The sequence below is a fragment of the Carassius gibelio genome, chromosome B1 (assembly GCF_023724105.1).
Source record: "Carassius gibelio isolate Cgi1373 ecotype wild population from Czech Republic chromosome B1, carGib1.2-hapl.c, whole genome shotgun sequence".
Taxonomy (NCBI): Eukaryota; Metazoa; Chordata; class Actinopteri; order Cypriniformes; family Cyprinidae; genus Carassius; species Carassius gibelio.
Window position 1 is genome coordinate 35,865,451 of NC_068396.1, and position 63,619 is coordinate 35,929,069.

General features: G+C 38.7%; 2 long non-coding RNA genes across 9 annotated transcripts; one reads left to right on the forward strand and one right to left on the reverse strand.

The window, feature by feature from the left end:
- Positions 1 to 24,925: 24,925 nt before the first annotated feature.
- LOC127949569 (uncharacterized) lies at positions 24,926 to 56,214 on the reverse strand. Of its 2 annotated transcripts, none has more exons than XR_008152324.1 (6): positions 55,671 to 56,214; positions 26,793 to 27,204; positions 26,102 to 26,214; positions 25,827 to 25,875; positions 25,392 to 25,463; positions 24,926 to 25,307 (listed from the first exon to the last, which is right to left on the reverse strand). It is a non-coding gene; the product is annotated as an uncharacterized LOC127949569 (long non-coding RNA). The 2 variants fall into 2 exon arrangements; XR_008152323.1 differs by lacking the exon at positions 55,671 to 56,214 and adding an exon at positions 47,630 to 47,932.
- LOC127949566 (uncharacterized) lies at positions 48,319 to 59,122 on the forward strand. Of its 7 annotated transcripts, none has more exons than XR_008152317.1 (4): positions 48,319 to 48,888; positions 49,147 to 49,381; positions 49,589 to 50,187; positions 57,630 to 59,122. It is a non-coding gene; the product is annotated as an uncharacterized LOC127949566 (long non-coding RNA). The 7 variants fall into 7 exon arrangements; XR_008152318.1 differs by having other exon boundaries at positions 57,633 to 59,122; XR_008152314.1 differs by lacking the exons at positions 49,147 to 49,381; positions 49,589 to 50,187 and adding an exon at positions 57,188 to 57,422 and having other exon boundaries at positions 48,330 to 48,888.
- The last annotated feature ends 4,497 nt before the right edge of the window (positions 59,123 to 63,619 follow it).

The window sequence follows — 63,619 nt, forward strand, 5'->3', positions numbered from 1 at the left end:
CGAAAAAAAAAAAAAAACACACACACGCACAGGGTCAGGCGCAGGGCACAGACGTATCACAGCCATTGACTTTACGATCACAGAGCTTCGGCTACGCTGATACATCCGTAGGTGGCACAGTAGACCTAGGCCTACTGTCTGACAAAAAGCAGGCTGCAGTCTGGATTTTCCTTTCCTTAAAATAACGGATTACTTTTTTTAAAAAGTAACGAAGTTACTGATTACTTCCGCACGAAACTAACGCGTTAAGTTACACATTTCAGGAAAAAAGTAATTAGAGTACTCTAACGCGTTACTTTGTAACGCGTTACCCACAACACTGATCATGAACCCACCTAGAAACTTTTAATGTTCAAGGAACATTTTCAGTGGCTGGTTTTATTTTAGTTCCCAGAATGTTCTGCTAAAAGTTAGGATAACATTATCTAAAAACATTAAAAAAATGTCTATTGATAACATTGTTACAACATTATTCTCTAACATTCTCATAAAGCTTCCCATCACACTAGATGTGGACTGACATTGCTCAGAAGTCAAATGTTGGTTGAAAGTGAAAACCCAACCTCTGTTTGGTGTCAAACTCTAGCGTAAATAACTCCAAAAACAGTATTACCAACCTCACTTATTATAAACAAGATTTATTTCTGTCATAAATGTAAAAAAGTTCTTATTGAGTGTAACAGAGGTGTTGGTGGTTTATTGAAAATAATAGTTTAGTTTGACGTCACCATTATGGTGATCAGTACTTAGGAAGTATGACTCTTTTCAGTGTTACAATTCATTTAACTGCTGTAATTATATTTCTTACAGCAAAAGCAATGAGAGTAAAATGTCAGCAGGTGATGCTGGTTATTTGCTGACATTAAAACTTTCCTTAAGTTTGATCTCAATAATGGTGACATGCTTCATGCTGCAATGCATTCTGGGCGCCATGGATGAGTCTCAGGCTGTTGAGTCGTTAAGTTGCTTTATTAAATAATATGTAACTAACACAATACATTAGATTGGGTGAAAACAGCTATCCAAGCCACATATGTGATGATGTATTAATCATTAGCAAGCAGCCAGTGTTGTCTAACCACACGTTCTCTTGCAGTTTTTGCCACAACAAAGATTATAGCAGTTAAAGAACAACACTGACAAGTCAAGGGTCAAATTGTAAACTAAACTAAAACCAACACTTATAACCAGTACGGTGACCAATCCAAACTATTACTTTTAAACAGACATCAACATCTAAACATCTGCTTAAATCTTTATTAGAATGTTAGGGGATAATGTTCTAATAATGTTATTAATAAACAATTTTAGAATGTTTTTAGAGAATGTTATTCTATCTTTTGAGAGAACGTTCTGGGAACAAAAATAAAATTACCCGCTAAAAACATTGTTAGAACAATCCATGGGAACGTTTTTAGAACATTTTTAGAACAAAAAAATTCTAGCTGGGAAGATACTCAGCTCCTCTCGTCTCATTCTTGTTCAGGTCAGGCAGCAGTACAGGAAGTTCTTCAGATGTCTTTGCGGTGGACACAAAAAACTCTGAGGACTACAGCATCATGTTTAGGAATTAAAAGTAATGCTGAAATGCCATTAACAGGTGATGTAATTCTTACAGTAAAATCAACGTTTAAGATGTTAACTGTAGTTTCAGCTCCTTCCTGTAAATACTTTTGATATTACAGTCCTAAATACTATTAATGCTGAACATTTAAATCCTTTTTAAACACAATCTGTTTCTTGGTGGTGAGAGAAAAAAATATTTTTACAGAGAATCCACAAAATGTTCTACTAAATGCTGGCCAATTATAAAAACCATCATGAAATATGTTTCATACATGGTGAAGGAAAGTAACATGACTTAAGACTTTATATTTTAAGTTAGATATTTAAATGTGCCTTGCATAAATTGTTTGTGTATTAATCGTCAATACTTCTGTTTGTGGTTAGAATATATTTTTTTTATTTTACTTTATATGCCATAAAGTAATAATGCAGTATATTTTCAGAATGGAGTGTCACAGGTTTTACATGCGTATCTTTATAAATAAACTTTTCAAATAATGGAACAGCTGATGTGTCAAATTTAAAGTGAATCTGTATTGTCATATGGCTTTTATTTTTGTATTAAAACACATGAATGATGATTGATATTTGCTTTCACTTAGATTTTCATTATTTTAATGTTTTTCTTTTTTTGGTACAAAGTTTTTGTCTTTACAAACAGTGAGATATAATAACTGTATCTGTGAACATGTTTCATTCCATTTAAGACTAAATCTACATATAAGTAGACTGATTCTAATTTGAGAGAAATTTCCTGGTTTGAAATATAAAATAATATATTCTGCAATATAACTGTATTTAAAATGTAACTATCACATGTAGTTTTGGTTTCAGTTTCAGTTTCATGGACTTCTAGTTTGTTTGTCTTTGTTACCTGTGTCTCATTGGTTGTCATAAATGTTCAGTGATCTCACACACCTGTTCATTACTTGTTCATAAGTTATCTGTGTCATTCATTGTCTGGTGTTGTCTGTGCCTTGCACAGTGTAGTTGACTCTTGTACGTGTAGATCCCTAATTTATTTGGGTTTAATAAAGTTACACTACTCAACTTGTCACCATCCATAGCTGGAACCTTATAAAACATCAGACAGTCAGTGTTGTGCCTGAACGCGTTCATTGAACGATAGTTCATGAACTCGTTCATATTTTGGGCGAACGTGAACTGAACGTGCTGTATTATTGCCTGATGAACGTTACTGTCAACTCGTTCATTCTGGTGTCTGTGAACAGCACGCTCTCTCAGGTTAACTTCGTTTAATAGGGTGCCAGATTTCTATAGAGCCTTCCAGGCGAAAACCCTAATAAAACACACCGAAAACGGGTCCTAATATGTAGCGGATAAACACCCAATTTGGCAACACCAGCCACCAGTGTCGCTCAGCCGCGTGTGTGACGCGTCATCAAAAAAAAAAAAAGCATGGAGCTGACAGCAGCATGTAGCAAGAAGGCGTATGATCATTTAAAATAATTTTATGATGTTTATGACGAGGTCGGTGAGAATGGGAGACAAAGCACTAAAGCAACAATGGGGAAATGCTGCCCCCTCAATGCTAATGTAAACCCTGGTTGTATAAGGATTCATAATTGGATATGAAGATGAAATCTGATGCATAGCTTCATTGTTAAAACTGATAAAATAATTGCTGTCTCTGATTCTATATGGGCTGTGGCAATAATTTTGAAAAATAATAGCTCACAGCAACATATGGAGAAAAAAAAAGAACTATGAACTAGTTCATTTTTTGAACTGTGAACTTTAGTTCAAAATTTTGTAGTTTGAACTATGAACTGAACTAGTTCATTTAAAAATTTGTGAATTGAACTTTGAACTAGTTCATGTAGAAAGTGAACTTTCCAAACTAAGAATAATGGACAGAGGTGGAGAGTCCAGGGGTCAGAAAGTAAAAGTCCTGCCACATTTTTGCTCCACCCATGAACTCAGCAGCTGATTTCACCAGAGGAGGAAACAAGTCATTCCTTCCAAGTCACAAACTAGTCTCAACTCAAATCCCAAGTCCTCAAAGAGTTAAAGTCAATGAGATAATTAAGAGACTAATTAAATGATGATTGTGCATTGGTGATGAACACCTGCTGTTATTGGGCGTTACAGAGGATCAGATGCTGATGTTTTATTGGTTAAAATTATGCCACCATCATGGAGATCAGTGTTTGCTTTAGTTGGGCTCTTGACCCTTTTAATAATTCAAAGTAATTTGCTTTTAAACACTTGCGGTTGTGTTACGTAGTAAACATTAACACATTGCTGAATTAAAAGCTTGAAGTAGAAAATTTAATTGCCCTTTTTTCATCTAAAACATTTTAATTAACTTCATGAAGGTGTCTCTCTTTGGTTTGTTAAATTATGTTCAGCAATTACTGAACTACAAAAAAAGTCCTATTAAACAAATATTATTGTAATGCTTAAATATTGGGGGAAAAAATTGTACAGGCTCGGGATTTTAGACATGAGCACTTATCATATGATCCTCAACAGTGGTTACAATAATTATTCATGCTACAGTGCATAATCAGAGTTTTTACTATGGTGTTACCCAGCATGCACTTCAGCTTGAAGCGTTTTGTTGATTGTCACCATTGTTGAGATTCATATGCTGGGTCATGATGTCTGTGCGTCTTATTAGGAAAAGATTTCGAAAAATGTATATTTATTACATACATTAGGAAATGTATTCATTATAGTGATTAAACCAACGGTTCCACAAGGTAGGTTATTTAAAAACTGAACATTTGTTAATAATAAATACATAAAATTGTTTTGGAAATAAACAGGCTGATGCCTAATAATTACTTCATCATGTAAAAGCAGCTAGTAACGGTTTTCTGCACAGCAATGATCGCACTGTTTTATAACAGCACATGTACTTTTACAGAGAAATATCTAACATAAGAAACCAAAGGTCAAGAGCCCAACTGAAGTAAACACTGATCTCCATGATGGTGGCATAATTTTAACCAATAAAACATCAGCATCTGATCCTCTGTAACGCCCAATAACAGCAGGTGTTCATCACCAATGCACAATCATCATTTAATTAGTCTCTTAATTATCTCATTGACTTTAACTCTTTGAGGACTTGGGATTTGAGTTGAGACTAGTTTGTGACTTGGAAGGAATGACTTGTTTCCTCCTCTGGTGAAATCAGCTGCTGAGTTCATGGGTGGAGCAAAAATGTGGCAGGACTTTTACTTTCTGACCCCTGGACTCTCCACCTCTGAATAGCGATGGCAAGATGAAGCCTCATGAAGCTTTAAGCTTTTCAGTGAAGTGGTTGACAAAAGGGTTAATTTCTGGAGACTTCATTTGCTCACAATACCACCTGGTGGCCAAGGAGTGTAAAACGAGCAGATATATTACAAACAGAGGTGTAAAGTCCAGGAGTCAGAAAGTAAAAATCCTGCCATATTTTAATTCCACCCATGAATCAGCAGCTGATTTCACCAGAGGAGGAACCAAGTCATTCCTTTCAAGTCACAAACTAGTCTCAAGTCAAATCTCAAGTCCTCAAAGAGTGTAAGTCAATGAGATAATTAAGATACTATTTAAATGATGATTGTGCATTAGTGATGAACACCTACTGTTCATTATGCTGTTATTGTAAAGCTTTATTGATTTGTTGTTCTGCACACTGAGTAAACAAACTACAGTTAGTCCAAAAGGCGGCAGCTAGGTCTTACAACCAGGAAGAATGACCATTTTAGCTCAGTTCTGTCAACACTGCACTGGTTCCCTATTAAACATCATACAGATTTTAAAATATTGTTAATTACTTATAAAGCCCTAAATGGTTTAGCATTTCATTCTCGAAACTCTGGAAGTTTGAAAATACCTAGAATATTTAAAATCAACTGCAGGTGGCAGATCCTTTTCCTATTTAGTCCCCAAACTCTGGAATAATCTACCTAACATTGTTTGGGAGGCTGAAACACTCTGTCAGTTTAAATCTGGATTAAAAGACACATCTTTTTTAATTTAGGTAACGCACTAACACATGGGGAAGTCGTGGCCTAATGGTTAGAGGGTTGGACTCCCAATCGAAGGGTTGTGAGTACTAGTCTCGGGCCGGACGGAATTGTGGGTGGGGGGAGTGCATAAACAGCTCTCTCTCCACCTTCAATACCACGACTTAGGTGCCCTTGAGCAAGGCATCGAACCCCCCAACTGCTCCCTGGGCGCTGCAGCATAAATGGCTGCCCACTGCTCCGGGTGTGTGCTCACAGTGTGTGTGTTTGTGTTCACTGCTCTGTGTGTGTGCATTTCGGATGGGTTAAATGCAGAGCACAAATTCTGAGTATGGGTCACCATACTTGGCTGAATGTCACTTCACTTCACTTCACTTCTAATATTCAAATCTCTTTGATTTGGGTTGTTAGGCTGTATTAGGTTGTTAGGTTATTAGGTTATTAGGCTACATTAATTAAGTCAACACCCAACTTGACCTCAACAGTCCTAAATATCAGCGGAGACAAGGACAACTAGATGAGCCCCATAGAAAGATCCCCAGTGAAAACCTTGTCTCCTAGACAGGCATCTTTGACACAATCTGTATTGTTAAAAAAAGCTATATAAATAAAACTGACTTGACTTGACTTCTGTTGTGATGAAGGTAACCTGGAGAGAAGGCATTCTCCAGTGTCTGTAGTAAGGAGGTCACGAGAACATATATATGTACAAGTTGGTATCAACATTGTCTGATGGTACTTGTTTTTCTACAGTGGTGTTAAGTAAAATAAAGTGAAGTACCCAAGCAAACGAAGCTGTATTTTTTCCTGGAACTGATGGAGGCAGCACATATGCCTAGAAGTATTTCAGTCCTCAAACGGTAAAGAAGAAAAACGACTACACGCACATGGAATGACAATTCTTGAAAGATCAGTTCTGCCCTGACCTGTGGCAAGAAAGGTGCTTATGGGTGTACTCATACTAGGCACTAAACAGCTGACCTGCACTCACACTTGTACTAAACATACTGGGCCGCAGCATGCTTACATTATGTATGAGATAATGGATAAAACCCCATTCATCAATATTCTGTGTAATAAATGTATAATTTATACCATGCAGTGATTTTCACATACGTATATTACAAATACATCCGAAAATGCTTCTCCCCTTCATTCACCTTAAGTGAATGAAGCCTTGGCCAGGAAGGGTTGATGTCATCAGGCGGTACCCATCGTTCATTGGGTGTTTTGACCCCTATCCGCAACACCCTTCCGATGGTGGGTGTGCAGTGGTGGCCAAGTCACTGCCCATCTTCCCCTCCTGGCTTCCAGCTCAACTCCTCCCTCCTGCTCCATAACCAGCAAGATGCTCTTTCCACTGCCTCCCCCATCCTGAGAGCTGCTGCCTTCCTCTCCCTCCCTGTTACTCAAATGGCTGTGAGCATTCTCCACACCGACTGAGCAGGGAGTTCTCTACAGCTGACCTCAATCGGGAACAGCCAAGCCTGCCATTCTTTACCCCTACAGTCATGCAACAGTTCTTGGTATTTGGCGCTCTTTCTTTCAAAGGCCCGTTCACACCCCTCTTCCTATGGGAGTGTAAATTCTATGAGGATGATCTTTTTTCCCTCTCCAGACCACAGTACCACATCCGGCCTCAGGGTTGTCTGGACAGATTGGGGAAATTGAAGCCTTCCTCTCAGGTCGACCTTCATTTCCCATGATTGGGCCTTTTGTAGCAGACTGATTCTTGTTGTTGCTTGTTGTTGGTGGCTTTTCCCCCTCCCTTATAAACTTGATTGAGGTTGTTTTCTGAAGTGGTTGGTGTTTTTTTTTCCTCTCTTGCTCTAAGGTGTTGGCAAGTGTCATGAGCATCCTATCGTGGCACCACCTGGACCTTTTTCCTGGGTGAGTACTTTTCCACACCCGGCCAGGATGTGTGCCATGGTGCCCCTCTCCCCACAGAGCTTGCACAATGGGTCCTCTCTCATACCCCACTTGTGCAGGTTTGTTGGTGTTGGGAGTGTGTCATACACTGACCTCAGCAGGAAGGAGATGTGGAATAGCTCCAGTCTCCACAGATCCCCCGAGGTAATCTTCCTCTTGTTCCTAAAGCAAACACCACTCTCTAACATGGTTACTTCAAATGAAACAATAAATCAACATCCAGAGGTGGAGAGTCCAGGGGTCAGAAAGTAAAAGTCCTGCCATATATTTATTCCACCCATGAACTCAGCAGCTGATTTCACCAGAGGAGGAATCAAGTCATTCCTTTCAAGTCACAAACAAGTCTCAAGTTAAATCCCAAGTCCTCAGAGAGTTAAAGTCAATGAGATAATTAAGTGACTAATTAAATGATAATTCTGCATTAGTGATGAACACCTGCTGTTAACAATCAACATCACTGAAGAAAAGAGAAACACAAGAACTACAATTGACTTTAAGCACAGCCTTGGATGAAATCAACTGGAAGAAAAAAAGAAAAGAAAAAAACCTTCCACCATCATAGAGATCAGTGTTTAGTTGGGCTCTTGACCTTTTTAATAATTCAAAGTAATTTGCTTTTAAACACTTGCGGTTGTGTTACGTAGTAAACATTAACACATTACTGAATGAAAAGCTTGAAGTAGAAAAGTGAATTGCCCTTTTTTCATCTAAAACATTTTAATTAACTTCATGAAGGTGTCTCTCTTTGGTTTGTTAAATTATGTTCAGCAATTACTGAACTACAAAAAAATTAAACTATTAAACAAATATTATTGTAATGCTTAAATAATGGGGGGGAAAAAACTGTACAGGCTCAGGATTTTAGACATGAGCACTTATCATATGATCCTCAACAGTGGTTACAATAATTATTCATGCTACAGTGCATGATGGGAGTTTTTACTATGGTGTTACCCAGCATGCACTTCAGCTTGAAGCGTTTTGTTGATTGTCACCATTGTTGAGATTCATATGCTGGGTCATGATGTCTGTGCATCTTATTAGGAAAAGATTTCAAAAATATATATTTATTACATACATTAGGAAATGTATTCATTATAGTGATTAAACCAACGGTTCCACAAGGTAGGTTATTTAAAAACTGAACATTTGTTAATAATAAATACATAAAATTGTTTTGGAAATAAACAGGCTGATGCCTAATAATTACTTCATCATGTAAAAGCAGCTAGTAACGGTTTTCTGCAAAGCAATGATCGCACTGTTTTATAACAGCACATGTACTTTTACAGAGAAATATCTAACACAAGAAGCCAAAGGTCAAGAGCCCAACTGAAGCAAACACTGATCTCCATGATGGTGGCATAATTTTAACCAATAAAACATCAGCATCTGATCCTCTGTAACGCACAATAACAGCAGGTGTTCATCACCAATGCACAATCATCATTTAATTAGTCTCTTAATTATCTCATTGACTTTAACTCTTTGAGGACTTGGGATTTGAGTTGAGACTAGTTTGTGACTTGGAAGGAATGACTTGTTTCCTCCTCTGGTGAAATCAGCTGCTGAGTTCATGGGTGGAGCAAAAATGTGGCAGGACTTTTACTTTCTGACCCCTGGACTCTCCACCTCTGTCAACATCTAAACCTTAGTTCATTCTCAATAAGATCTTCTGTAAACGTCTGACAGAAATAAAGTCAGTCTGGTTATTAATAAGTGGAGCTGCTGATGCTGTTTGTGGGGTTGTTTAATCAGATCTTGAGAGATTTCATGTATTTTATTTCAGTTGATTTCATCTAAGGCTGTGTCTGAAGTCAGTTGTAGTAGTTCTTGTGTTTCTCTTTTCTTCAGTGATTCTGTTTGTTAACAGCAGCTGTTCATCACCTTTTCTGAACTCAATTGAATTAAGTTCAGAGTACTCATAACTGTTAGTTTTAAAACTTAAATGGTTTAAGGCAATTGGTTGCCTAAAACGGTTTGAGTTAACATAACTTGTCAGGTTTTAGTGAGGCTGTGTCTGAAGTCAGTTGTAGTTTTTTTCTCTCTTTTCTTCAGTGATTCTGTTTGTTAACAGCAGCTGTTCATCACTAATTCACAATTATCACTTAAATTAATCACTTCATTATTTAATTGCAATGTATATCTTCTTTTAGTGAACTCAACTGAATTTAGTTCAGACTACTCACAAATATTAGTTTTAAAACTTAAATGGTTTAAGGCAATCAGTTACCTCAAACGGTATGAGAAAACATAATTTGTCAGGTTTTGAGTTAAAGCTTTTTTTTAAAGTTAAGTTACTTGTTGTGTTTTACAGTTCAGAACTGTAAAGGTATTCACATTAACACGTCAAAATAAAAATAAAAATATTTTCCAGATACGTATTGCTATTGTTCAGCAGAATGCACATAGCTTAATACTACTAAAATAAAACAAACATTATTTTTTTAAGGAATAAACACACAACATTTCCTCCTTGTTTTATTTTTAATAGTAATCCCCATTGATAACCAAAAAAATAAAGTTTCTTAATTTTCAATAATTAAAAGAAAAACTATGAATGTTTTATGCCTTCATTTGTCAACCAGAAAAATGTAAATACACATGAGGATTTCTGACAGGAAAAAAAAATACATACGGGTATTTTAAGAAATAAAAGAATAAATTAAGTTCTTTTTATGCATTTTAATAATTAGACATGCTAAAACAAACAATTTGGTAACAATAAAACATATGGTGAAGAATAAATAAAACAATTTAATCAATTGTTGTAAAAAATTATAAGTGTTATAATTTAAATTTATTAGACATCATTTTTGATTAATACAATTAAATTGAACCATTAAAAAGGAGTTGAAAAAAAAAATAGAAAAAAATGAATGAAAAAAGAAAATGCAATTTGGAAAAATAAATTAAACAGAATTTGGAAAAGAATGAAACCGATTTTATAGGGCCCTACAAAAGTAATGTAAATTAATAAGTAGTGAAGTTACTTTTAAAATGCAGTAACTAGTAAAGTAGGGGAGAGCAGGGGCGAAAGTACTATTTTTCAGAAAAAAACTTCATTTTAAAAGATAATGTTGTATACAGAGATATATTTCTGCTGTGGCCAGTAACTCAGAAGTGTGGTCTAACAATACCAGGTGGGGGGGCACACGTGCGCAGATCATGGAGTAGTGCTATTTTTCTGAGCTCTCCGCTGACAATACATTTTTAATATTTTTGGTAATCTAAGTACCCTTAAATCCACTTCACAATCGATAATAACTTATTGAGAGTTAACTTTAGTCAGTTGTTTTGACTATTTAGGGAGATTTAAGTGTGCTAAGGATGATTTTTGTTATTTCGCTGACTCGTTCTGTCGGAAAATGGCGTCTAAAAAATCTTCAAAAATTGTTGCAGCTAAGGAGGACGCCAATCCAGGTGACTCTGTCTCACAGGGAAATGTGAATGCAATACTTGCTGCAATTGGTGCCCAAGGGGATGATTTGAAAAAGCTGATAGAGGACAAGATGACAGCTTTGAGTGCTCGCTTGGATACGTTGGATGTTACGCTGGTTAACCTGCAGTCAGAACATGCAGGCGTTAAACAAAAAATGGTGGAGATAGAATGTGCTATGAACGGTTCCGATTTACGCCTCGGAGAGGTGGAAAAGGTGTGTGAAGACTTGTGTGCGGAAAACAAATCTCTCTGGGCTGAATCTCAAATTTGTGGGAATAAGCAAAGGTGAGGAGCAGGGGCGTCCTTCGGTGTTCATTTCTGACTTGATTACCAAACTTTTCGGCCGAGACAACTTCCCCAAACCTGTGAAGATTGACCGAGCTCATCGGGTGTTATTACCCAAGCCATCTGAAGGCCAGAGTCCTCGCACCATTATCGCACGGATCCACAATGATCGGGATAAAGACTTAATCCTTCGCCTGAGCCGGGATAAATTTCCTCTGGAATATAAAGGAAAGCTGATTCATATCTTCCCTGATTATACACCGGAGTCGACAGGGTATTTTAAGAAATAAAAGAATAAATTAAGTTCTTTTTATGCATTTTAATAATTAGACATGCTAAAACAAACAATTTGGTAACAATAAAACATATGGTGAAGAATAAATAAAACAATTTAATCAATTGTTGTAAAAAATTATAAGTGTTATAATTTAAATTTATTAGACATCATTTTTGATTAATACAATTAAATTGAACCATTAAAAAGGAGTTGAAAAAAAAATAGAAAAAAATGAATGAAAAAAGAAAATGCAATTTGGAAAAATAAATTAAACAAAATTTGGAAAAGAATGAAACCGATTTTATAGGGCCCTACAAAAGTAATGTAAATTAATAAGTAGTGAAGTTACTTTTAAAATGCAGTAACTAGTAAAGTAGGGGAGAGCAGGGGCGAAAGTACTATTTTTCAGAAAAAAACTTCATTTTAAAAGATAATGTTGTATACAGAGATATATTTCTGCTGTGGCCAGTAACTCAGAAGTGTGGTCTAACAATACCAGGTGGGGGGGCACACGTGCGCAGATCATGGAGTAGTGGTATTTTTCTGAGCTCTCCGCTGACAATACATTTTTAATATTTTTGGTAATCTAAGTACCCTTAAATCCACTTCACAATCGATAATAACTTATTGAGAGTTAACTTTAGTCAGTTGTTTTGAGTATTTAGGGAGATTTAAGTGCGCTAAGGATGATTTTTGTTATTTCGCTGACTCGTTCTGTCGGAAAATGGCGTCTAAAAAATCTTCAAAAATTGTTGCAGCTAAGGAGGATGCCAATCCAGGTGACTCTGTCTCACAGGGAAATGTGAATGCAATACTTGCTGCAATTGGTGCCCAAGGGGATGATTTGAAAAAGCTGATAGAGGACAAGATGACAGCTTTGAGTGCTCGCTTGGATACGTTGGATGTTACGCTGGTTAACCTGCAGTCAGAACAGGCAGGCGTTAAACAAAAAATGGTGGAGATAGAATGTGCTATGAACGGTTCCGATTTACGCCTCGGAGAGGTGGAAAAGGTGTGTGAAGACTTGTGTGCGGAAAACAAATCTCTCTGGGCTGAATCTCAAATTTGTGGGAATAAGCAAAGGTGAGGAGCAGGGGCATCCTTCGGTGTTCATTTCTGACTTGATTACCAAACTTTTCGGCCGAGACAACTTCCCCAAACCTGTGAAGATTGACCGAGCTCATCGGGTGTTATTACCCAAGCCATCTGAAGGCCAGAGTCCTCGCACCATTATCGCACGGATCCACAATGATCGGGATAAAGACTTAATCCTTCACCTGAGCCGGGATAAATTTCCTCTGGAATATAAAGGAAAGCTGATTCATATCTTCCCTGATTATACACCGGAGGTGACAGCGCGGCGACGTGCGTTTAGTTTGATCACGAAAGCTCTGCGTTTTCCGGCAAAATTGATGGTGCATTACAATGGTCGCAAGCTTTTTTTTGAATCTCCGGTAGAGGCCAAGACGTTTGTGGATAACTTTAACTTTGAGTCTTTACGTACTCAGCTTGGTCCGAGTATGGACCCTGACTAATAGAAGTGGACTATTTTTGGAACATTCTGTTAATTCTCACGGTGGTACATGATTCAGATTACTGACTATTTGTGCAGTGGTGAACAGAAGTGTTTTTTTTTCTTCTTCTTCTACTCGCGTGTTTTTCATTATTTCTGCTCTTTTTTTGGCTAAGGTAAGCTTAGTTAGTCTTGCACTCTTGTTGTCTCCGAGATGATGGGGAATACTCGCTGCTTCGGTTCATGGGGCAGCTGTGGGGAGTTTGTGAGTTCTTCTTTGTTTTTGTTTTTGTTGCACCAGATCATGTTTATTCTTGCTGTGGTTGCAAGTACTACTGATTTTGTGTTTGCTATGCTTTTGAAGATACTGAATGACTGACACTGGTCTTAATAATAAAAGTAATGATGGAGTGAATATTACATTTGTTAGTTGGAATGTAAGAGGAATGGGGCACCCGATTAAGAGGGGGAAAGTGTTTGCACATTTAAAGTCATTGTCGGCTGACATTATTTTTCTTCAGGAAACGCATATTAGACCCAATGAACAGATGCGGCTTAGGGCAAATTGGATTTCGCAAGTTTATCAAGCCACTTTTTCCTCTAAGGCTAGAGGTGTGGCTATACTTTTTCGGAAATCAATTCCTTTTCGATTGCACTCTGTGGTGTCTGACCCTGCAGGAAGATATATTATTGTATCTGGATTCATTAATAATTTCCCGATTACATGTGTTAATGTGTATGGGCCAAATGTAGATGATCCTGTTTTTTTTAGGAAATTATTCAGGCTCTTTCCAGATACTAACTTAACCAATTTGATAATTGCTGGAGACTTTAATTGTTATTTAGATCCTCATCTCGATCGTCACTCCTCAAAAGTTCCTCCTCTTATTCAATCTGTAGGCATTTTAAATAATTTGATAAAATCCATGAATCTTGTGGATATATGGAGGTTACTTAACCCGACTGCTCGTGATTATTCTTTTTTTTCTCGTGTTCATAAATTCTATACACGTATTGATTACTTTATAATTGATTCTAAACTCATTGAGGGGGTGACTCAGTCCAAATATCACAATATTCTCATTTCTGATCATAGCCCTATTTCTATGGTTTTGAAAACTTCGCTACCAAAGGTGCAGTATTGTTGGCGCTTCAATCCTCAATTATTAATGGTTAAACAGTTTCAGTCCTATCTGTCTGATTGTTTAAGTAAATTTTTGGAGACCAATGATAAGGGGGATGTTTCAGACTCTTGTCTGTGGGAAACCTGTAAAGTAGTGTTAAGAGGTCATATTATTGCATATGAATCTTCGTTGAGGAGGGAGAAGCGTAGACGTTTGTCTGAGATAGAATCCATACTTCCACCTTTAGAACAAACATTTCGTTCTTCTAAGGCTCAGAGTGACCTTAATGCTATTCTCAAGTTGAAATATGAATATAACTCTATTTTGAGTGATCAGGTTTCTAATTTGTTAATAAAACTTAAACAAAAACAATTTGAATTGGGAGACAAGGCAGATAAACTTCTTGCCGCGCAATTAAGGGGTGTGCAGGCTAGTAGGGCCATTCATCAAATAAAATCTCAGAATGGTACTTTATTAACGCATCCTAAAGAAATTAATAATCGTTTTGTTGAATTCTACAAGCATCTTTATTCTTCCAGCTGTTCTGAGATGAGTACTACAGGGCATCGATTTCTTGATTCGGTGGACTTTCCAAAACCTAATGAATGTGCCAGAGAGGAATTAGAGGAACCGTTAACTCTCTGTGAAATTTTAGAGGCAATTAACTCCTTCTCTAATGGAATAGCCACAGGTCCTGATGGGTTTGGTGTGGAATTCTATAAGGCTAATGCAAACGCAGTTGCTCCTTTGTTGCTTAGAATGGTTAATCATTCGATTAAAAAGAAAAAATTTCCTGATTCTTTTTATGAGGCACATATATGCCTTTTGAAGAAAAAAGATAGAGATGCTACAGAGCCCTCTAGTTACAGGCCAATAAGTCTTCTCAATTGCGATCAAAAATTTATTACCAAAATTTTGGCCACGCGTTTGAATAAACATGTGGCCTCGTTAATTCACTCAGACCAAACTGGCTTTGTCCCAGGAAGATTTTCTTTTTTTAATTCTCGTCGCCTGCTAAATATTTTGTATAGTAATCAGAGTCAGAGGTCTAAGGCGGCTGTTCTTTCGTTGGACGCCGAAAAGGCCTTTGACCATATTGAATGGAGTTATATGTTTTCAGTCCTGGATCGGTTTGGCTTTGGTGAGAATTTTAAACTATTGATAAAAATGCTTTATTCTTCCCCCAAATCTGCAATACTTACTAATTCGGATAGGTCTGCTTTCTTTCCTCTTCAGCGTGGTACACGTCAGGGCTGTTGTTTAAGCCCACTGTTATTTGATTTAGCTTTAGAACCTCTGGCCATCCATCTTCGCAATCGCTCTGGAATTAGGGGTATATCCTGTGGTCGTGCTGAGGTTAAGCTGTCATTATATGCAGATGATCTGCTTTTATATTTGAGTGATCCTTCTTCTGCTTTGCCACTTTTAATGGAATCACTGGAGGTTTTTGGCTCTTTTTCTGGTTATTCTGTTAATTGGGAAAAGAGTCTATTCATGCCCCTGGGTCAGGGGCTGGATGCTCAGTTTTTGAAGTCATTACCCTTTAGAATAACAGAGGATCACTGTACTTATTTAGGATTAGTCATTCCCAAAAACTGTAAAAATATTTTCAGTTTAAATTTCACTGAAGCCATAAACAAGCTAAAAATCTCTATAGATAAATGGAGGGTTCTTCCGTTATCTTTAATTGGTGGGGTCAGTGCCATTAAAATGGTCTCTCTACCTCGCTGTATCTATCTGTTTCAGAACTTACCTGTATATCTGCAACATTCTTTTTTTAAACAATTAGATTCTGTCATTTTGCCATTCATTTGGGGCTTTAAAGCACATAGAATTTCTAAGGCCCATTTGCAGAAGCCGAAAGAGTTGGGTGGTTTAGCGCTACCTGTTTTCCGTCACTATTATTGGGCTGCTAATGCCAGGACTATGATGTTCTGGCGGATTAGCAATCAAGCTGCCGATCACTTGATGGACACACATCCAAAGTGGCTGTATATTGAGGCTCGGTCAGTTGTTGGTAGCTCCCTAGCTAATATTCTTTTTTCTAATCCTGTATCTTTAAGGAAGTTACAATGTAATAATTTTGTTGTGCTCAGTTCCATTAGAATTTTAAAACAAATGAAGATGGTGTTGAACATCACATGTCCTTCCGTGTGCTTGTTCATTTGCAATAATCAAATTTTTTTGCCTGGCCTGTTTGATAGAGTATTTTCATTGTGGAGAGGCAAAGGACTAACCACGGTCAAGGACTTTTATGTAAATGGAAAATTTGCCACTTTTGAATACCTGTATAAAACCTTTAATCTTTCCCAATCACATTTTTTCAGATATTTACAGGTGCGTCACTACATAAAACATTCTTTTAATGAGTTTCAGGATTTGCCTCAGGATCATGTTATGTATGATCTTTTGGGTCAACCTCCTATGGACAAACATTTGGTGACACGGTTTGTTTCTTTGTTTGTTTCTCATTTTGCAGTGTCTTCAGAACACCTCAGAGTATCATGGGAAAATGATACCGGAATTAATATCTCAAACGAGATTTGGGAAGAGGGTTTGAAATGAATCCATACCTGCTCTATTAATTCTAGATTACAACTTATACAGTTTAAAGTATTGCATAGGTTACACTATACCAAAACTAAACTCAATAAATTTTACACTTCAATTTCCCCATTATGTGATAGATGCAAGAGCTCAGATGGCACACATGCCCATTCTTTTTGGTTTTGCCCTGAGATTTCTGAGTTTTGGAAGAATATTTTTCGGTGGTATTCAAATGTTTTTGGAGAAGATATTAGTCCAGATCTTGAATTAGCTTTGCTTGGATGTTCTGACCCTACATTAGCATTAACACATTCTCAGCAACTGTCTCTTATGTTTGGTATGGTGGTAGCAAAAAGGGTGATTTTGATGGATTGGAAGTCCACTTCACCGCCCAGTTTTCATAAATGGCTGACGGAGATGGTTGCCGCTCTCAAGCTCGAAAGGATCCGTTTTTCTAAGATTGATGCTTCTAAAAAATTTGATCAAATCTGGAGCCCCTTCCTTAGGTATCTTTATAAGGGTTGAATTAATAGCTCATTGTTCTATTCCTTCACTCCATCTTTAATCTTAATGTTTTGTATATGTTTGATTAGGTATGTCATTGTTTACAGTGTATATTTTTCATTGTATCTGGTGCCTGTTCGTGGGGTGTGGGTGGGGTGGTTTCTCTGTTTGTTATATAAACGGTATACTGACTATATATTATACTATAACTATATATATTTTTTGTATACATTTTTTGAGACTTATTTGTTTTATGTTCATATAAAAACTGTTATAAATAATAATAAAGAAAAAACAATACCAGGTGGTATTTTGTAGAAATGTAGAAAGACTTCAGTATAATTTCACTTTGAACATAAGTTGAACATTGTTACTTTCGACCCCATCGGTTGGGACGGAAGTAACACAGGTGGGTCAAAAGTAACACAACAATATAAGCTAGATTTTTTTCTGTTAGTCTTATTTTTCTTAAGTATACCTGATTGTGACCTTGTTAATAAATAACTGCAAACATATTTTGTCCTTTATCTTTTCAAAAATTACATTTTCATATTTTAATTTTAAATTTAAGTTTAAGTTTCATCAGATGTCTTAAAACCTGACTATATTTTTTAATTGTAAATTTCAATGTATTTTTATATAATAATTAAACAATTCTACAGAATGCACAATATAAAAATTTAATCACATTAGCATAATAAAAAAACTCTAAACATAATGTAACAGTAGGCCTATTTATGTGTCCATCCAGTTGTTTTTATGCATGAATTGAAAATGTGCATTAAAACATCTGGAAACACTGCAAATTCACAGGTGGTGGTGTAAAGGCTAAGATATGGCTAAAACCTAAATATAAATGACGTAGCAGCTGCCCAGAGAGAGATGTTCCTCTATGTCCAGAAACGCCCTCTCAAAAACATCTGGATAAAACCAGACCTCTATCTGTCTTTCTGACCCTCACTAAGACATATTATTTTGGTATAATATGACATTAACATTTGTAAGAAATGATGCAAGACACAGAAATTCACAATATAGCTTGCACTGGAACAATATAAATACTTTTTGTGACTGTCGCGGGACAAAAGTAACAACTGTTACTTTCGTCCCTCCAGAAACTCCTGACATTTAAACTCGATTTAATTTTATATTAAAAAAAATTGAAAATACAAACTGTGGCGAGTGGGGCGAGACCAAGAGGTGTGGGAACGAGGAGTGAGGCCAGGTGTAGTGATTGGAGATGAGCTACACCTGCGCCCCACCCCTCGTTCCCACGCCTCTCAGCCCTGCCCCACTCGCCACACAAACTTTAGGACGTGTTAAAGCACTAAATAACCTGTAGATTGATCATTACTTTGACACATGAAACAAGAAAAACAACACGACTAATAAAAAAAAGGCCGTATCAATAATTAACTTTTTTGTACTCGAAAACAGTTTTACGGACCTAACTTCGGGAAACGATGAGGAAATCGCGTGATATTTCTCAGCTCCGTCAAGGATTGCATGCTGAACATGCTGTCATAGCTGGGAATGCAAATGCAGAAAGAGGCTCGGAGAAAATCGCTTTGTTACTTTCGTCCCGTGAAACTTTCGCCCCGGTTGTCCCCTAATCTCATTACAATTTACTAGTAACTAATTACATTTGTTGAGTAACCACCCCAAAACTGATTACATGTTGCAATTTGCTGAAGGTTTGAAGATACAATTCCAAGAAACTGGAAATGTGAGCTTGTGTAATTTGTATTTGCATATGAATTTGAATTTGAGAAGGAAATGGTGGATATGGTGTCAAATGTCCTTATCGGGCTGATGGATTGATAACTTCTCTGTAAACATCTGAAAACAGTTATTTGTGTTGGGTGAGGATCACTGTACATCACATCAGGTAAGATCCTTCTGCTCAATGATCCCCATCAGTGTCTCTAAATCAAGCATGTAATGTTGTGTGATTGTGTGTAGTTACAGTTGAGTAATTTAGGCTTTGACCATTCAGTAAGTCCTTAGACAGTCTATGAATGCATAAATATTTATACACTAGTTTTCAAGTGTGATGGTTTTGGGAAACAGTTTGTGATTCTAAGATGATGATAATTTCTGGGAAAACACTTCTTTAAGATCATCATTTCATTTTATTTATTTTTTTTTTGCATTATGTTTATTTGACAGTAGCTTTCCTTAATTTTGACTCTTGTAAATGCATATTTATAAATGCTGTAGATTGTTTTTCATGTGAATTTAAAATGAAGAGAAAACAAACCTTTGTTATTCACGAGTCAGAGCCAAAGCTAATTTCCTTTTCTTGTAACAGTTAGGGAAACTTGTCCTCTGACCTGGTTTGTGTTTAACTGAATTACAACAGTGTCTCAAAACTGACAATGGCTACATTTCATAATGGTGAGTTTTTTTTTTTACTTTAAAGGTAGATTCTCATTGACCTAAATTAAACTTTATTACATAAACTATGCTCATATGATGAATGTCGTGCTCACAAACTCAATCCAAACATTTTCAGTTGTTTTTAATAAATTTTTCTTAATGTTTCAGCTTTTATAAAAACACCAACAATCATCTCTGTTATTCTGTGTAAGTTATCTTTCTTTCTTTTTCGGTACACTGACAAAACCTGGAGTAGTTGAAGTTTAATTGTTCACCTTCATGTCGCTCCAAACCCTTAAGACAAAAAAAAGATAGGTCAGGATTAGAGGTTGACTGATTGTGGATTTTGCTGATACTGATAGCTAGGTTGGACCACAGTGGCTGATACAGATTAATTAACTGATAGTTTTTAGCAGTGGTGTGAACAGGGGGGCAGGAGGGCTGTTCGAAAAAGTGAAGTCCTAAAGTGCCCCTGCGGTCCGGTCCGGTCCGGTACGGTCCGCGATTTCTTCCAAGGGAAGGGGTGTGCGATATGAAGATTTTTGATCGTGGAGGATAAAAATGTCTCCACTTATTTTGAAGAATTATCATTATTGTGCTACAGCGCACGTTCTATCAGCTGCAGTTCTGCTGCCGCGGAATTAATTTTACGCGGTATTTGCTTTAAAGCCCTACTGGATATTTAAAAGTTTTATTTGTGTGCTGTTCTGACGTGCGTTTGTTTTTCTGAGCATACTTAATGCGTGTGCACAGAAAAAAAAATGCACTCAAAATGTGCCTGATTACTGAACTAAATTATGTTTTGTGTTAATACTGTCAAAACACACAAGGATTATATAGACTCAGTTGGTTATGTCTAAAATGAAAGTAAACAACTGAAAGAAATGAATGGACTCTTATTTTGACCGGTTGTTGTCAATACCTTTACAGTTCTGTGTATGTCATAGGTCTGGGCGATAAATCGATTTTATCGATTAACTCGGATGTATAGTTTACATTGATTTGTTTGAATTAAATCGGTTTTCTTTCTAACATCTGCCGATGCTCTACTCAGGGCTCCCGAATTGGCTCAACCCTCCCCCCGCCCGTTTTCCTTTAATCTTTCATAGGGCACTACAATTATACCAGCACAATGTATACTCTCACACTCTAACTGCTTCTATTGAACACTTAACACACACTCCGGAGGCGATGCGTTCAACTCGAGCAGACACAAGTTTAGTTCAACAATAAACAATGAGGCATTGATAAGTTTGAAGTCTATTGTTTAAAAAAAAAACTGAGAAAATGGAAAGAGCAATTTATATTATAGCACTAGAAATGAAGCATAAAGACTTTATTAGAGCCAAGGAATGACAAACGTTTAGATGGAAAGGCAATATACAATTCATTGTGTACATCAATAATAATTCTGGGCGAATATAATGTAATTCAATGTTAATCTATGTGAATGGCGCTTTGTGGCAGGGTGGAATTTTCTGTCAGCTGCATTTAAATCTGTGTCTGAAGTGTCTGGCTCTGTTCAGCGTGCAGCATCACGTGTCTAAACAAACAGCACGTGCTGTCAGTGATTTCAGCCACTAGAGGCCGCTCTCACACTGTATAATGAAAACAGACCCTTCTCAGCCGCTGCAGCAATGGACGCAATCCGGAAAACTATCGGCATGGATTTTTACCGATAACAGATTGTTCCAGCAATCAACTATCAGTGCCGATTAATCTGCAAAACCCATACATCAGTTGACCTCTAGTCAGGATAACAGGGAATTCTAGGATAAGGAAACCATTCTTTTGTATTCTATGAAAGAAAAAGTCAAACTGGTTTGATAAGGCATGATGAGAGAATAAATTACAATTGTCATTTTTGAGTTAACTGTAACTTTAAGTACAAGTGTGCATTTGTGTGTTTATTTTACCAGCTGACTACTTTCATTGTGGCATTTGAAAGTTGTTGATTAATTTGTGGTCATAAATATTTTCCAGATGTCTTAACACTTAACTTGTCATTCAAAACTGTCACATGGGCGACGACTACAGCAGGTAATGTACTCTGTTGTTGACTGGTGTGTGGTTTGGATATGCATGAATGTAGCTTTTAATTGAACTGAATAGCACTGATCACGAATCCTGCCGATTCATATGCTGTGATAATTATCACTGTTCACAGGAGCACAGCGTTGTCCGCTTTGTCCATAACTCTCTTTGACAGCACACCTGCTTTCATATGCTGCTCTTAAACTTTATACTCAATACTATTCAAATAATCCTGAAAAGTTGGGTTTATACAGGCCACGTTGGTGAGCATAAAGGTATACAGAAAAAATGGTATTGGGGACATGTATGTGTGTGTGGTCTGGAATAAAGGACAATTGTGGAAATTAGATATAAAGAATATAACTTTCTATTAACTTACCAAATAATGTTAAACATTTCCATTCTAAACAGATAAATAATCATCAGTGGTCTTAAATTTACTGACAAATTCAAAATTATTATAATGTAGCATATTAAAATGATCTCAAAATAGCTAACGGATTAAGATACGTTAAAATTAGGGATGCACCGAATCCAGGGAGGAGCGTCTCGCTGCAGTTTGCAGTGGACATCCAACCCCGCCCACATCCAAGTGTGACATCAGACGCCACGCCTATACCATACGTAAAAATACGTCATCGGGTGATGCTAGGTGACCACCCATGTGTTGTGCGCATGTGCAAAAATGGCGGAAGTATGTTTTTTTTTTTTTTTTTTTTTTTTTTTTTTTTATTAACATTTTGTTAAAGTACAATTTTTAAGACGTAAACAAAATTGAATCAATATGGCGGAAGTATATTGTTTCGGGGATCAAATTAACTAATGTTAATCTTTCGTTTTACTAGATACAGGTTAAATAACTTGTATTAAATAAATGTAAATAGTACAAATTAAACCTATAGGTCACATCTCTAATGTATGGAAGTAAATTCATCCAAACAGCTGGTAAAACGCCTGCATTGGTTGATTATACTTAGGCAAATTAATAAAATATTTATACCTTTCGCTGTTCGATTATGTAATGACAAATTCATATATTTTATGATCGATTGTAACATACCTTAGACAATATCAAAGTTAAGTAGACAATTTTAAGGCATTTTTATTTATCTAATTCTCTAAAAATATGTTTCACTTATAAGGTGGGAACGTTAGTGATCATATCACTATTTTAAGGATGAATATGGGTGTTATGCAATAACTGGGATCCTCCCCTCTTTATTTATTTTTTTTTTTAAATGTGTTTATTTTTCATATTTCTTTCATTTTAAATAAAAAAAAAATGTTCCTGACTTTGGCAAATTTATACACTTATATAATTTTGTTTTAAGTATTTTTATTTTCCTTTTAATTATATACAAGAACAATTATGATCTACACACTAATATTTTTTATATGTGCATGGAAAAAAAAAAGTTTATCACCTCGCAAAAAAGAGCAACTACATTTGCATGATAGGATTGACGGTTCTATATATAGACTAAGCTACACATACATAGGCTTAAGTCATTGGTTGCTTTGATAGATTATGTAAGTAACATGGCATTGCTACATCGGTGGTTCCCACCTCATTCAAAAAATCAGTCATCATCCCTGTGCCTAAAAACAATAAACCCTCTTGTCTGAATGACTATCGTCCAGTTGCCCTCACATCAATAGTCATGAAGGTCTTTGAGGGACTGGTTAAAAACGTCATCTGCTCCTCCATCCCGGATACTTTGGACCCTCTTCAGTTTGCTTATTGCCCAAACAGATCCACTGATGATGCCATCTCTCACATCCTGCACTCTTCTCTCACACACATCGACAGCAATAACAGGAACTATGAAAGGCTGCTATTTATTGACTATAGCTCAGCTTTTAATACTATAGTCCCCATAAAGCTAGCTTCCAAACTCATAGACCTCGGCCTGAATTCTTCACTCTGCAACTGGATCCTTGATTTCCTCACCGGCAGACCTCAAGTGGTGAAACTAGGCCAGTACACCTCCAGCTCCATCACTCTGAACGTAGGAGCCCCACAGGGCTGTGTCCTGAGTCCCCTGCTCTACTCTCTTTACACACATGACTGCGTGTCTTCGCACAGCTCCACATCCATTATCAAATTTGCTGATGATACTGTGGTTCTGGGCCTCATTCACAACAATAATGAGACCGCATACTTGGATGAGATAGAGAAATTGACATCATGGTGCCAGGACAACTGTCTCTCTCTGAATGTGAGCAAAACTAAAGAACTGATTGTGGACTTCAGGAAGAGACAGCAGCAGCCCTATACTCCTCTCATGATCAGCGGGACCCCTGTTGAGAGGATGAGCAGCTTCAAGTACCTTGGTGTAAACATCTCAGAGGACCTGACTTGGACTACTCACATTCAAACCCAGGTTAATAAAGCCAGACAAAGACTGTACCATCTGCGACAGCTGAGGAAATTCAGGGTCTCACCAGCAATCCTGAAAACTTTATATTCTGGGGCTATAGAAAGTGTATTGACTCAGTGTATCTCAGTGTGGTATGGGAACAGCTCCAGTCAAGACTGCAAAGCCCTGCAGAGAGTTGTGCGCTTAGCTGAGCGCATTTCAGGGTCTGCTCTCCCCTCTCTGCAGGACATCTACCTCAAACGCTGCAGAAGTAGATCTGCAAAAATCATCAAAGACTACACCCACCCCAGTAATCATATTTTCACTTTGCTGCCATCTGGTAAGCGCTTCCGTAGCCTGATGGCAAAAACTGAGAGACTCAGGAGGAGTTTCTTCCCCCAGGCCATCAGGCTCTTAAACTCTAAACAAACCTCTTAACATCCTCATGCCTCCACTTAATGTTCACTTTATCATTTTCACTTTATTCACTACCTCACATTGACACACTGACAGTGTCGCCCTGTTTTGCACATTTGATTCTTGTACATTCCTGGGTATCTTAATATTTAAGACTACAGTAAAATGCATATATGCACATTGTACATCCCTGTACATCTTAATATTTAAGACTACAGTTTACACTCATGCACATTATTTTGCATTCTATATTTAATTCTACAATATACATTTTTTATATTTTATTCTTATATTTTTATTGTTTACTTTTATTTCATTCTTACATAGCTTTATTTATGTATATTTTAATCTGTTGTTTTCTTTAATAATTGCACTGTCCATGGAGCGGACCTGACTCACATTTCACTGCTGGTTATATATGCTATATATAATTTTGTATGTGACGAATAAAAATCTTGAATCTTGAATCTTGAATTGACTTTTGGGCCTTTTTCCATCAACACAAATATATATAAAAATGTGTCCAAGTCCTACGGATGCATAAAGATCAATAAAAAGACATCCCTTGTTTCACTGGGTATTGTTATATTTATTTCACAAAACAATAATATTCAACAATGTAGAGTAAATAAATGATTATAAATTAAATGACTCCCAGAAACATGGTATTGAATTTCAGCCCCTGTTCATCAACACATTTTAATAAGAATGTTTCCATTTCCTCGTGATTGTCAAAGACAAACACACAGGCATCCCTTGCTTTCTCAGTCTCTCCTTTCAGGTAGTCTTTGATTATATCAGACTGTTTTTCTTCGTCCATCTGGAGAAATTCAGGCTCTGTCACCTCTCCATGGAACAGCTCACAGTGGCTCTGAACCCAGCACCATGCTACACCAATGTCCCTTATGTTCCTCTCCGAACTTCCTCTTCAGTTCCACTTCGATCTTCTGTTGAAAGTACAAAATAAACAGTGTTTGTGGGGTAAATCTAAAATTACTATAATTATTTTCACAAAAAAAATACGTTTTTACCTTATCACTGTCATCTTGACCCATCACAGTTTCCGTACTTGCTGGCTGTTTGTGATGGTGGACTCTGACAACCTAAACACAGACTCAAAGGTTAGGTTAATGGACCATTTGTAGAGCATCTTTTTAGTATTTCCAACCACTCAAAACATTCAACACATTTCTAAACATTCAACATTGTGGCCTCTCCAAAGTTTTGTTACTGCTTAACATTCTAGGAGGAAACATTTAGTGTGTCTGGGTAGTTTGAATGCAGAAGAATCCATTTCATTTCATTAACCAATGAGCATCAGCATGAACAGACCACAATCCAGTCCCTCTCTCTGGGGTGGAATATTCTATCAAATATTTAAATATATAATTCATTTTTAGTTTTATACATAAAACTACAGAACAAGGACTGAAAAAAAACAACAACTGATCATTGCATTCTTGTACCTTGGTTTTATTGATCTTCCATGGGCCATTCATTTTAAGATGAAGTAACCTGTAGGATTGTAGAAAAAAAAAAATAACAAAAGTGTAGTGTGTACACACATAGATAAATAACAACAATATTCTCATCACTTTAGTGGTTCCCAAGAAACTACAGTTCATCTTGTTGTTCTTTGAGATTCACATACATATTTAGATTAGACAACATACATATATATGCATATATGATTTAAAAACACAAAAACCAATTAATATCTAAAGACATGCTCTCACTATACCTCCATGCTCCACTGTATGACTTATGTGGTTCTCTAGGTGAAGTGTAAGAGAGAACATTCAAATCCCCCCATCATGGCAGAACTGTTCTGGATCAGGTTTGGACTTTAGGATACTGTAAAACATGATAAATATTATGTGTATTAATATAGAAGGATACAAAGATTTGCCACGAACAGAGACATAGTAAGACATAGTGAATTGTGTGGTTGCTCAAACAAGTTATTGTGCAAGAGTTCTCAGTGTATATCATTAAATATATTCCATGTGTTTTGTGTGGGGCCAGTGGAGTACATGTATGTGAGAGAGGTGAAGTGTGAATGTGTGTGTGTGTGTGTGTGTGTGTGTGTGTGTGTGTGTGTGTGTGTGTGAGAGAGAGAGAGAGAGAGAGAGAGAGAGAGAGAGAGAGAGAGAGAGAGAGAGAGAGAGAGAGAGAGAAATTATGAAAGTAAACACAGCAGTGTTGGTAGCCTTATAACGTGCCTGTGTGAAGTCAGCATCGTCTTTGTAACTTTACTAAGGCTCATAACAAAACAGTTATCGTTGTGCTATCGTTTCACTTCATGTCTAACAAAATATTCATTGATAATTTAATGTGTACTTTTTACCATTTTAACTATTAACGTTAAGCAGAGACATACAGTGTGTGAGACTAACACTTTTGGGCTAAGAACTGAATTTTAAACTACTTACAGCCATGGCAGATAACTTCTTCCTCTTCTGGGCAACTGGCAAATACAGAAAACAACAACAACTTCTTCTTCTTTCTGGCGATCGCAAAACAATATTTCCTTCTTTTACCGATTAAAAACAACACAAACTTCTTCACTTCAGTCTCCTTGACGCTTCTTCCTGTTTGAAATTTAATGAGAACGTGACGTAGACGGATATAGGCGCGGCCGGTGTCATGAGAAATCCATAGACAGAAAAAGAAATCGAATCCGCCCGAGAAATTGAGTCCGCTTAGGACCCATAGACAGTAAAAGAAATGGACACAGCGACCCCATTGGAACTCAATTGAGACAAATGAAGCCCAGTTTTAGCGTTTTTTAGCACTTCCGTTTCTGGCGCGCAGACTCAAACGAAGCTTGACGACGTCAGCAACCTGTCTGCCCAGATGTAAATCTTCTAGTAGCTGTGCGTGCAAACTGCCATCGTTAATCTTGCAGAGACGGCGAGCTTGAGCGGGGAGTTCTTTGTCGTGAGTGAGCAGGAGTAAGTATTCTGATTAATTATTGTGTATAGTATTTTAAAATGTAACGCCAGTACGCCATATTAAGTTAATTGCCTGCGAGCTTCTCCTCCTGTCTGTACGGTAATGCGACAGCGAGCCGAGTGGTTATGACGCAATCGTTAGCCTATTTTTTACAAAAACTGTTTATACGGGGCCATAATGTAACATAGAAGGTAATGGAGCCCTTTATACATTGTCGTGTATCTTTAGAAATAAATAATGGACAAACAGAGTCTTTAAACGCCTCAGATGTAAAGTTATTCGCTGTCAAAGTGACGCCAAAATGAATGGGAGTCAATGGGAATGCTAACGCAAGTGAAGTTCTGCTAAAAGATGGCAGCCCCCACCCGACTTCAACTTCCGGTCGAGTTCCTTGCCCCTTGTTAGGACCCCGAGTGATCCCATTGGCTCAACGAACGAACATTTAATGGGTTATTTTTAGCGCCTGATTACAATTCCTGCTAAATCGCGTTTTTATTTTTGTCGTTTTAACTTTGCTATAATGACAATTTCTGTACTTTAAATTACATGTTTCATAGGCTAGTATATACCCGACGCGCTATAGGTTGTGAAATCAAACATTTTTTGTTACTCGCGTATCAGCATAACATACAGCTACTCGATGTTTGTTTGTGTGTGTTTACATTTATATTGTTAATCGAAATGATATAATATCGCAATTGCTTGTGCAGAACCGTGTTATTGTTGTATTATATACAGATATATTATTATTTTTGTGTAAAACGAATGTTATATTAATTTTACATAATGTCAGTATGCCTATTATATTTATACCATTAAGTATAGTAAGTGAATAATAGTTGTTTGTACACTGAAAGTAACTAAAAATACAGCTAGATAGTTTATATAGATAGCAATAATTGTTATATAATTATAACTTGCAATTATAATATGATTCTACTGATTTTTTTATATATATATATATATATATACATATAAATGTTCAAGCAATATGCACATTATCAATGTAAGACATTTATACATTTTTCAAAGTGCATAACATTTTCAAAGAATCTTTACAGAAAGACAAAATATTGTGTCTATATGGTCAAAAACACCTTCACTGTTTAATAGTTGGTGCTAAATGCATTAGTTGTCATACATACAGCAAGCAAGCCAAAGTCAACGGTGGTTAATAAAATCTTTGGAGAAACCAGACTAAACAAAAACACTGGGGACCAGTTCTCCTCTGTATATTCAGTCTGAACATTTGGTACAATATCATTGGTAGTTAACAGTGTTACTGCATTGATTCAGCTGTAAGGTTAGAGGTTAATTGTGCCATGTACAGGCAGCAACATTGTTTTCTCTGTGGCCCAGGTGAGGCATGCAGTGGCAGGGAAGAGTGCTAAGGTGCAGTCATCCATTCAAAATTCTTGCTGTTTTGCTGAAACTGGAAACAGTTAATCCTATGTGAAGTCCATTGTGGAAGATTGGGGAATCATCAGTCTCAACGTAACTCGAGAGCGTCTCGGGACAGATCTTCTGTGGTAAAGAAAAACTTAAAAATGTTTAGGAACTGTAATATAATAATAACAGTATTTTCCACTGGTCCCCAGTGTTTTTGGTTAGTCTGGTTTCTTCAAAGTTTTTTTTACTCCAGTATCGACATCTTACAGATTCTTCTTAATTAACCACCGTTGACTTTGGCTTGCTTGCTGTATGTATGACGACTAATGCATTTAGCACCAACTATTAAAACAGTGAGGGTGTTTTTGACCATATAGACACAATATTTTGTCTTTCTGTAAAGATTCTTTGAAAATGTTATGCACTTTGAAAAATGTATAAATGTCTTACATTGATAGTGTGCATATTGCTTGAACATTTATATGTAAAAAAATTGTGTAGAATTATATTATAATTGCAAGTTATAATTAACAATTATAAACTAGCTGCATTTTTAGTTACTTTCAGTGCACAAACAGCCATTATTGACTTACTATTACTGATTTGTAATAGTACAAGTAACTGTTGTACTATTTTATGTACTGTGTTATATGAGTTAAAGTCAATTACAATTGTAATTTCGTCATCATAATGAATTTATGTAGTCTGATAATTGCTGTATGATTTTCTTTGAAAACAATAGTTTCTTAAATAATATACAATCAGCAATTGCAATACATGAACTGCTTGTAAGCAAAACCATAAATAACAACATAAGTATACTTATTACAATATTGAAAATAATGTAAAAAATTACATGAATTAGGTAGTAAGTCAAAATAAATAAAAATCAAAGTGTGTGTGTGTGTGTGTGTATATATATATATATATATATATATATATATATATATATATATATATATATATATATATATATATATATATATATATTGTACGTAGGTTCGTTTTATTAATAATTATCTTTCTACTGTCCCACAATCTTCTGAATTTGTGGGCTAAACGTGTTTTAATCATCACAACTGAATTATTATTATTATTATTATTTTAGAACTGGAAAATATATTCAAAAGCTGTGCTGAGGCGTTCAAGTAACCTAATATTAAAACTAATTACAATTTTAGATTAGATTAGATTAGATTCAACTTTATTGTCACTGCACATGTAGGTACAAGGCAACGAAATGCAGTTAGCATCTAACCAGAAGTGCAATAAGCAGTAAGTACAGAATAAAGGTCTATAATATGTACAATAACTATACAGGTAAGTATTATGGACATAATTTACAGATATTAAATACTATAAGCAAGATATACAGATAGGTGTACTATGAACATACTATACAGATGGGCTATGTAAAAGTGTATGTACACTATAGGCAGAACTATGAACATAATTTACAGTATTGCAATGGACAGTAAAGTGCATAGAAAAAATATTACAATGTGCAAAGGTAGTAAGTTACAATGCATTATTTATGAGATGTTGCTAGTTTTATGACATTTAAAAAACATTTTGATCGATTACATTCTGCATGTTGCTTTTAATAAATTATTTTAGCTTGAAACAACAAGCTACAGCAGCTCCGATTAGCCATACAACAAGTTATCGCGATAACAACTTTTGATCAGGCATTTAAAACAGCTACCGCCTTGGTCCTAAGCGGACTCAATTTCGCGGGGGGACTGGATTTCTCACCACACCGGCGCGGCTTATGATGGCACATCCGGGTGGGCAGGGTTGGATGTGTGACGTCTTTGGATGTGGGTGTGGTTTCTGACGTCACGCTTGGATGTGGGCGGGGTTGGATGTCAACCGCAGGCTGCAGCGAGCCCTACTTGAATCCAGGGGCTTTTTGATGGGTTCGCTTTCGGCCGAACCTTCACCAAACCGAACCTTAGGCTTGCACTACGCTGGTCTATGTCACGCGGCCGTTGATAACTTGAAGGTGTTTACATGTGGACCATTCGAAAGTATAAGGCTGTGAGAATCTGAAAATGGAACTCCTAAGCAAAAAAAGTACTGTTTGGCAGTAAGAAGGTGATTCAATTCGAGCTACATGTTCAATTTCCAATGCCGATTTGTCTCTTGGTGGCAAGGACCCTAAGCAGTACACAACATCGCCGCTGTTAAAACATTTGCGTTACTACATTTTCAGTACTTCTGGGGACATTCGTTCTCACACTTGCAACCAGCTGTCACCTGTTAATGCAGAGCGTCTTATTTTTATTTTTTTTAAAGGAAACTCATTTCATGTGAAAGGCTAGAGGTTTTACATTAATTTAATTATGATGCAGGAGATGTGTGTGATCTTCTGTAATATTTTTCATAATATTTGGCTACTGTTCTAATCGTAACCTAGACTACTGTTATAAATGAATACTAAACAGCTTACTATCCATGTTTATTGAGTAAATGTTCAATAACGTTAATGACAGTTAAGGGTGCTTTCACATCTCTAGTTTGATTCATTTGGTCCGAACCAAGGGCAAACAATTATACATTGTAGCATTTTTCAGCTTTTTTGGTTCCTTTTCACACCACATTGATTGCTTTGGTCCGTACCAGTTGAAACTAACCAAAATGCATTCACAACATCTACATCACTCAATGGCCATGACGTATTTCCTAAACTGCTTTTCGATTGGTCAGAATTTACGTGTGGGAATATTCCAACATAACAGGGAAAGCCACCAAACAACACGGAGACAACACAACTACACGACTGTGTGGACTGGTTTTGTCCATGGCCATAATCTATTACATTGTTTGTATACACCACAATATGCAAACAATACATTTCGATAATGAAGCGCGGATGCGGCTTGAAAACAATGTTCTAATGCACTCGTAACTTCAAGCGGAGGCGTGCATTAATTATTCCTAACTCTGACATGTTCATGGTCATCTGACCAAATTTCTATTTGCTGCTCAATTCAATTGCTGCTTTCTCACCTGCCCAATCGAACCGCACCAAAGGGAGAAACGAACTCTGGTACACTGTAAAAAATGTCTTGTTGTTTTTACAAAAACTTTTTGGCAGCTGTGGTTGCCAGAATAATTTTGTAAAAATACAGAAAACTGTAAACACATTTACGTCAAAAACTGTTAATTTTACAATATAAAGCTGTAATTTACAAACAAGAAAATGTGAATATAAACCAGTAAATTCAACAACACACAAAATTAAATCTGTTTTGTACCTTGAAAATACTGACAACCACCATAATAATAAAGATGGTACTGTATAAGAGAAAGCCACATGAAGTATCAAAGCTCATCACAAGGAGCTTCACCACAAGCAGAAGTATATATTAACATATAGATGGTGCACATTTATGGAAACACAAAACACCATCATGGTAACACACGTGATACTTAAATAATGCAAAAAACTTTCATTAAGCAACAGAAGATGTAACATAAAGCTCAAATGTACATAACTGATAACAAGAACTATTTAAAAACATGATTATTTAAACAAAATACTTTCAAACGTGGAGTGTCACGCAGGGAATTCTGGGAATATCAGTTTACAGTTTTAGACTGTAAATTATACATTGATTTGTTCTTTTTTTTAACTTCTAAAAGCTGTATAATTAACAGAATTGTACTGTAAATTTACATTAAATGCTTTGTTAGATCTTTTACAGTTTTTCCCTGTATATAGTACGGGAACTTACTGTTAACCTATTATCAGTTTTTTTCCGTAGCGTTTTTACAAAATTTTACAGTTAAAATTACACTTATTTTTTACAGTGTACGATTCAACCGAACTAAATGAGGCAGGTGTGAAAGCACCCTAAGACACCAAAAATATTCTGATAAAAAAAAAAAAAAAAAAAAAAAAAACATTCTTTGCATTGTTGCACTTTTATTGAAAGGTTTTGGTTTGTACTTGGGAAAGCATTATGGTAATTGTGAAATAAAATGTCATCCTGGCATGATGTTGCCTATTCTTCTTCATTTTCTTTTTTTTTTTTACAGTTAACGTAAAATAAAATGAAAAATACACTGCTTTGGATGTTGTTTACTTCATTAATGTGTTTTACTGTGTTAATGGAATAAGGATGCGAGTTGTATTCGGCCGAATCTTAAACAGTGGATTCGGTATTCTGCCTTTTACTAGCATGTAATCTTCCAAGAATAGATTAACAAATAACCTAATATTGTACGAATATACTCTTTCAAGATTAATATATCATCACAATAACATCAACATTATTAACATGCATGTTTCTGCTAGAGAATGCAAAATACACATCCTCACAAAAAAAGTACATACTTTTAGGTCGTAGTATAAGTAGGGGAACTGGGACTCAGCGTCTGTCTTTCTCTATCTTCTTTGAAGCTCCTATGAAATAACAAGAGAAAATACTGTAAAGTTCAACTGTATGATGAATGAATATTAATGGTAACACTTTACAATAAGATGCGATATGTTAACATTAATGTATTAACTAGGGGTGTCCATGGTTAACCGATTAACCATTAAAAATTGCGTACTTGAGTGAAACATTTTGCTCGGTTAAGTGGCGTCATTGGTGTGCATTAAATTTAATTCTAATACATTTTTGCACCACTAAAGACCACCAGAGCGCTCCCAGACATTTGTAATGTCCACAAGACGAAGTCATGACCAGTTTTCTAATATGAAGCGGGCAAAGAAAAGTACAGCGTGGGAGCACTTTAAAATTGAGAGTGACCGGGCTAAATGCAAGTATTGCAATGCAGTCCTTAGATATACTTCAAGTACAACCTCATTGTTGTACCATCTCAAAAGGCCAACACCCGGGCATCATTAGAGAGGTGGCCGCGGAGCCTGCGAGTACCTTTGCCCAGCCTACCATCCCCACGAAGCTAGCCCAAAACATGTGCAGTGGTGCTAAAGCCGAATCCATAACACAGGGGATTTGCAGAATGATTGAAAAGGACATGATGCCAATTAGAATGGTGGAGGGCGAAGGCTTTAAATAACTAATGAATATTGTTCAACCCCGCTACAGCATTCCCTCGCGTTTGGCAATCACACGCCGCATTGAGCCTGTTCCTTTATAACATAGCCAAAGGCATTTTTGCTTTATACATTTTAGGCTTATTCTCAAATTTAGATTGTGTTAGGGGGCGGGATTATTAGGCAATTTTAATAGGACAATTTGACCGTAGAGATTTAATTTTGTCGGACATTTCATTTTTTATTTTTTTTTGCCCAATGTCCGGCAATTACCGGACAACGGAAACCCTGGCGCACACTATGGTTAACAGAGTATTAACCGCTAAAGGCCTCGGTTAACGGTTAATGAAAAACTTGAAAACGTGCAGCCCTAGTATTAACTAACATGAATGAACAATGAATAATAAATGTTTTACACAATTTATTCATCTTTGTTAATGTTAATAAAAATCGAATCATTCATTGTTCATGTTAGTTCACAGTGCATTCATTTTACAAACACAACTTGTTATTTTAACAATGCATAAATAAATAGTGAAATTAACATGGACTAAGATTAATAAATGCTGTGGAAATATTATTCATTATTCATTATTATGTTGTTTTTAAGTTAACTAATGTAATTAACTAATGTTAACTAAAGAACCTTATTGAAGAATGAGTGCAGATGAGACATTAAGTGCATGACACAGCATTTTACAGAGTTTAATGTAGCAGTGTGGTCACTCAGTTTTTCAATATCAGTTTTAATCGTGTAACTGTTAGATTTGAACAAGAGAAATAAAGTGTTACTACCCACAGGCTGTATTGATTGCAAATACAAAAACAAGACAAGTAAAGAAAACACGGTACTTATTAAAATAATCGCCCTTTACTTAAATATATGAACATACGTATAAGGCACAATACTTTCACCTGGGAGCTCAACCAGCTACTGGTGCTGGAGTATTTACATGTGGTGTTATAAGAATTGAGAATTGCTCATATTAAATATTGAACTAATACCAGTATATGTCACACACTAAATTAACATGATATCGATAACTGTTGCTTTTAATATCACAGTTATCTTCAATACCGGCTTCAGCTTTGATCACAGAATTTTTTTTCATTTTTTACATATAATAGAACTGTATTTTTACAGTATCTGTACACACTGTAAAAAATAATTCAGTGGCTTAGTAAATTTCACAAAAATAAAGAGCTATATTTACTTAATAAAATCTTTTGAAATCATTTAAGTGATATTTTGAGTGGGTCAGGTTAAAAATAATAATTAAAAATCCAACAAATAATTTCTCTAAAATTTACATATATTATTTAAGTTTATGTAATGAAAATAAATAAGTATTTAACTAACTAATTATATTTTTAATATACCCTCAATATTTCTGGTGAATTCTAATATAAATATTTGATAATTATTTACTTGTACTGATCTGTTTTAGAAACTAAAATTATTAAGTATTTCCTACCAATTTTCCTAAATAAAAGTTCCAGCTTAATAAAAAACGGTTTAAATAAATTAAGTAAATTTCGCGGCTAAAGTGATCACGTGTGCAGCTCCGCAGGAAAAAAAAATCTGCTTTCCTCAGCAGAGACGTCGACTAGCCATACTCCGTCCTCACAACTCCTGGTAAGTAAGGTTAGTCAGCTAATCCTACTTACGTTTGTAACACTTTATTATAAAGTTAATAATTATTAAGCATTTCCTAACAATTGTCTTTGTATTTTACGTCATCTTCAACAAGTTTCGTAACTTAATCGAGGTCACCTGAAGGACGGCGTTCCTGAGTTTCCTCAGCAACGGCAAGACCCGCACTCCTCTCATATCGTGGTACGTTATGTAATTTAGCCAGCTAAACTAAATATGTTTGTGATGTTTAATTCAGAAGTTAATTATTAAGGATTTCCTAACAATTGTGTTTGTATTTTGCGACATCTTAAGAAGTTTAACGAGTTTCGCGGCTCAAGCAAGAGGCACCTGTCACTGAAGGACTGCTTTTCTCAGCAACGACGTGAACAGCATTACTCGAATTTCCTGTAAGTAGTCATTTTATAACGATGTATATTTGCAATACTTTATTCAAAAGTTGATTAAACATTGACCGTGTGTACGTGTACATAACAGTGTAGTTTTCTAAGTTAGTGGGGCAGCGATATGTATGTTAGGGTTTTTTTTTTTTTGGAGTGGATTAACTTTCGTACTATTTGGATCACCGTTTAACCGCCATTTGAAAGTCTAACGATAAGTGTACCGTGGTCCAGCAACTATAACTATACATGCCCAATGGAAAACGATTTTGTACAGGTTCCCCTTTGGGGTCAGTGGCTTGTCAAAAGGGAACACATCATTTATGAACTTTCAAATGACATTCTGTCTTGTAAAAAGCTGTCACGTTGTTGTAAAACATCATAATTACTACATGAACTCAAGTATGAGCTCTTAAATAACCACTACAAATACGCCATGCAAAAGTATTTAAAATGGCGTGGACATAACATAGACTGGTGCGTTTTAATCAGCTCCCACTATAGGGAGTCAGCCAGTTTAAGGCCTGCTCCGTTGTAAAATCATTCTAGTGCACTGAAACCTAGATCACATACAATATCGGTCAAAAGTTTGAAAACAGTAAGCTTTTTAATGTTTCTAAAATAAGTTTCTTAAGCTCATTAAGCTTGCATTTATTTAAAAAAAAAAATAATGCAGAAAAAACAACCGTCTATTATCCCCCCCTACCCTCTATGGCTATTTGGCTGGTAATTTTTTTAGGGTTACTCGCCAGACTGATATAATATTTATATACACACACACACACACACACACATATATATATATATATATATATATATATATATATATATACACATACATACATACATATATACATTAAAGCCGAATTTTCATTCCATTACTCCAGTCACCGCAGCTGTTTCAAAACAAATCCAGACCTGGTGGGTATTGAAGGACAGCGGAGGCTGGGGGAGGGGTACATTGTTTTAATTTTAATTAAAGTAATATTTTTGTTCCCTGAAACAGATCAGTTTAATTTTGCATCCTTAAATAGTTTGATAGAAATTTCACAAATATATTATGTGTATTATAAATAAACAATTTGTTAGTCAAATACTAAATTGTTTTAGTGGAAAAAAAAGATAAAATATAACTGTACATTTTATTAACTGTACATAAAAATTAACTGTTGTATTTTTAGTCAATTATTATGTTTACATTTATGTATTTGGCAGACGCTTTTATCCAAAGCAACTACATTGCATTTCAAGGTACACATTTACAAACTTATAATATTCAGAGATTTTATTAAGTTCATAAAGTTAAATATTATTGTAAAATTTACTAAGCCACAGAATTATTTAGAGGGTTAAGGGTTGAGTGTGAGGGTTAATGCAATGCATATTTTTTTTCAAGTAGTGCAATTAAACAAGCTTTTTTGTTTCAAAACCATTAGTCATTTTACTTAAATATTAAACATGTTTATAAAGAAATTGGTTGAAATAATGCGGACCTCAATAAAAGCCTATAGCATTGATTTAAAGCATAGAAGCTCACAGTTAGTCTCTTTTCATTTTTCTTTTAGGTTTATTGTTAAAAATAAATGTCCCTATGTAGAAAATTAACCTGTCCTCTTGTTAAGAAGAATGCTGTTAATTTTTGCAACTCCTCCCCCTAGTAAACTTTGTTTGAGATTTTACCTATCATACGGTCCAACAGAATGTTTGCTTCTTCAGGTGCTATTTGTTTTGTGTATTTATCGCTTTCTTGTAACATTCAGGTTTGAATGTTAGCTCTAACCAGTTATCTTTAAAATTTGCCTGTAGGGTTCAGCTGATCTACCCGTCTTCGTACACGCAGAGTTGGCAGAGGAGGTCATAAAAATCTACATCCTTCGGGACAATGATGGGGCAGTCAGCGATGTAGGAGTTGTGATTGAGGGCATCACTGTCCTCCGCAGTCTTGGGAATCTCAGCAGAGCCTGCTGCTATCTTTTGGGAGTCACGTATGCATTGGATTTGAGATATCCCAAGACCCACAAATACAGGTCCTTCTCAAAAAATTAGCTTATTGTGATAAAGTTCATTATTTTCCATAATGTAATGATAAAAATTAAACTTTCATATATTTTAGATTCATTGCACACCAACTGAAATATTTCAGGTCTTTTATTGTTTTAATACTGATGATTTTGGCATACAGCTCATAAAAACCCCAAATTCTCAAAACATTAGCAAATTTCATCCGACCAATAAAAGAAAAGTGTTTTTAATACAAAAAAAAAAGTCAACCTTTAAATAATTATGTTCAGTTATGCACTCAATACTTCGGGAATCCGTTTGCAGAAATGACTGCTTCAATGCGGCGTGGCATGGAGGCAATCAGCCTGTGGCACTGCTGAGGTGTTATGGAGGCCCAGGATGCTTCGATAGCGGCCTTAAGCTCATCCAGAGTGCTGGGTCTTGCGTCTCTCAACTTTCTCTTCACAATATCCCACAGATTCTCTATGGGGTTCAGGTCAGGAGAGTTGGCAGGCCAATTGAGCACAGTAATACCATGGTCAGTAAACCATTCACCAGTGGTTTTGGCACTGTGAGCAGGTGCCAGGTCGTGCTGAAAAACGAAATCTTCATCTCCATAAAGCTTTTCAGCAGATGGAAGCATGAAGTGCTCCAAAATCTCCTGGTAACTAGCTGCATTGACCCTGCCCTTGATAAAACACAGTAGACCAACACCAGCAGCTGACATGGCACCCCAGACCATCACTGACTGTGGGTACTTGACACTGGACTTCAGGCATTTTGGCATTTCCTTCTCCCCAGTCTTCCTCCAGACTCTGGCACCTTGATTTCCGAATGACATCCAAAATTTGCTTTCATCCGAAAAAAGTACTTTGGACCACTGAGCAACAGTCCAGTGCTGCTTCTCTGTAGCCCATTTCCTGCACACACCTGTGCACGGTGGCTCTGGATGTTTCTACTCCAGACTCAGTCCACTGCTTCCGCAGGTCCCCCAAGGTCTGGAATTGGTCCTTCTCCACAATCTTCCTCAGGGTCCGGTCACCTCTTCTCGTTGTGCAGCATTTTTTGCCACACTTTTTCCTTCCCACAAACTTCCCACTGAGGTGCCTTGATACAGCACTCTGGGAACAGCCTATTCATTCAGAAATTTCTTTCTGTGTCTTACCCTCTCGCTTGAGGGTGTCAATGATGGTCTTCTCAGGTTGGCAGTCTTACCCATGATTGCGATTTTGTGTAATGGACCAGGCTGGGAGTTTTTAAAAGCCTCAGGAATCTTTTGCAGGTGTTTAGAGTTAATTAGTTGATTCAGATGATTAGGTTAATAGCTCGTTTAGAGAACCTTTTCATGATATACTCATTTTTTGAGATAGGAATTTTGGGTTTTAATGAGCTCTATGCCAAAAACATCACTATTAAAACAATAAAAGACCTGAAATATTTCAGTTGTTGTGCAATGAATCAAAAATATATGAAAGTTTAATTTTTATCAATACATTATGGAAAATAATGAACTTTTATCATAATATACAAATTTTTTGAGAAGGACCTGTACTCACTTGAGTTGTTCCAAAAACTGTTTCTTGAGCTGGATCCTCCAAAACTCTCTGTTAATGTTCAGAGGTTAAAAAATTATCTTCTTGCACAGTAGTGGTTCATGATCATCCCACAGAATGGGTATTCCTGATGGAAGTGTTTCTGTTATCTGATTAATTCTGTTGAAGGGATCGTTCACTCAAAAGATGATGTTGTCATAATTTACTCTCCCTCAATTTGTCCCAAACCTGTACTAGTTTCTTTCTTCTGTTGAACACAAAAGATATTTTAAGTGAAGTGACGTGACATTCAGCCAAGTATTAAAGAGTGTTGGTTAACGCATTTAAAGGTTGCCATTGACTTTGCATAGTAGCCTTTTTTTTTTTTTTTGTCCTACCATGGAAGTCAATGGCAACTTTCAACTGTCTGTTAACCAACATTCATTAAAATATCTTTTGTGTTCAACAGAAGAAAGAAACTCTACAGGTTTGGGACAACTTGAGGGCGAGTACATTATGACAACATCATCTTTTTGGGTGAACTATCCCTTTAATATTGATGTAAGTGTTGCTTTTTTTTTATGGTTTAATGAGTGGTAATGAGTGTGACTGCAAATGGCTGGTATGCACCAGGAACAAAGTAAGATGTCATTTCTCTTACGGCTATCATATTTTACATGTAATCTACTTGAATACTAAGATGGATGAAATGTTTCATAAGGTTTAATCATTTCCCTTATGGCTGCTTTACAGTTTTTAATTTTTGCAATCTACTGGAATATTAAAATGGATAAAATGTTTCAAAGGTTGATTTTAGACTTTGTCTGATGTTTAATTGATAAATAAATGTTTAATAAAAAATGTGTTTCTTTCTTTATTTGGTTTTATTATATTAATTGTAAAGGGTAAATGGTGTAAAAAAAAGTGAATGCAACATTTTGATCATTTATAGTCCAATATTAAGTTAAATTCACTTTTACATGTAGTAAACATAGCACATTTGTTTGGTTAAATTTCATCCAATATTTCAATTATATCTACTCAATATTTTTTGTTTATTTTACATAGAATTACAGTTGTGGTGTTTTATAATTTTGATTATATCTAATTAATTTTATTTCTCATATAAAGTTATTCAGTTATTCAGATTTACTTAATTTTTTTACTTACAATTACTCAATTTAAACAGTACATTTCATTGATTTCACAGCTTTAAAATTTACTCAATTTTTTTGAGTGTAAAAAAGTTTCACCAAAAAAATTGAGTAAATAATAGTTAAACTTTTTACAGTGCAGATACTGTATTTTTGATTAAGTAAATTCTGTTTTGTTTAAACAAGAATAAATCAATCAATACATGAATAAACTAATTAATTAATGAATTTAAAAAAATCACTGTTTTCAGCCACAGTGCACTTCGCTATGGGATGAAATTAGACTTAATTATTAATAGATGCACGCAAAAATATCAATGTACTACATCAATTTTAAACAATTTTATAAATGTTACATTTTATAAAATTGTATTTTTATATCAATTTATATTTTATTGTATCTTACGAACCATAAACAAATGCCTTTCAATTTGACTTGTGATTAAATTATTGTGCAGCGATTTGTACACACACAGACATGTTTGCAAATAAAAATGTTCTGTTCTGCATTAATATATCCTAAATTGCTCATGCAAAAAGGATTCAAAAGGAATCCATGCATATGTTTTCTTTGTTTTCTGTGTATGTCTGTGTAGGAAACATTCGAAGTGGATCTAATCCCTTAATTAAAGTTGTTCTAAAACCAAAAAGTGATATTGTCTTAAGACAACTTAGATTAACTTTTTTGATCTACTTTAAATGTTGACTTTATAATTTACATATATATATATATATATAGAAACCTCGCTACATGTACTGATTTGCGCTAACCGAGACTTGTTATAGCATTTGCATTTTATTGCTCTTTTCTCAATTTTGACTGCTTTTATTGATCTCATTAGTAATACAATTGTTTGCTAAATGTAAAAATTAATGATCTACTTAAAATTTCCAGCATACCAAAACAAGTGGTTAGCATTATTTCAAAGGACATTTAAACCATCCCTGATTTTTCTTATATTGTGTTATATTGTTATTGGACATAACTATGCATGCGATTTTTAAAAAAATTGTGTTCTTTATCCCTGCAATTAATACACGGAAAAAAAATAAAATAAATAACATTAGCATGTAACTCGCCATGTCCCTGAAATAGTTGTTTTGTTAAATTAAGCTGATCTTTAGGCTAACAGACGAACAACCCACTACATTTAATAAATGAATTGGATTATCCACAGTGGGAGGATCGGGTCTTCAGATAGAAAAATTCATTATGAATATTTAATATCATAAGAATATTATAAAGGAAATGAAAAGGATGTATCAGTATTGTTTCAATTTACATAGCTTGACAAGACAATTATTGTTACATATAATTATCTGTCATGCAAATAATAGGCTGATGTGTCTGCTGTGTGCCATTTATATTTTTATGAAACTTTCATTTTCTTTACTAGATTGCGAAGCATATACTTTTTCCACCCCTTTATTTCAGGAAATTATGCTGCTCCTCATTATTTTAAAGTGAAGAAAATGTTTTTTTGTTTTTTTATTTCTATCGGCCAGTGATGATTCTGGAAGGACACACCTGTAAACCGTTGCTATAGTAATGAACACAATTTCATTATCATCGTGCTCTTACACTGAAAAAAGTAATAAGTAAATTTACTTAATTTTTATTTGGCAAGTTTTTGCACAAGCATTTTTCAAGTAAATTTAACACATTTGGAAATTAAGTAAATCTACTTAACTAAGTTAAGTAAAAAAATAAAATAATAATAAGTACATTTTCTTGAGTAAAATTTAATGAAATAATATTAAATTAATGCCTTTAGCAGACACTTTTATCCAAAGCAACTTACAGTGCATTCAGGCTAATAATTTTCACCTATCATGTGTTCCCGGGGAATCGAACCCCCAACCTTGCACTTGCTAATGCAATGTTCTACCACTGAGCTACAGGAACACTTCAAGATCTGGTGAAAAATAAGTAAAAACTTCACTTACTTACTTTTTTATTTTGGAAAAGTTTTTACACTAACAAAAAACCCGAAACAGATATTCTAGAAATTTCTAAATGTAAAATAATTTTTTTTCAAAACAGTTTTATCAAATGAGGGTAAATAAGTCTCTCACCTACTTCATTAGATGCCATACAGATAAATAATTGATGATTATCATCACCAACATAAAGTATAACAATCTACACCTAGATACAGGTTAACACCTGATGGCTTTTCTTCTGGGCTTTTGAGTTACAACAAATGTGTTTTAGAAACACACGGTTATAACAGCCAGAGAAAAGACTAAGACAGAAATCAAGGGTCAAGAGCCCAACTAAAGCAAACACTGATCTCTAACATGGTTACTTCAAATGAAACAATAAATCAACATCTAAACCTTAGTTCATTCTCAATAAGATCTTCTGTAGACGTCTGACAGAAATAAAGTCAGTCTGGTTATTAATAAGTGGAGCTGGTGATGCTGTTTGTGGGTTGTTTAATCAGATCTTGAGAGATTTCATGTATTTTATTTCAGTTGATTTCATCTAAGTCTGTGTCTGAAGTCAGTTGTAGTAGTTCTTGTGTTTCTCTTTTCTTCAGTGATTCTGTTTGTTAACAGCAGCTGTTCATCACTAATTCTCAATCAGCACTTAGTTAATCACTTAATTACTTAAATGCAAAGTTTTAAAACTTACATGGTTTAAATCAAGGCAATCTATTTACTCAAACGGTTTGAGTAAAGTTTACTTATCGGGTTTTACAGTGCTATTTCTTTTGTCTGTTTTCTTAATTGCAGAATATTTATCATGTGCATCCAGTCCTTCGTGCTGTCTTTGCTGTAAACTGGTTTAAAGGGACAGAAGTGAGAGACTTATTTACCCTCATTTGATAAAACTGTTTTGAAAAAAAAATATTTTACATTTAGAAATTTCTAGAATATCTGTTTCGGGTTTTTTGTTAGTGTAAAAACTTTTCCAAAATAAAAAAGTAAGTAAGTGAAATTTTCACTTATTTCTCACAAGATCTTGAAGTGTGCCTGTAGCTCAGTGGTAGAACATTGCATTAGCAAGTGCAAGGTTGGGGGTTCGATTCCCCGGGAACACATGATAGGTGAAAATTGTTATCCTGAATGCACTGTAAGTTGCTTTGGATAAAAGTGTCTGCTAAAGGCATTAATTTAATATTATTTAATTAAATTTTACTCAAGAAAATGTACTTATTATTATTTTATTTTTTTATTTAACTTAGTTAAGTAGATTTACTTAGATTTTACTTAATTAAATACATTCGTATTAACTGTCTTTTGACAAATATGTCCTTAAACTTTAAAATGAAAAAGCATGTTAAAAAATTGAACAGATAAAATGTATTTAAATACACTGAAATATATGCATTTTAAAATCTGTCAGTGTCAACATGCAACTACAAATTTGACTATATATATATATATACACACACACACACACACACACAAATCAATTTTGGGCTCATATCTGCTTGTCTGTGAATAGAATGCTTTATTAATAATTTGTTTACTGAGTTTGGTCTTTTTAATGCATAAGGTCATGTACTTTCAAATTAAGCATTTTAGAATGTCCCAATGATTCATTTGTGAATTCGACAGGTCCAGAATATTAAACTTGCAGCAGCTAACATCTCGGGATTCAATAAATCAGACATAGTGAGTCAAGCTAACAATAAACATCTGCATTATAATGAAGGCTTTGTAAAACTGCTCAGTGCTTTTAGCTTTTATATAACATACTCTGTCCTACACCAACTACGCACACATTTCCTATCATGTATGTCTATGAAAGATGATAGAAACCAATCAGAGTAGGTGTGGGGCGGGGCTGCACGTGTAACCCCGCCCCAGGTGCAGCCCCGCCTCGATCTGCAGGCTGCAGCCAGGTGTACTTGTTTACAGCCTCACTCAATGCTGCGTTCCAGTCAGACAACTTGGATATAATAACTATAACACAATACAACATTATATTATATTATAGTGTTTAATATTATACTTTACATAATAATATATAATGTACGTTACAGTACATATACAGTAAAGAGAGAGAGAGATGATATTTCAGGGTCCAATACATAGCTGGTTTTCATGCACTTCAGCAAGTCATTGACATATTTTTTCTGAAGCATTTCCTAAATTACTTTTTTCGGTCCTTTTTAATTATTTCATTTATAAAAAAAGAAAAAAAAAGAAATTGAGCCATAAAGTTTACAATAAAGCACAATAAAAGCCTTATATTATAATCGGTTATAAAATATCATAAAAGGTGTAATCTGCCGATTGTCCTGCAGGTGAGTGCATAAATCTGTCTTCTAATGATGCATTTAGTGCTTTACGATTACTCCTGAGTACCTGTAGATTTGCAATGATTTTTAAGTGCTACTTAAGTTACGATGCTTTTGGGAAACAGACCTTATATTAAAATCAGTCATACGATCGTTTTTATGAACTTCTTAGACTTACGAAGCTTTTGGGAAACTCAGCCCAGCGTGTTTTGAACAATAGTATGTTCCTGCATAATCAGAGGCTGCTGTTTTAGGACCCTGGCTATAGGAACCCGTCATAGGACCCTAGTTTTTTGTGATATAGCAACGGTTGAAGTTTCAGGACCGCAGTTATAAGACCCAGGTGGTATAGTTTGTACTTTCATAGTTCAAAAGATATTTAATCTCAGGAGTATTTTTATTATATTTTACAAAATGTTTTTAATTCAAAAGGCATCAGAGGTTAAATTTAAACAAATTTATTTACACAAAACACATTACAAATGTATATCAATCTTTAAACAACTGAAAAAGTGAAGTCTTAGTTTCTTGAATTATACTGTATGTTGATTAACCTCTTTAAGTTTAACTAATTTGCTCGTTATCAGATAAAATAAATATGGAATGTTTCACATACTCCATCTGCAGTGCGTGTGAAATATACAATCAAACCTACATTTATTCAGACACCTTCAACATTTCTCACATTATTACAGTTTTGCTATATTTATCAACAATTATATCTGGTGTCTGAATAATTGTTGGTTTGACTGTTTAAACTACAAAGTAATTCAGTCAAGAGCAGTGAGTGATTTTCATTTTTATTTTCTTGGATTAACATTAGAGCCAGTGTTCAAGAGTCAAGAGCCCAACTAAAGCAAACACTGATCTCTAACAAGGTTACTTCAAATGAAACAATAAATCAACATCTAAAACTTAGTTCATTCTCAATAAGATCTTCTGTAGACGTCTGACAGAAATAAAGTCAGTCTGGTTATTAATAAGTGGAGCTGGTGATGCTGTTTGTGGGGTTGTTTAATCAGATCTTGAGAGATTTCATGTATTTTATTTCAGTTGATTTCATCTTAAGCCCTATTCGGACAGGACTAGTTTACAGGGGGTCGTTAGAGAAATCTGCGTTTCACAGACGTACTTGGTGATTTTAATCCCGTCCGAATCTGCCACGTCTGTGTTTTTCTCACACAACCTCTGTGATAATTCCAGAGCAAATTCCCTACTGTTTTTCAGCAAACTCAGTGATCCTCTGAGAAAACTAATCCTGTTAGAATGCGAATGTCTGTGATTGCCGGTGATATTTTATTTCACAACGCGTTTCCTTGTGTGTTTTGGCCAACGTGAATTACCGTAGATGCTCTTACCGCGCGGATGTTTGATATATTTGCTTAGCGGCAAATAAATAATAAAATAAAATAATAAAATCAAGAGCAAGATCACGTAAACTGTTAATACCGGCTATTGTAATATCAGCATCAGGTAAGATTACTCACGTTCATTTATGTACTCAGTTACATAATGTTTTAATTACATTTAATAATAATAAAAAAAAGGAAAACAAGTTAAACTAAAGCAACCACACATTAACATGGTTTTGTTATACTAGCCATTTAGTATTTATTGTGTAATAATACTAAGGCAATCATTCTGAATGAATTAAATGCACGCATACAGAGCGCGTGATCTCTGTGATGCCCAGATGCACAAATCAGACCCTCCCACCTCTGTAATAAACACGGAGATACTAGTCCCGTCCGAATTGGTACATGAAAATCACAGACGTCAGGTGGTAAGAATCGAAACTCAAACGTAGTTTAGAAAACTAGTCCCGTCCGAATAGTGCTTAAGGCTGTGTCTGAAGTCAGTTGTAGTAGTTCTTGTGTTTCTCTTTTCTTCAGTAATTATGTTTGTTAACAGCAGCTGTTCATCACTAATGCTCAATTATCACTCAGTTAATCACTTAATTACTTAATTGCAATTGTATAGCTTCTTTCAGTGAACTCAACTGAATTAAGTTCAGAGTACTCGTAACTGTTAGTTTTTTCAACTTAAATGGTTTAAGGCAATCAGTTTCCTCAAATGGTTTGAGTTAACATAACTTGTCAGGTTTTTAAGGAGTTTACTTGTCGGGTTTTACAGTCAAGGCAATTGGTTTACTCAAACGGTTTGAGTTAAGTTAACTTGTCGGGTGTAGGGGAATTAACAGTTAAAACCCAAGGACCAGATATTTGGCAATGAAGACCAGGAGTCAGAGATGAGTTAAATTAATAATAATAATTTTACTTGAAGAAAATAGTTTGCAATTTCATCAGCAGAAGTCAGCTTCAATACTCTTGACGGAGTTCGTAGGCCGCCCCCCGTACAACTCAAAATCAACCACAGTTATACCCTGACAGAGGATACTAATTGCAGAGGTGGGTAGTAATGAGTTACATTTACTTTGTTACATTTACTTGAGTAATTTTTGGGGGTAACTTATACTTTTCGGAGTATATTTAAAGATGGGTACTTTATACTCTTACTTGAGTACATTTTTGGGGAAAAATCTGTACTTTTACTTCGTTACTGTGGGCGATGCTCCTCTCGTTACTTTATCTTAATGCAATAAATGTTATAAATGCTTCAGTTTGTTCCAAACACGCTGTCTATTTTTCTGTGGGCAATGAGCGATGCCCATTCACGAACGATTCATTCTTTTGAGTCAATTCTGTTCAAAGGCTTGATCAATCCAATTGGCAAACGAGTGAATTGGTTCATGAATCAGTCTGAATGATTCGTTCAGTTCCCTGCCGCACGCGCTGAGCATCTGAAGCATAGACAGTAAAAGAAATGGACACAGCGACCCCATTGGAACTCAATTGAAACAAATAAAGCCCAGTTTTAGCGTTTTTTAGCACTTCCGTTTCTGACGCGCAGACTCAAACTAAGCTTGATGACGTCAGCAACCTGTCTGACAGATGTAAATCTTCTAGTAGCTGTGCGTGCAAACTGCCATCGTTAATCTTGCAGAGACGGTGAGCTTGAGCGGGGAGTTCTTTGTCATGAGTGAGCAGGAGTAAGTATTCTGATTAATTATTTTGTATAGTATTTTAAAATGTAACGCCAGTACGCCATATTAAGTTAATTGCCTGCGAGCTTCTCCACCTGTCTGTACGGTAATGCGACAGAGAGACGAGTGGTTATGACGCAATCGTTAGCCTATTTTTTACAAAAACTGTTTCTACGGGGCCATAATGTAACATAGAAGGTAATGGAGCCCTTTATACATTGTTGTGTATCTTTAGAAATAAATAATGGACAAACAGAGTCTTTAAACGCCTCAGATGTAAAGTTATTCGCTGTCAAAGTGACGCCAAAATGAATGGGAGTCAATGGGAATGCTAACGCAAGTGAAGTTCTGCTAAAAGATGGCAGCCCCCACCCGACTTCAACTTCCGGTCGAGTTCCTTGCCCCTTGATCTGAAGCGGTTCACTCAGAGTTGTGAACCGCTTTTTACATCAGCAGCATTGAAAACAAGGCTATGGAACTGCACTGAATTGAAAGCAAATCCGCAAAGGCTATTATTTGCTTGCGATGGAGATACTTGTCACAGTGTGACAAATGGCGTGTGGAACTTATTCGCGCTGAAGCAGTGTTCCCGGGGGAACGCTTTGAGTGTAACTCTGTTCCCAGGCCTGTGTGTGTGTTTGTTGCTGTGACAACCCCAAATGATGGATTGGCAACAGGTGTGGGGGATTTACTCAGAGTTTGCGTGAGGCCTCATCAACAGTGGAGAGGATAAAAAGCAAGAGAGAGAGGTGGTGCGTGTGGTTTTTCTCCCTTGTGAAAAGTCGTTTTATTGGGTGGTAATAGTTACTGGAGGACGGGTGAATGAAGAGGACAGTGTTGCTTGATGAGGGATTCGAGAACAACAGCAGGAGAGCGAATTACCCTGTTTGCATTGGAGAGGAGCTGAGTAACTGAGAACTGAGTCTTGTAATTGCACACGTTTGACACTGAATTGGATGTGGTTTGGAGTGTTTGGATCACGATCATAAATATCACTGAGTGGATTGTATTGATTCATTACCGATCTCTTACCTCTCCCTCCTCTATAAATGGTGATGTGAACTCTGCCTGTGACTGTGAAGAAAAACATCTCAGAACATCCTCAGTGGCAGTGAGGATTGCGCCCTCCCCCTTCCCTTCGGACAGAAACCCGAATGTGAGTGCTGGCTTTAAATTGCACGTCGTGAAGTGAGTTTGCAGTGGCTAAAATTGATGTTTTCCCCCACAATATATGTTTGAAGTGGAATTGTCGTGTGTGTGTGTAAGCTACATTCCTGTTTGCCATGCACTCTCTATGTGTCATGAGGGCTGACTGTCAATAGTAAGAGTCCTGCGACACTGATTTGTTCCAACTGTCTGGATGTTGAGGATTTATCATCTGGGATGTGAATTAACCCCTCTGTTGTGCTAATAGGAGAAGAGATGCCCTGTTGAAATATTTACTATCTGCTTCAGAAAAGCTCTGTGCAACCTGTTGACTTCGAGTCTGCTGTATCCCTGCCATTCAACTGTATGGTGAGAGGTGTTCGCTCCTTCCAATACATGTGAATTGTATACTTGCCTGAAACATCCATTCTGTCTGTCTCAGAAGAAGCCCCATTCAGCCTGTTGACTTCGAGTCTGCTGTATCCCTGCCATTCAACTGTATGGTGAGAGGTGTTCGCTCCTTCCAATACATGTGAATTGTATACTTGCCTGAAACATCCATTCTGTCTGTCTCAGAAGAAGCCCCATTCGGCCTGTTGACTTCGAGTCTGCTGTAGCCCTGCCATTCAACTGTATGGTGAGAAGTGTTCGCTCCTTCCAATACATGTGAACTGTATACTTGCTTGAAACATCCATTCTGTCTGTCTCAGAAGAAGCCCATATTCAGCCTGTTGACTTCGAGTCTGCTGTATCCCTGCCATTCAACTGTATGGTGAGAAGTGTTCGTTCCTTCCACTGCATGTGAACTGTATACTTGCCTGAAACATCCATTCTGTCCGTCTCAGAAGAAGCCCCATTCAGCCTGTTGACTTCGAGTCTGCTGTATCCCTGCTATTCGTCTGTATTGTGAGAAGTGTTCGTTCCTTCCAATGCATGTGAACTGTATACTTGCCTGAAACATCCATTCTGTCTGTCTCAGAAGAAGCCCATATTCAGCCTGTTGACTTCGAGTCTGCTGTATCCCTGCCATTCAACTGTATGGAGAGAAGTGTTCGTTCCTTCCACTGCCTGTGAACTGTATACTTGCCTGAAACATCCATTCTGTCCGTCTCAGAAGAAGCCCCATTCAGCCTGTTGGCTTCGAGTCTGCTGTATCCCTGCTATTCGCCTGTATTGTGAGAAGTATTCGTTCCTTCCAATGCATGTGAACTGTATACTTGCCTGAAACATCCATTCTGTCTGTCTCAGAAGAAGCCCCATTCAGCCTGTTGACTTCGAGTCTGCTGTATCCCTGCCATTCAACTGTATGGTGAGAAGTGTTCGCTCCTTCCAATGCATGTGAACTGTATACTTGCCTGAAACATCCATTCTGTCTGTCTCAGAAGAAGCCCCATTCAGCCTGTTGACTTCGAGCCTGCTGTATCCCTGCTACTCATCTGTATGAGGAAGCCCCATTCAGCCTGTTGACTTCGAGTCTGCTGTATCCCTGCTATTCATCCGTATTGTGAGAAGTGTTCGTTCCTTCCAACGCATGTGAACTGTATACTTTGTCTGAAGCATCCATTCTGTCTGTTTCAGTAGAAACCCTGCACAGCCTGTTGACTTAGAGCTTGTTGCATCCTTGTGGCCCACCTGTGCTGAGAGAGGTGACTGTCCTTTGTCACGAACGTGAGAGGGGCACGCTTTGTCTGGAATATCCACTCTGACGGTGTCAGGAGAAGCCACCTTACTGTAAGACCGTGCACCTGCCGTATACGTACTTGACTGATATCATTCGCCTCAAATTCCGTACCTGTGGAAGAAGGAAGGAAGGCTGGAATTACATACTTACCGGAGGAGACTTACCGGACCCCTCACTTGCCAAACACATCCCCACCTCAAGGCTGTGTATCTGCCGTGTACGGACCTGACCGATATCCATCCGTCCCAAATTCTGCATCTGTGAAGAAGGGAAGGGAGTTTGGAAGTATTTAATTACCAGAGGAGACTTACCAGACTGCGGGCTTGCCGATTGTATTCCCACCTGTGAAATACCTACTTGACCACCCATCTGTCCATCTATTGCGGGGCCCGCACAGAGGAAGAGGGCGGGAGAGTCCCCGGTCGCTGCATTGTTTACCTTCAAGCCCTGAGGGTAACAAAGAAGATTTTAGTTTAGGATTCCCAATTTGTTTTTACTTCAAAATAAAACTTGTTAAATTTATTCTCTGTCTCCGACTCTTCCCTCTGATACGCTCCTCGAGGCGGTCCTGGTTTAGGGGAGGGCGCAGTCCAGCTTGGCCCCCCTGACCTGTGACAGATTGGCGTAGTCGGCAGGGTACTACCTCGAGTTGAGCGACCAGAGGTCGAGATGGCAGAAGAGGAAGTGCTTGGGGCACGGCAACCCGTCGTGCCAATCTTTATGGGGGCTCCGTGGGCTCCGAAGTATGGAGGCCCGGGATCCGAAATGAGCTTGTCGATGTGGAAGGTACAGGTGGAGTACCTGGCAGGGCTCCAAGGTCTGAGTGCCCCGCAGCAGGTTCAGTTTGTTTTAAACTCTTTGGAAGGGGAAGCGAGGAGAGAAGTTCAGGCAGCACCGGCAGCAACTCGAGCGACTGTCCAGGCCATTTTTGACTTCCTCACGGGACAATATGGAGACACCACCCCGGTAGCTGTTCTGAGGACGCAATTTTTCAATTCTCGGCAAGGCCCTCGGCAATCTGTTCGGGCATTTACCCTACAATTACGGGAACAGTTTTCTAGACTTACAGGGAGACAGGATCATGGCCTGGGGGGCGAAGAGGTTTTACTACGAGATCAGTTTTTAGTGGGGCTGCGGGAAGGCCCTGTGCGTCAGAGTCTGCGGGTGCAATTTCGACGAACCCCGAACCTGACCTTTGAAGAGCTTCGACAAGAAGCACTGGCCCTTGAGTGTGACCACATGGAGAATGTAGATCCTCCCAGCTGCCTAGCCACGAATGTTGTTAGCACCCCTTCGACTACTACGACATCTGACTGGAAGCAGGCCCTCCGGGAAGAGTTGAAGAGAGATGTGCGGGAACAAATGTCTGACCTATCTAAATCTTTTATGGAGGAGCTTCGGCGAGAGCGCCTCCAGTTGTCCTCTTTACCGCGGGAGCGGGCTTACTCTGATGGGAACCGTCCTCCCGACCGCCGTCCATCCCGACCTTCTGGCTCGCGATTTCAGTGGGATGAGCGTGGGCGTCCCATCTGCAACGGCTGTGGAGAGCCGGGACATTACTTCCGTCAGTGTCCTGCTCGACGTGCATCGCAAGGGGGTTTTTAGAGTTTCCGGCCACTGTGGGTCAAGTGGTCGGGACCCCCTTATCAGACCCCTCTCTGCCTACAACTTCTAGGAGCCGCCTGGTGGGCTGTTGCCCAGTGGTGGTGGTTCAGGTCAATGACCAGAAAGTGCAGTGCCTCTTGGATACAGGCTCCCAAGTGACCCTATTCACCGAAAGCTTGGCCCATGAGTTGTTTGGCACCGAAGGTCGTCCACCTGCGGAAGCCCCCTGGTTGACGCTACGTGGGGCGAATGGTCTTGACATCCCGTATGTGGGATACCTTGTGACTGATCTAAAGATTCAGGGAGTAGTGGTGCCACAGAAAGGAGTGGTGGTCGTACGAGACACATGCCTGGGGTCTCATCGTGCCCTGATTGGGATGAACGTCATTTCGGACTGTTGGGAGGAGCTGTTCCGAAGTAGACCGGCTCGAACAGCTGCAACATCAGCCGGGCAGGAGTGGGACCGCATCAGGGCCGACTGCCGTCGAGTATGTCTGGCCGAACAACAGGGGGATCGGGAAAGCACGGGAAGAGTAGCCTGCCGTTACGCCTTGTCCATTCCAGCTCAGAGTGAGGCTTTGGTCGGGGTCAGGTTGCCTCCTCATTTAGTGCTTTACGATTACTCCTGAGTACCTGTAGATTTGCAATGATTTTTAAGTGCTACTTAAGTTACGATGCTTTTGGGAAACAGACCTTATATTAAAATCAGTCATACGATCGTTTTTATGAACTTCTTAGACTTACGAAGCTTTTGGGAAACTCAGCCCAGCGTGTTTTGAACAATAGTATGTTCCTGCATAATCAGAGGCTGCTGTTTTAGGACCCTGGCTATAGGAACCCGTCATAGGACCCTAGTTTTTTGTGATATAGCAACGGTTGAAGTTTCAGGACCGCAGTTATAAGACCCAGGTGGTATAGTTTGTACTTTCATAGTTCAAAAGATATTTAATCTCAGGAGTATTTTTATTATATTTTACAAAATGTTTTTAATTCAAAAGGCATCAGAGGTTAAATTTAAACAAATTTATTTACACAAAACACATTACAAATGTATATCAATCTTTAAACAACTGAAAAAGTGAAGTCTTAGTTTCTTGAATTATACTGTATGTTGATTAACCTCTTTAAGTTTAACTAATTTGCTCGTCATCAGATAAAATAAATATGGAATGTTTCACATACTCCATCTGCAGTGCGTGTGAAATATACAATCAAACCTACATTTATTCAGACACCTTCAACATTTCTCACATTATTACAGTTTTGCTATATTTATCAACAATTATATCTGGTGTCTGAATAATTGTTGGTTTGACTGTTTAAACTACAAAGTAATTCAGTCAAGAGCAGTGAGTGATTTTCATTTTTATTTTCTTGGATTAACATTAGAGCCAGTGTTCAAGAGTCAAGAGCCCAACTAAAGCAAACACTGATCTCTAACAAGGTTACTTCAAATGAAACAATAAATCAACATCTAAAACTTAGTTCATTCTCAATAAGATCTTCTGTAGACGTCTGACAGAAATAAAGTCAGTCTGGTTATTAATAAGTGGAGCTGGTGATGCTGTTTGTGGGGTTGTTTAATCAGATCTTGAGAGATTTCATGTATTTTATTTCAGTTGATTTCATCTTAAGCCCTATTCGGACAGGACTAGTTTACAGGGGGTCGTTAGAGAAATCTGCGTTTCACAGACGTACTTGGTGATTTTAATCCCGTCCGAATCTGCCACGTCTGTGTTTTTCTCACACAACCTCTGTGATAATTCCAGAGCAAATTCCCTACTGTTTTTCAGCAAACTCAGTGATCCTCTGAGAAAACTAATCCTGTTAGAATGCGAATGTCTGTGATTGCCGGTGATATTTTATTTCACAACGCGTTTCCTTGTGTGTTTTGGCCAACGTGAATTACCGTAGATGCTCTTACCGCGCGGATGTTTGATATATTTGCTTAGCGGCAAATAAATAATAAAATAAAATAATAAAATCAAGAGCAAGATCACGTAAACTGTTAATACCGGCTATTGTAATATCAGCATCAGGTAAGATTACTCACGTTCATTTATGTACTCAGTTACATAATGTTTTAATTACATTTAATAATAATAAAAAAAAGGAAAACAAGTTAAACTAAAGCAACCACACATTAACATGGTTTTGTTATACTAGCCATTTAGTATTTATTGTGTAATAATACTAAGGCAATCATTCTGAATGAATTAAATGCACGCATACAGAGCGCGTGATCTCTGTGATGCCCAGATGCACAAATCAGACCCTCCCACCTCTGTAATAAACACGGAGATACTAGTCCCGTCCGAATTGGTACATGAAAATCACAGACGTCAGGTGGTAAGAATCGAAACTCAAACGTAGTTTAGAAAACTAGTCCCGTCCGAATAGTGCTTAAGGCTGTGTCTGAAGTCAGTTGTAGTAGTTCTTGTGTTTCTCTTTTCTTCAGTAATTATGTTTGTTAACAGCAGCTGTTCATCACTAATGCTCAATTATCACTCAGTTAATCACTTAATTACTTAATTGCAATTGTATAGCTTCTTTCAGTGAACTCAACTGAATTAAGTTCAGAGTACTCGTAACTGTTAGTTTTTTCAACTTAAATGGTTTAAGGCAATCAGTTTCCTCAAATGGTTTGAGTTAACATAACTTGTCAGGTTTTTAAGGAGTTTACTTGTCGGGTTTTACAGTCAAGGCAATTGGTTTACTCAAACGGTTTGAGTTAAGTTAACTTGTCGGGTGTAGGGGAATTAACAGTTAAAACCCAAGGACCAGATATTTGGCAATGAAGACCAGGAGTCAGAGATGAGTTAAATTAATAATAATAATTTTACTTGAAGAAAATAGTTTGCAATTTCATCAGCAGAAGTCAGCTTCAATACTCTTGACGGAGTTCGTAGGCCGCCCCCCGTACAACTCAAAATCAACCACAGTTATACCCTGACAGAGGATACTAATTGCAGAGGTGGGTAGTAATGAGTTACATTTACTTTGTTACATTTACTTGAGTAATTTTTGGGGGTAACTTATACTTTTCGGAGTATATTTAAAGATGGGTACTTTATACTCTTACTTGAGTACATTTTTGGGGAAAAATCTGTACTTTTACTTCGTTACTGTGGGCGACGCTCCTCTCGTTACTTTATCTTAATGCAATAAATGTTATAAATGCTTCAGTTTGTTCCAAACACGCTGTCTATTTTTCTGTGGGCAATGAGCGATGCCCATTCACGAACGATTCATTCTTTTGAGTCAATTCTGTTCAAAGGCTTGATCAATCCAATTGGCAAACGAGTGAATTGGTTCATGAATCAGTCTGAATGATTCGTTCAGTTCCCTGCCGCACGCGCTGAGCATCTGAAGCATAGACAGTAAAAGAAATGGACACAGCGACCCCATTGGAACTCAATTGAAACAAATAAAGCCCAGTTTTAGCGTTTTTTAGCACTTCCGTTTCTGACGCGCAGACTCAAACTAAGCTTGATGACGTCAGCAACCTGTCTGACAGATGTAAATCTTCTAGTAGCTGTGCGTGCAAACTGCCATCGTTAATCTTGCAGAGACGGTGAGCTTGAGCGGGGAGTTCTTTGTCATGAGTGAGCAGGAGTAAGTATTCTGATTAATTATTTTGTATAGTATTTTAAAATGTAACGCCAGTACGCCATATTAAGTTAATTGCCTGCGAGCTTCTCCACCTGTCTGTACGGTAATGCGACAGAGAGACGAGTGGTTATGACGCAATCGTTAGCCTATTTTTTACAAAAACTGTTTCTACGGGGCCATAATGTAACATAGAAGGTAATGGAGCCCTTTATACATTGTTGTGTATCTTTAGAAATAAATAATGGACAAACAGAGTCTTTAAACGCCTCAGATGTAAAGTTATTCGCTGTCAAAGTGACGCCAAAATGAATGGGAGTCAATGGGAATGCTAACGCAAGTGAAGTTCTGCTAAAAGATGGCAGCCCCCACCCGACTTCAACTTCCGGTCGAGTTCCTTGCCCCTTGATCTGAAGCGGTTCACTCAGAGTTGTGAACCGCTTTTTACATCAGCAGCATTGAAAACAAGGCTATGGAACTGCACTGAATTGAAAGCAAATCCGCAAAGGCTATTATTTGCTTGCGATGGAGATACTTGTCACAGTGTGACAAATGGCGTGTGGAACTTATTCGCGCTGAAGCAGTGTTCCCGGGGGAACGCTTTGAGTGTAACTCTGTTCCCAGGCCTGTGTGTGTGTTTGTTGCTGTGACAACTCTAAATGATGGATTGGCAACAGGTGTGGGGGATTTACTCAGAGTTTGCGTGAGGCCTCATCAACAGTGGAGAGGATAAAAAGCAAGAGAGAGAGGTGGTGCGTGTGGTTTTTCTCCCTTGTGAAAAGTCGTTTTATTGGGTGGTAATAGTTACTGGAGGACGGGTGAATGAAGAGGACAGTGTTGCTTGATGAGGGATTCGAGAACAACAGCAGGAGAGCGAATTACCCTGTTTGCATTGGAGAGGAGCTGAGTAACTGAGAACTGAGTCTTGTAATTGCACACGTTTGACACTGAATTGGATGTGGTTTGGAGTGTTTGGATCACGATCATAAATATCACTGAGTGGATTGTATTGATTCATTACCGATCTCTTACCTCTCCCTCCTCTATAAATGGTGATGTGAACTCTGCCTGTGACTGTGAAGAAAAACATCTCAGAACATCCTCAGTGGCAGTGAGGATTGCGCCCTCCCCCTTCCCTTCGGACAGAAACCCGAATGTGAGTGCTGGCTTTAAATTGCACGTCGTGAAGTGAGTTTGCAGTGGCTAAAATTGATGTTTTCCCCCACAATATATGTTTGAAGTGGAATTGTCGTGTGTGTGTGTAAGCTACATTCCTGTTTGCCATGCACTCTCTATGTGTCATGAGGGCTGACTGTCAATAGTAAGAGTCCTGCGACACTGATTTGTTCCAACTGTCTGGATGTTGAGGATTTATCATCTGGGATGTGAATTAACCCCTCTGTTGTGCTAATAGGAGAAGAGATGCCCTGTTGAAATATTTACTATCTGCCTCAGAAAAGCTCTGTGCAACCTGTTGACTTCGAGTCTGCTGTATCCCTGCCATTCAACTGTATGGTGAGAGGTGTTCGCTCCTTCCAATACATGTGAATTGTATACTTGCCTGAAACATCCATTCTGTCTGTCTCAGAAGAAGCCCCATTCAGCCTGTTGACTTCGAGTCTGCTGTATCCCTGCCATTCAACTGTATGGTGAGAGGTGTTCGCTCCTTCCAATACATGTGAATTGTATACTTGCCTGAAACATCCATTCTGTCTGTCTCAGAAGAAGCCCCATTCGGCCTGTTGACTTCGAGTCTGCTGTAGCCCTGCCATTCAACTGTATGGTGAGAAGTGTTCGCTCCTTCCAATACATGTGAACTGTATACTTGCTTGAAACATCCATTCTGTCTGTCTCAGAAGAAGCCCATATTCAGCCTGTTGACTTCGAGTCTGCTGTATCCCTGCCATTCAACTGTATGGTGAGAAGTGTTCGTTCCTTCCACTGCATGTGAACTGTATACTTGCCTGAAACATCCATTCTGTCCGTCTCAGAAGAAGCCCCATTCAGCCTGTTGACTTCGAGTCTGCTGTATCCCTGCTATTCGTCTGTATTGTGAGAAGTGTTCGTTCCTTCCAATGCATGTGAACTGTATACTTGCCTGAAACATCCATTCTGTCTGTCTCAGAAGAAGCCCATATTCAGCCTGTTGACTTCGAGTCTGCTGTATCCCTGCCATTCAACTGTATGGAGAGAAGTGTTCGTTCCTTCCACTGCCTGTGAACTGTATACTTGCCTGAAACATCCATTCTGTCCGTCTCAGAAGAAGCCCCATTCAGCCTGTTGGCTTCGAGTCTGCTGTATCCCTGCTATTCGCCTGTATTGTGAGAAGTATTCGTTCCTTCCAATGCATGTGAACTGTATACTTGCCTGAAACATCCATTCTGTCTGTCTCAGAAGAAGCCCCATTCAGCCTGTTGACTTCGAGTCTGCTGTATCCCTGCCATTCAACTGTATGGTGAGAAGTGTTCGCTCCTTCCAATGCATGTGAACTGTATACTTGCCTGAAACATCCATTCTGTCTGTCTCAGAAGAAGCCCCATTCAGCCTGTTGACTTCGAGCCTGCTGTATCCCTGCTACTCATCTGTATGAGGAAGCCCCATTCAGCCTGTTGACTTCGAGTCTGCTGTATCCCTGCTATTCATCCGTATTGTGAGAAGTGTTCGTTCCTTCCAACGCATGTGAACTGTATACTTTGTCTGAAGCATCCATTCTGTCTGTTTCAGTAGAAACCCTGCACAGCCTGTTGACTTAGAGCTTGTTGCATCCTTGTGGCCCACCTGTGCTGAGAGAGGTGACTGTCCTTTGTCACGAACGTGAGAGGGGCACGCTTTGTCTGGAATATCCACTCTGACGGTGTCAGGAGAAGCCACCTTACTGTAAGACCGTGCACCTGCCGTATACGTACTTGACTGATATCATTCGCCTCAAATTCCGTACCTGTGGAAGAAGGAAGGAAGGCTGGAATTACATACTTACCGGAGGAGACTTACCGGACCCCTCACTTGCCAAACACATCCCCACCTCAAGGCTGTGTATCTGCCGTGTACGGACCTGACCGATATCCATCCGTCCCAAATTCTGCATCTGTGAAGAAGGGAAGGGAGTTTGGAAGTATTTAATTACCAGAGGAGACTTACCAGACTGCGGGCTTGCCGATTGTATTCCCACCTGTGAAATACCTACTTGACCACCCATCTGTCCATCTATTGCGGGGCCCGCACAGAGGAAGAGGGCGGGAGAGTCCCCGGTCGCTGCATTGTTTACCTTCAAGCCCTGAGGGTAACAAAGAAGATTTTAGTTTAGGATTCCCAATTTGTTTTTACTTCAAAATAAAACTTGTTAAATTTATTCTCTGTCTCCGACTCTTCCCTCTGATACGCTCCTCGAGGCGGTCCTGGTTTAGGGGAGGGCGCAGTCCAGCTTGGCCCCCCTGACCTGTGACAGATTGGCGTAGTCGGCAGGGTACTACCTCGAGTTGAGCGACCAGAGGTCGAGATGGCAGAAGAGGAAGTGCTTGGGGCACGGCAACCCGTCGTGCCAATCTTTATGGGGGCTCCGTGGGCTCCGAAGTATGGAGGCCCGGGATCCGAAATGAGCTTGTCGATGTGGAAGGTACTGGTGGAGTACCTGGCAGGGCTCCAAGGTCTGAGTGCCCCGCAGCAGGTTCAGTTTGTTTTAAACTCTTTGGAAGGGGAAGCGAGGAGAGAAGTTCAGGCAGCACCGGCAGCAACTCGAGCGACTGTCCAGGCCATTTTTGACTTCCTCACGGGACAATATGGAGACACCACCCCGGTAGCTGTTCTGAGGACGCAATTTTTCAATTCTCGGCAAGGCCCTCGGCAATCTGTTCGGGCATTTACCCTACAATTACGGGAACAGTTTTCTAGACTTACAGGGAGACAGGATCATGGCCTGGGGGGCGAAGAGGTTTTACTACGAGATCAGTTTTTAGTGGGGCTGCGGGAAGGCCCTGTGCGTCAGAGTCTGCGGGTGCAATTTCGACGAACCCCGAACCTGACCTTTGAAGAGCTTCGACAAGAAGCACTGGCCCTTGAGTGTGACCACATGGAGAATGTAGATCCTCCCAGCTGCCTAGCCACGAATGTTGTTAGCACCCCTTCGACTACTACGACATCTGACTGGAAGCAGGCCCTCCGGGAAGAGTTGAAGAGAGATGTGCGGGAACAAATGTCTGACCTATCTAAATCTTTTATGGAGGAGCTTCGGCGAGAGCGCCTCCAGTTGTCCTCTTTACCGCGGGAGCGGGCTTACTCTGATGGGAACCGTCCTCCCGACCGCCGTCCATCCCGACCTTCTGGCTCGCGATTTCAGTGGGATGAGCGTGGGCGTCCCATCTGCAACGGCTGTGGAGAGCCGGGACATTACTTCCGTCAGTGTCCTGCTCGACGTGCATCGCAAGGGGGTTTTTAGAGTTTCCGGCCACTGTGGGTCAAGTGGTCGGGACCCCCTTATCAGACCCCTCTCTGCCTACAACTTCTAGGAGCCGCCTGGTGGGCTGTTGCCCAGTGGTGGTGGTTCAGGTCAATGACCAGAAAGTGCAGTGCCTCTTGGATACAGGCTCCCAAGTGACCCTATTCACCGAAAGCTTGGCCCATGAGTTGTTTGGCACCGAAGGTCGTCCACCTGCGGAAGCCCCCTGGTTGACGCTACGTGGGGCGAATGGTCTTGACATCCCGTATGTGGGATACCTTGTGACTGATCTAAAGATTCAGGGAGTAGTGGTGCCACAGAAAGGAGTGGTGGTCGTACGAGACACATGCCTGGGGTCTCATCGTGCCCTGATTGGGATGAACGTCATTTCGGACTGTTGGGAGGAGCTGTTCCGAAGTAGACCGGCTCGAACAGCTGCAACATCAGCCGGGCAGGAGTGGGACCGCATCAGGGCCGACTGCCGTCGAGTATGTCTGGCCGAACAACAGGGGGATCGGGAAAGCACGGGAAGAGTAGCCTGCCGTTACGCCTTGTCCATTCCAGCTCAGAGTGAGGCTTTGGTCGGGGTCAGGTTGCCTCCTCGACTTTATAGTCCGGAAGATTGGGTCATGGTGGAACCCCATGAAGATGGTCCCAAGGTGGAAGTTGCTCGAGGATTGGCGACTGTTCAGGGGGGCCGGGTCTCAGTGCGAGTCAGGAACATGAATCCTTTCCCTGTTCACTTGTATCGTCACCAGCGTTTGGCCCGGGTGACCTCAGTGAGGCCCCAGCAGGTTCGTGAACAGGGTGAAGTCAACTTCAATCGGGTAGGCCCGACAGTGGTAGAGGTGGCCCTGACACGAGCAGGTTCGGGGGCGGGAGAGATAGGAGGAGGGTTGCCTACCCACCTGATGGGGGAGTCTTTACGGGGTGAAGGACTAGGAGAAGAGCAATTGGGACAACTCCAAGAGTTCTTGATGGAATGGCAGCACTTGTTTTCCACTCACGATGAGGATTACGGCCGCACGGATGTGGTGCGACATCAAATCCCAACTGGGGATGCTGCACCCAGCCGAGAGCGCTATCGACCCGTGCCCCCGACCTTGTATTCAGAGGTCCGCACCCTTTTGCGAGGGATGCTTGACAAGGGGATTATTCGAGAGAGCAGTAGCCCTTGGGCTGCCCCGATAGTACTGGTTCGAAAGAAAACTGGTTCCTGGAGGTTTTGTGTGGATTACCGCAGGCTGAATCAAGTCACCAAAAGGGATGCTTTCCCGTTGCCTCGAGTTGAAGACTCTCTCACGAGCCTCACACAAGCCACCTGGTATTCCACCCTTGACTTGGCCAGCGGTTACTGGCAGGTGCAGATGGACGAGCATGACCGGGAGAAGACTGCATTCACTACCCCCTTTGGCCTATATGAATGGGACCGGATGCCGTTTGGCCTTTGCAACGCCCCAGCCACGTTCCAACGGCTGATGCAGCGTTGTTTAGGCAACCAACTGATGGATTCCACCCTCGTCTATCTAGACGACGTCATTGTCTACTCCCCAGATTTCAAGTCCCATCTCGAGCACCTAGAGCAAGTCTTCCGTTCCCTAGAGCGATATGGGTTGAAGCTCCAGCCAGACAAGTGCCAGCTCTTCCGCAAAGAAGTTAAATTCTTGGGGCATGTGGTGAGTGCAGCGGGGATTTCAGTTGATCCCGAGAAGGTGGTGGCAGTGCAGGAGTGGGCTGCGCCCAAGACGGTGCGCCAGGTTCGTTCATTCCTGGGCTTCGTGGGTTACTATAGGCGATTCATTAAGGATTTCTCTAAAATCGCTAGGCCGATCAACCAGTTGCTGGGAGTTATGGGACGAGTTCGTGGCCGAGGGTCCCCTTCGATCCAATGGGATCCGGCCTGTGAAGCTGCCTTCCAGAAACTCAAGCAGGAACTACTACAGGCCCCGATCCTAGCCTACGCTGACTTCACACAACCCTTCATCCTGTATACCGATGCTAGCCACCTGGGCTTGGGGGCTGTCTTGGCCCAGAAGCAACAGGGAGAGGAAAAGGTAATCGCCTACGCAAGCCGAAGTTTACATCCAACGGAGAAGAACGACGCCAATTACAGTTCTTTTAAGCTTGAGTTACTGGCAGTGAAGTGGGCGTTGTGTGAAAAGTTCAAGGATTACTTGTGGGGAGCCAAGGTACGGGTCGTCACGGACAATAACCCGTTGGTTCATTTGCAGACTGCTAAACTGGGGGCGGTGGAACAACGCTGGGTGGCCCAACTGGCCAATTTTGATTATCAGCTCCAGTACCGGCCAGGAAGAGAACACACTAATGCCGATGTACTATCAAGGTTACCCGGCGAAGGATCGGCAGGTCAGGTACCAGCACCAGAAGCGGGGTCCGATGAGGGACTGATGGTGGGAGTTGTAGAGGCACCAGGGCAAGTATCGGAGGAACCCCCCCCTTGTTGGGGGTGGGACCCACAGCGATGGAGGCGGTGGCAGGGCGAAGACGGAGATGTAGCGTTGGTTCGAACGTGGCTAGAACAGAAGGCCTGGCCTGAGGGTGTGGAACGCCGGACTCAGACTCGGATTGTGCGGGGCCTGCTGGGACAGAGGGGGAGACTCTATTTGAAGGAAGGTGTGCTCTGTAGGGCCCTCCAGGACCCAGGTCGGGGCGATGAGGTCTGTCAAATCGTGGTCCCTGAAGGGCGTTGTCAGGCTTTATTGGAGGCATATCACACCAAGATGGGACATCAGGGGCAGGAGAGGACATTGGCACTGGTGAGGCGACACTTCTACTGGCCCGGAATGGAGGGTGCCACGAGGACTTACCTTCAGAGGTGCCCACGCTGCACGTTGTTTAAGACCAAGAAGGACGTATGGGCACCGCTGGTTCCGATGCAGGCCAAGGCACCGCTACATATGGTGGCCATGGATTATCTGACTTTGGGACGGCCAGTGGATCGGATCCAGAACATCCTTGTGGTAACCGATCTGTTTACTAAGTATGCTTGGGCCATCCCAACTGTGGACCAAACCGCCATTACGACTGCCAACGCCCTTTGGAGGTATGTGATCCAACCATTTGGATGCCCTGAAATTTTCCACTCAGACCAAGGAACCAACTTTGAGTCCAGGGTGATCCATGAGCTGTGCCAACTGTACGGATGCAAGAAGACCCATACGACTCCCTATCACCCCCAAGGGAACGGGGGGTGTGAGAGGTTTAATCAGACCTTGCTGAGTTTATTAGGAACCTTAGAGGAGGAACAGCAAGGCCATTGGGTCGACAGACTCCCGGCGATGGTACAGGCCTATAACAACAGTGTACACAGTACCACTGGTTACGCCCCCACCTACCTGATGTTCGGCAGACATGTGAGACTTCCGATGGATATGCTTCTGGGGACCACTGCAG